The sequence below is a fragment of the Alosa pseudoharengus genome, unplaced genomic scaffold, assembly GCF_046254945.1.
Source record: "Alosa pseudoharengus isolate Yale_2024_CS ecotype anadromous, Long Island Sound unplaced genomic scaffold, YU_APseudo_1.1 YU_APseudo_1.1_scf_4, whole genome shotgun sequence".
NCBI lineage: Eukaryota > Metazoa > Chordata > Actinopteri > Clupeiformes > Clupeidae > Alosa > Alosa pseudoharengus.
Genome location: NW_027468774.1, coordinates 24,313,558 through 24,385,646, shown reverse-complemented (window position 1 = coordinate 24,385,646; position 72,089 = coordinate 24,313,558). Strand labels below are relative to the sequence as shown.

The 72,089-nt window shown below is 41.6% G+C and overlaps 4 protein-coding genes across 4 annotated transcripts; 3 read left to right on the top strand and 1 right to left on the bottom strand.

Annotated features, from left to right (window-relative positions):
• Nucleotides 1-3,392: 3,392 nt before the first annotated feature.
• Nucleotides 3,393-6,491, top strand: ccdc137 (coiled-coil domain containing 137). The gene is made up of 6 exons (XM_076265460.1): nt 3,393-3,536; nt 4,009-4,142; nt 4,279-4,489; nt 4,592-4,674; nt 4,815-4,894; nt 5,015-6,491. The coding sequence occupies exons 1-6, from the start codon at nt 3,475-3,477 to the stop codon at nt 5,213-5,215; spliced, it is 771 nt and encodes a 256-aa protein (XP_076121575.1). The 5' UTR covers nt 3,393-3,474; the 3' UTR covers nt 5,216-6,491.
• A 2,666-nt stretch (nt 6,492-9,157) lies between these two features.
• On the bottom strand, nt 9,158-15,701 carry LOC143103078 (G-protein coupled receptor family C group 5 member C-like). Its single transcript, XM_076266862.1, has 5 exons — nt 15,352-15,701; nt 13,080-14,159; nt 11,426-11,526; nt 11,030-11,155; nt 9,158-10,136 (listed from the first exon to the last, which is right to left on the bottom strand). The coding sequence occupies exons 2-5, from the start codon at nt 14,065-14,067 to the stop codon at nt 10,110-10,112; spliced, it is 1,242 nt and encodes a 413-aa protein (XP_076122977.1). The 5' UTR covers nt 14,068-14,159; nt 15,352-15,701; the 3' UTR covers nt 9,158-10,109.
• Nucleotides 15,702-22,771: 7,070 nt separating this feature from the next.
• Nucleotides 22,772-27,760, top strand: btbd17b (BTB (POZ) domain containing 17b). Its single transcript, XM_076266668.1, has 3 exons — nt 22,772-22,868; nt 25,490-25,775; nt 26,686-27,760. Exons 1-3 carry the CDS (start codon nt 22,772-22,774, stop codon nt 27,758-27,760), a joined length of 1,458 nt encoding a protein of 485 aa, XP_076122783.1.
• Nucleotides 27,761-28,780: 1,020 nt separating this feature from the next.
• On the top strand, nt 28,781-43,890 carry LOC143102076 (dual specificity mitogen-activated protein kinase kinase 6-like). Its single transcript, XM_076265458.1, has 12 exons — nt 28,781-29,065; nt 37,236-37,299; nt 37,471-37,519; nt 37,736-37,849; nt 38,109-38,228; nt 38,419-38,535; nt 39,083-39,131; nt 39,595-39,722; nt 39,961-40,038; nt 40,233-40,372; nt 40,660-40,705; nt 40,991-43,890. The coding sequence occupies exons 1-12, from the start codon at nt 29,047-29,049 to the stop codon at nt 41,066-41,068; spliced, it is 1,002 nt and encodes a 333-aa protein (XP_076121573.1). The 5' UTR covers nt 28,781-29,046; the 3' UTR covers nt 41,069-43,890.
• Nucleotides 43,891-72,089: the final 28,199 nt, after the last annotated feature.

Below are 72,089 nucleotides of genomic sequence, written 5' to 3'. Positions count from 1 at the left end.
TAAACTGCCTGTACACTTACAAAGTTCTCAATGCTTCGGTTTACATGTAGAGACCCTCATTATGCTACTGTGTAAGTGTGGGGCTATTTTGAGCCTTGTTAATGGTATAGAAATAGCGATTTCTTTCTCTGTATGTGTGCCCCGAAGGCTAGCGTTAACGCTAATAAGCGGTTTGCAATAAAACTGGTCACATTCGACTAGCATGAAAACAAATCCCAGCGAACGGTCGAACTCGGTACACATGTGTTATTAACCCCTAGGTTCATTTTGCGCCGGAATTGTCCTTTAACCACACGGTTATCTCGTCAGTTTATGAAGCACAGCAGCGGTTGCTATAGCAACCATAGACTGAACAGGACGGTAGACTACCAAGCAAGCAAGCGCTTAGGCAAAGTCTATGGCAAGATCTGAATGTAAATGGATAAACCCGTTCAAGCGTTTTCTTTATTTCCTATTTCTTTCAATTCTTTAACTTAAGACATGTAAGAATTAAGCCTACTTATTCGCTGGGCAACGTAAAAAACAGACGAGTTACATTAGCCCTAGCACTATGAGCTACGATAAACGTCAGCTAGGATAGCTATGGCAGCTATCATACAGTTATTATTTCAGGTTCTGGTATGATATTCTTAACGTTTTGACTATGTTACAACTGATAAAAGCATGACAAATAAAGTAACCAAATCGCTTTGCAATATTTTAGTCCAGAAATACTTATGGGTGTTAATTTACAGTAATGTTACCACCTATCTGCCCTTGCTGTTACCACCAGTTTTAATTGACCTCTCCAGAATAAGTCCCGCCTCCGTAACTTCCGTATCCATCCAACTTCCGGGCGTGGATTGTCTATGAGAAATAACATGGCGTTTCGAAATATCATACCGGTAAAACATCTGTAGGTAGCGAAGCTGAAAAAGCTGGTGGGCAGATTGGCCTACACACTTCTGCCATATAGTTTCCACTGGAAATGGCAGAAGTGTGTAGGCCAATCTGCCCAGCAGCTTTTTCTACTTTGTCACCTACAGAGTTTGACAGAGTTTGAGAAAGTTCGATTGTACCGTTTTCAGTCACAACTCGTAGCCTGGAAGTGAGCAGGGCATTTCAATTTCGCCTACAAAACGCTATTTTTATACCTCTTCTACAGTTCCAAACAACATAACACTTACGTGGTAGTGAGTAGAGGGTCCCTAAAGCCAAACCGAAGTATCCCGAGGTCTTTATGTGGTCGAATAGAGAGTCCAGTACCTTTCCGGAAATGTTGCCATCTTTTCTGTAGGAGTCTTATTGCTGAGTGTGTTGTAACACGCTCTGGAAATTCACAATTTCGTCGCCGTTTAAAAAAAAAAAAAAAAACATAGTCCAGTCCATACAACTTCATTTCAATTTCGAAAGAAATACTGGACTATGTTTTTTTTTTTTTTTTAAACGGCGACCTCTACGGTAACCTCAAAGTCTCTGTACACACAGCACAACTTTTTGTGCTTGCACCAAACCTTAACAATAATTTCAGCTTAACTATATGTTAAAAACCATTTCAAACATGGGTGAGAGACAGTGCTCCAGGAAATCTCAATAAATTGCCAAGTCACTTTAAACATGTTCCACTGAAAACTTTGAGGCTTTGGAAGAACATACTTGATAGCACAAAAATCAGATTGAGAAAACTGCAGAGGCAATAGACCTCTGAAGTTCGCCTACAAAAAAGCTGCCATCTTTGACATCCGGTATCTGGCGATTTTTCCTATGGGAAAATAACATGGGGATTTTGAATTATCGCACCTGTTAAACTCTCTAGGGGATGAAAAAGTCTGAAATGCAGACGTTTTCCTGAACGCACTTTTGTCCTCTGCCTTCGAGTGGATACTGTGATCTCCGGTACGTGAAGGCGGCACACTTAGATTTTTGCTACCCCAGAGCTAACTTTCAATGCAACTTGCCATAGGTAGTTAGCTTCAATTAACAACCGGATCTCCTTATATGGGCAAAGATGGCCGTTTTGGTTCTTTTTTGTAGGCGAACTTCAGAGGTCTATGCCGTGGTAAACACCGAGGTGAAGTTAGTTTGATATTTGATATTCGACAGATATTCAAAAAAAAAACCTTAGGGACATCATGTGACCTAGTGACTCCAAACCAATTCAAAATAGTTATCCTATATGGGACTCATCAGACACAGCTCTTTTTATAGTCACTATGCACACAGTATTTTATATGAATATTTTAAAGAAAATACCTTATTTCCCATAAGGAATGGTCTCCCTTTTTTCAATACCTCCCAAGCCATGTGACCTAGTGACGATCTAAACCAATGCAGAATAGTTATCCTATATGGGACTCATCGGGCACACCTCTTTTTATGATCACTGTATGCACACTGTATTTTATATGAATATTTTAAAGAAAATATATTATTTCATATAAGAAACAGTCTCCTTTTTTTCAATACCTCCCAGGTCATGTGACCTAGTGACTCCAAACCAATGCAGAATAGTTATCCTATATGGGACTTATCAGACACACCTCTTTTTATAGTCACTGTATGCACACTGTATTTTATATTAATATTTTAAAGAAAATATATACTTAATACCGGAGGAAAAGCCTTTCTTTGAATTCCTTATTGACAGAAATAGCCATGTTTGGCAGAAATATAGGGGGAATAAAACATTAAACAGCGTATAAAAATTACATAGCGTCCCTAAAATTCTGACAGGTCAAGCTAGAGTTGAGTATTATCAGAGAATGTCTAATAAGGGGAGAACTGCCACTCTCGGAAAACTTCCGGTTTCTGAACTGGTTGCAGTTCCTGCTGTGGTTCCACATGAGGGCGCTCGTCCACGAGTGCAGAATGAATGGAGGTCTATGGAGCTGTACCCCTCAAAATCCACTTTTCTCTGGATATAATTTTTTTCCAAGTAATTTGAAAATTGTTTTCGAAAGGGGAGGCAAAGAAAATACACTTGGTTGAGTATTATATTTTTTAAAGTCACTTAATTGTTCTAAAAAGCCTTTCAAACGTGTCTATGACGTCATTCATTAGCACAATGCTAGCGTGTTATGGGCAACAACGACCCAACCTGTAAGAAATCAAAAGGACATAAGTACTCGTTCATTCAACTTTTGACCTATAACCCATGTTGAAGTTATACAAACTACAATCAAATCTGAGATTTGTCAACGACAATCAGGTGAAAGAGGCAAATTTAGCCGTCTAGCTCCATTGACTCCCATTCATTCTGCACTCATGGCGATCGCCCCCAGTGGAAATCTAGTGGAACTGCAACCAAAATTCGGTACAATGGGACTTAATACGGAGTGGCAAGGCTCTCCGTAGACGGGCTCTGGTATTATTATTTATTAGACATTCTCTGGTAGCGTCAGAGCCCGTCTAGCGTGTTCTTTGAAGAGTTCAGAGGTCAAAGGGCATCCAGCCGTCTTTCGCCCACGTCCCACGTGGGCATTGAGAAAAAACAACATGGGGAAGAATAAGCCCACAAAACAGGCCGGATCTTCACAGAAGCTTGATAAACATGAGAGGTAAAGTATCGCGCTCCATCTAAGACCAACTACATACATGCATTTTCACATATCTGTACCTAGCAGGCTACATTTGTTAACGTTTTACCATTAGCCACAGTTATACCTCTATGTAACTTAGGCTAAAATTACGTTAGCTACTTCAAGCTAACGCATTTGTTAGCCATGTCGGTCCATGCTACTTCCTTCCTATAACCAACGATTATGAAGAGTTTAAAGTCACATTGTATAGACTCCACATTATATAGAAACTGGGTAATGGGTAGCGCTAAGTTAATCGTTCAATAAGATGACCACAATTTAAGCTGATGGTTGGTAATGTTGTTAGCATGTTGCTAACCTGCTGCAATTGTTGAAGGCTAGTAACGTTTACCCTGGTAGCCTACATGTGTAAAGGCGAACCTGTAGGTAACGTAATTTGAAACAAAGTTTTGTGGTAATCAAAGTAAGGATATGTCTCCTGACTTTGTAGGAAAAAGCCTAAGCACAATGACAAGCCAAATCAAAATGAGCATCTGGAGCAGATTCCATTCCGGTTACGAGAAATTATAAAGAGTAAGGAGAGGATGAAAATGGGTGCCAAGCAGATTAAAAAAATTAAGAAATGTAAGTGATCATGTTATCTGTTTTCTTTTCTGACGATTACATTGTCAATGTTATTTCGCTGCAGACAACACTTTCGTGTTCTAAACGTTTTGTCATAACTGGTTAATCTTATTTGCACGTTGTTTTTTATGTATAGCTCTTGTCCCAAAACCTCAGGATGGAGACATTCCGATTCCGGAATTTCGCAGAAAGCAGAGTGAATCAGAAACGTCCTTCTTGAAGCGTATGGCACGAGAGACCGATCATGTCATGTTCCTTACCAAGAACCAGCTTGAGCGGGAACCGGAGCTGGAGCTCAGTGAGCAGGAGCAGAAGGCAGGAAAACGCAAGTCCGAGAAGAAGAAAGAGTGAGCTTAGCACCTTGCACATAGACGTGGTTGTCCTCATTCGTTTTATTGTTGTATTGTTGTACTAGTTGTCTCAAGCTTTGCATAATTATTCCTCTTTAGGCATGGCCAGAACCGGTTGCAGAGATTGCATCAGAAAAAGCTAGACCGACAGGTGCAGAGGGAGGAGAAAGAGAGGTTTAAAGGCATGTATGCATTCAATTATCATTGATGAATATAAATTATATTTGATAGAGTTTACAATGTATTCTGATGCATTGGTCGGTGAGTCAGTTATTTGATGGATCAATCAATCAGTCAGTCCCCTACTTTGAATGTTGTACAGATAAAGTAGAGTTTGGAGAGGTTGCCATGGCTCCACCCACTTTGAGTGCCAAACCTAGGAAGGCCCCAAACAAGTCCACGGTAAGCCTACTAAAATATGCATGTGTTGTGTGTTGATAAGTGAAGAGGCAATGACATTACAGCTGTCAGATGATGTATGTAATGTATAACCCTGTGTCTCTTGTTGTTTGTTACCTTCAGGGGGCTTCAAAGGGGCTGCTGCTGAACTCTCTCCTAGGCCACACTCCTGTGTCTGTGGTGAATCCATCAATGGCAAGGCAGAGGATCATGGAGGAAGAGCGGGTGCGTGTGGTGGAGGCTTACCGCCACCTGAAGAAGCAGAAACAGGAGCAGAACGCGCTCAGAGCCGCCAGCATGGGCAAGCTGCTAAACCCCCAGTGAAGCGTGATGGCGAGCACCACCATCCCAAGGCTGCTGTCCTCAGCCTGCCATCCCCAACAGTGGAGAATGGGACATGGGTGTTGCGCCAAAGACCTCAGGATGCCATGGGAAACCATGCAGACATGGCGATTGGAATCACGTGTCTAAGGGCTCATCAAGTTTCGTGTTGGCCACACAGCGGGCAGTGGCAAGACCTGTGTGATTGGAAACTAAGCTGAGTGCCACTATGTGATGGCCAAAGCTTCAATGATTCAGTTCAGGGCAGCTAAAAGAGTTGCAGGAATATTTCAGTGTTCTTTGATGCTGCAAGAACTTTATCACCATCATTTTTTCAATTTGTACTACACAGATCGCAGTTGCCAGTGTGAGTGGTGGACTTTCTTGACCACTAGATGGCAACATCAAACTTTCAATGCATCCACAGTGCCCGCAGCATGTTTGGTACCTCCACTGAGTCACAAGAGAAGAGGACCAGAGAAGAGAGAAGTCTCATCAATAGCTATGTACATGCATTGTTCATGCTTTTGGAAATCTTGTTTTCTATGTCTGAAGCAAAGTGATTTTTTTTTTTTTTTTTTTTTTTTTTTTTTATAAACCATGTAAGTACGAAATAAACTTTTCATCTCCACAGATTAAACCTTTAATAAAACCAAGTGCCACCATCTCTGCTTGAATTGTAGTAAATATCATTAACTAAAACATTATTTTGGTAGTACAATTATTTAGTGGTACAATGCTTATTCTGTTCACTTAATAGGAAAATGGAGCACTCACAGTATCTTGCTCAAAAAATTTTTGTCTGTCACTTTAAATCAGTACTCCTCCTGAAACCTTTCCTCTTCTCCTTTGGGCTGTTTTGTTTGAGCCACCTGTCTGTGGTCACACCTGTGCCCAGGCCACTGAGCTTAATGAGAGACGTCACTGGTCCAGACTGTGTGCCAATTTAGGTTTAGGTTGTCCAGGTGACCATCAGTTGCTAGGCAACTGTGGCAGGTGCCTCTGATGTTAAGTGGTGGCTTGATTGTGCCTTCAGCTTTGGACTATGCCCACTCAATTTTTACACTCATTTATGGTCTTGTGTATACTAGTAAAGAGCGCTCATAATCACTGTGAGGACAGTTTAAAGCCTGTGATATGCATATCTGAACCCAGTGGTCTCTCCAACACTCAATGCACTTTGTAATGTTGTTTGTACAGTGTCCACATGCATCCTGGTAAACAGTTGACTGATTTTGCAGCTATGAAAATGAGTAAAAAGCTGAATAGTCCTGGCAAATCTTTTGTCCTTAAAATTTATTTCAGCATTCTCCTTTTCTCCTTTATCTGAGAATAAACTACTAAGTTAACTAAAACAGATAACACTGTCATGTAAGAAAGCTATGTTATGTTCTGGATGATGCTGAATTGGCTGCTCTTTATTATGTTGGCAATGCTGTCAACACCCTCACATAGTAGCTCATGCTGGTTGGATGCCATTTCAATTTAAATGGCGTTACGATATAATTTACACATGCTACACAACAGCTAAGATTCTGTGAAATGTGAGTATGTGAAATATGATCTAAGTTACTGGATTGTAATTCATATCACATTGGCTGTTTTATTGTTGTATGTGAGAGGAAGAGAAGTGTTCTACCAAAGTTGCAAACAGTATTGTCTGACATCACATGGAGATGAAGTGCCCTAAACAGTTTATCTGTCAGCACGTTTTCATGCCGGGGAAAATCCATTTTGATTCAGTTTATTGCCCAAATTCCGTTTATGTCAATATTGCGAGAGACAATTGATTCATTTTATCCTAATTCTGTGCGAATTGTGCATGCGCAGCCCTACAACACTCTTCCTTCTGGGAACATATTCCTTTTAAGGTGTTTTCATGACCCAATATTCCGTTTAAAACAGGCATATGCTAGGGTGTGCAAACGGTTTATTAGTAAACCGAATATGGTATTTTTCGGTTTATTTCAATCCGAATAAGGTGTAAGACACGCATATTCGGTTTATTCCCAATAAACTGATTCTAACCGTGTATTGGCTGCATGGAAGCGTGCTGTGTGATACATCTTCCATCAGTTCCCATCACTATTGTCTTTTCCTGGTGTTCACCACAAATGTCAAGGGATGACCCTTATGTAACAGTAGACTCCAGTTAAATATTTTTGGACACCCATTGAAATCAACTCAAGCTTGGTCTGACCCACTGCTATTTTTTTAAAAATATAAGCAGGTATCAAAATGTGCTATTTTTGGAAGAAGGCCCTACAGTGTTGAGATGACAAAAGAGGTGATGCATTTCTCCTTGTTATGTATTGTATTTAATGTATTTCTATGGTAATAGGTGTGGGTTATCTTAATAAAATATTGCATAGTAATGACAAAAACAGGTTTGAGGTGAGATGTTATTTGTCGTTTGGAATGGAAAACTCTAAACAATTTATGTACTGTAAAATAATCCACTTTCAAAATTCTGCAGACATGCTCTCAGTTATTTATGCTGGCCAAAGCCAAGTGCTGTGAAGGAAGTTGATCTAAGGCAGTCAAAGTGGCACATTCAATAAGAATGTGTACATATTTTATGGCCCTGTAAACAGGATGAGATGGAGAATGCGTTCATTCATCACCAGGGGCAAACTGGGATGTCTGTCCTTTACAACCCCAAATCAGAAAAATGTGGGACGTTGTAGAAAATGCCATCATCTACAAATCTCATAAACACATATTTAGCTGAAAAAAGGACATGGATGACATCAAATGTTGAAAATGACAAATTTGACTATTTCATGAAAAATATAGGATCATTATGAATTTGATGCCAGCAACATTTAAAAAAAAAGTTGGGTCGGGTGGGGCATATTTACGACTGTGCTGCTTCACCTCTTTGTTTAACAACATTCTGTAAATGTTTAGGAACTGAGGAGACCAGTTGCTAGAGTTTTGAGAATGAAATGTTTTCTCATTCCTGCCCAATATAGGATTTAAGCAGCTCAACAGTCTGGTGTCTTCTTAATCATGTTTTTCATTCCATGATGCACTCATTATTGACAGGTCTGGACTGCAGACAGGCCATTTTAGCCTGGACTCTTCCTCTATGGAGAAATATTGTTTAAATATGTGCAGAGTTAATCTTGCCATTGTTTTCCTGAAATATTCAAGGTCTTCTCTGAAAAATACATTGTCTGGATGGCAGTATATGTTGCTCAAAATATGTGTACATCATTCAGAATTGATTGTGCCTTGCCAGATGTGCAATATGCGCATAACATGATGGAGAGGGAGAATGTGTTCATTCATCACAGATATCCAGGGGCAAACTGGGATGTCTGTCCTTTAAAAACACATGTAGTACAGTATATATTGTATTTCTGTCGCCACATGTGGACAAAGAGATCACTTGCTTCATGATAAAGTGACGTGGTGAATTTCTGTATCAACTTCGATCAGAATGCTTTTCAGCCCCAGTTGTTTCACACATCTAGGTCATGCAGGGCCTGCCTCAACTAAAGGACCACCATCTTTGAACCTGTTTTCCAGTCCTGGCAGAGTTAGCCAGGTTATGGCGCAGTACAGTGAACAGGAAGGGGACAACGGGACACAGAGACCAGAACTATTTGAATATGTTGACAGCATCTCCTGGCAGCGAGTACATGGGAGGTTGCCTTTAGGCTCACGTTGGGTTACGATGGGGGCCACTTATCAACGTGCATGTAAATCCGCCCTCATAAAAGAGTTCCAACATTTTCATCTCAATGCTGCTTCCTCTTTCCATGGCTTCAGAGAACAGAGAAGCCTTTTGACAGCTCCATCTGGATCACTATTGTCAATCATTCACACTGTTCGAATAATAATCATTTTGGTTCACCATCACCATTTTCTTTTTCTTTTTTTTTTCTTTTTTCATGTCAACAACATTATTTATTATAGTTTTATTACTGAAAGTGACAGGGTAGCGATTGATAATTTAAACTGTGTCACAGTATGACAAGAATAAGTTTAGATTATTTTCCAAAATCATAAATGTTTACTAAAAATAATAAGTAACATTGTTAAACTTGTTGCTAAACTATCAATCATATTTGAAGGATTTGTATCTTAAAGCATAGTCATCATAGTTATGGTATAAAAACTTGATTAAACATTGCTTAACAGTACAGATATGCTTGATTAAAGGTTAAAAAGCCTGCACTCACTCTTGCACACTATAAACTAGTGTAAGCTTGACCATCACTAACATTAACCAATGCTTGACTGAAATGATCTTCCCTATTTACAAATAATTATAAGCTGCAGCATCTTTGGAAATGGCTATGCTTGATATAATATTTCTTTGATTAACATATTGGCTCAGAATTAATAGCATTCAGTGTCCCTGACCCCCTTCAATAGGTCCATATAAACCATGGAGCAATAGTGACTACTGCTGACATGGTAACCGAAAAGAGAATAGGTATGCTAATAAAAATAGTGACTGATCACATAGAACCAAATGAGAAATAGGCTGCATTTCAGTTTAGCTTACACTTTTCTTTGTGTGGTTAATTGTATCATCAGTAACAAATCCAATTCAACTATTTGCAAAAATAGAAGTTACTGTGCAGTGCATCTGATGTACTAGTCCTGTTATTCCCTGAGACCCCCACATGGTATGTGACCTCTGGGTTGGGAGTGCCGCGAGGGCTGGAGTTTGGGGATGTGGTGGGGCTCTGCTACCAGTCGTGGGATGCTGGGCGATTGAGGACATCGGAAACACTCTTTCCAGCAGGGGGGTCATTTCCTCTGGACAGGGCCCTTTCTCACAGCCCTTCTGTGACTACAGTTCAGATCAGTTACCAACAGTGACGAAATGACATAAAGGACAAACTAAGAGGCAAATATCCACGATGCTGCTGCACTTCATTCACCACTGCTTATGTAAGCCATTTCCCTAAAACGAAAAGAAAAAAACAGATTCTGTTATTTTAGATCCCTAACAGCAAATAATAAAAATACATCATAGCCATATATTGGTGAGTCATATATTGTATTTTTGTTTGTAGCTATGCTCATTTCTGAGCAGCACAGTGTAGTTCCTTTACTTTCGGCTTCAAACTTATTGTGATGCTTCGCTGACTTAGAATACAGACAATGGAGTGTCTGATATTGTCGCTGTGCGCCCAGAACCCATACAATGTAATACTGTTGTCATGATTAGGAGCACTGCCCAATTCGTTGGTTTTAGAGCCTCAGCACTAAATGGGATACCCTACCCATGATGGGTACTCTACCCTACGATGTTAAAAACTGACAAAACTATTTAACACAGATTTATTAAAGGTACTCTAAGCGATGTTGGGTAACTTCTGTTGACGTTCAAACAAAACAGGGAGCTAGCTCGCCCCTCCCTCCCGTGCAACTGAAACTCTCCTGAACGCTCATCTCATCGGTGAATGGCTGGAAAAGTTTGTTATGTTTCATGGTCCAGGCTGCACCAGGCTGTTTTTGTTACCATTTTTGGAGCCTGGGCTTTTTTACAGAGACCATGTTTTTTTAGTGTATTCAGGGGACAGGCAGCTAGCAGATTGTGAGGAGATGTTTGCTGTATGTGACAAAAAATGTTTTAGCTTAGAAACTGTGTGACATCACTTAGAGCCCCTTTAATTTCTTGTTTCTTATCTCCCTTGTGTGACCATACAAATGCCTTAATTGTCATGTCAATAAAGCTTTTTGAAATTGAATTTGAGGGAATGAGAGAGAGAGAGAGAGAGAGAGAGAGAGAGAGAGAGAGAGAGAGAGAGAGAGAGAGAGAGAGAAAGAGTGTGTTTGTTTTGTTCCACCTACACTGCTTGTGTGAGCCAGGCCTATGAGGGGGAGCGGCTGTGGTGTTTTGGGCAGAGAGCCACTCCTGCCCTGCCCAGGCGGAGGAGCGGTGGCTCTGGGGAATACTGGCTCATGGGAGAAGTCCCTCTGAAGGTGGGAGATGAGTCGTGTTGATATCGCACAACAGGCAAACATGCAGGAGAGAGAGAGGCAGAGGGACAAACACAAAGAGAAAGACAAAGACTATCAGTGGTTAATCAGATGCCTTATTTGAATTTTTCTTGATTTGGGGCATGAAAGCGTCATCTCCACTAGTCTAACCAAATGACTATGAGAGTATGAAACCAAGAGGTCATCCCAACCCCTTTGTTGAGGGCTTGAGAATTTGAATGTACTGTACGGCATTTCAACACTCACATTGGTAAGACCTTTGGAGATCAGCGCTAGTTCAGTTGGTTGGTATACACCGCCACGTAGCTGGCCATTATAACCACTGTACGGAGAAGCAAACTTCTTGGCTGATGGACAAAAGAAGACAGAAGAAAGTGGGCAGCATTTAACACATTAAAGGGCATTACAATATAATGTAAACATGAATAGAGTGTATATCTGTCTGAGAAGACAGACGCACATCTGTTTTAAACCCCTTGACTATGACTGACTGTGGATTGACCACTTATAGTCTAGGGCAGCCTATGTCTGATATACTTAACTCTATTTAATACTCCTGTTGATTCAAACTAATCTGTACTGAGGGGGATTCTTGTACCATGCACATGGTTATCCCCGGCAGGAATTAGGGCATTATTTAGAAAGGAGCGGCTTGACCTATTCCCATTACAGCAGCATTACCTCCTTTCATTTTAACACATCAGTGTAATTTCAAGGCCTGTGAAATGCAGCACCATACATGGTATGTATCCGTATCAAATCACTTATTTAGTAGATCCCTCCAAAGCATGGGGCTGTAGGTTGTACATCATTGTAGTGTGACTCGGATCAATGCAGCAGTTATTTTCACAACCTTTCCCAATTGAAAGTAATTACATATATCTAAATGAAAAATAAAGCTTGGTTTTCATCAAGTTGTTTATTTATCTATTCTTTTTTTATTATATTCTTCAATGTTGATTTGGCTAATGCCAGATGGCTAAAATTGATCTAAGTATTTATTTATCAAAGTTTATGCTTTATGCTGGTTTAACAGAATTGCCAACCCTTTCATCCACATTACAAACCAGACAAGTTTTCATCTCTCTTTCCCTTAGAAACATGGGATTTGTCCCACAAACATGGTTGTTACTTGAAATCACTTGTCAACCCACATAAACTTTAAACTGGCCTTAACCTTTGCCTACTGTCTTAAAATATGATGACACCCACCACAATATCAGTATACACAAGTGGCCCACACATGCAATCCAGAATATAAATGCTCCATACCAGCTGGAAACAGAACGTGCCTAGTGCTCTGCCTCTATCTTACACAGTTTTGCCCTAGGAAGGACAAACAACTAAAAGCTTCAGGAACAACAAAGTCCACAACTAAACCCAGGCTTCAAAGTCTTGTACTCCATTGGGAAGGAAGTATAATGCTATGGAGGTTAAATAGTCGTTCAAGTTCCATACCCCAGTTTGAAGAAAGCAATGAGCTTTGAAATCAAAGGGAGGATGTAATGTGACATGTTACATCACAGGTCAGAGTTATATCACAGGTGGTGTATGCTTCCTCGCTTTTGCAGGAAGGAGGCCAGACATGTAAAACTTCAGATTTACACACAGATGTACATGTATCATTTTCAATCAGCTAGATATCTTCAACTCCAACCTACACCCCAGATAACTCACATGGATAGACATGTCAACAGAGAAATCAGTGACAGTGCAATGCAATGTGGGCTTGTAGAACCTGATAATAATTTCCTGATAATGTAATAAACCCCTCCTCATAACTCCATACAAATGCAATAAAACCTGAGAATGTAACACCATTATATTTCTTTTTTTAACACTCAATAACTTGAACGATATTTGCTACAAGTATGCATAGAGCAGAAACATAGTTGCCTACCTGTGCTAGGCTCATCCATAGTGAAGGCCTTGTTTTCTATGTACATGTTCTGCTCAACCTGAGTCTGGTCCCTCAGAATGTTCTCATACACCACCCCCCTGGTGGGGTAAAGGTGGTCCTCATGCTCATGTTCCTCAGCGCTCTGGTTCTCATAGCTGAGCAGGCAGATCTCGGGTATGGTGTAGAGCACCAGAAACACCCATCCGTTGGACACCAGGGCGATGGCTAAGGTAGGGTCGTCCCAGGTGGCGTCCCCCACTATCCGGTTGCCATGGATGTACATGACGATCCAGGTGATCCAGATGCTCATGGAGAGGACGCCGGTCAGCAGGATGTAGATGGCGTCGCGGCGGAGGCTCCGGTGCTTGTGCGTGAGCGACGGCACGGCCATGAGCACCACGGCCACCAGCAGCACCATCACGTAGATGAGCGCCATGACGAAGTCCTTGTTGGTGATGCGGCACGAGAGGAACTCGGACGTCACGGCCGCCTTGCTCACGGGGGTGCGCGCCACCGTGATGATCATCCACTCGGTGTTGATGATGACCTCCACCAGCCACACGGCCAGGGCGCCCAGCCAAAGGAGATAGCCGCGCGGTCCGCGCTCCTGACGCTCCAGGAGAAACAGCCACAGGCCGTGCATCAGCAGACACGCCAGACAACCGGTGAACAGCACGCCGAACAGAAAGCGGCGCACCACGCACGTGGTGAAGTCCCGGCCCACGATGAAGGCGATGGACAGGCCGAACAGGCCCAGCGTGAACACCAGGAAGCTAGCCTGCAGCAGGGTCATGCTCTTGCGCGTCTTGTCCTGCACAAACGGCAGGCTCGCCATCTGGATGATGAGCAACACAAACGAGCAGACGATGCCAGCGGCGGCAAAGGCCTCCACCACAACGCCCCACACTGCCTCCAGGTCACACAAGTTGAAGTAGAGAGACTGGATGTTGGCGCCGCAGCCATTTGGGGGCCGTGTGGTTGCAGCCATGGCACGGGGGGTGGGGGGAGGCGCAGCGCAATGGGTGGCCTTGTGAAGTAGACACAGGGCCTGAACAGTCTGGATTGGGCCCTGATAGGAACCTGAAAACACACAGGGACATCACGTGTTGTGTCACTGGCCATGATAACTGAGGGAAGGCAACAACCAAGCATACATTAAGACTTCTGAGTTTATAACACTTACTCTTGACCATAAGACAGTTATACATAGTAGGCGATGAAGAGACAGCATGGAAAGGTAGCCTAATAAATAGAGTCTTGGTCTGAGATTGTGTCTTTAGAGTTGTTGAAACAGACAGGCTGACTAAACTTCACAGTCCGTTTCCCTGGCAATTTCTTATAGGCCTTGGTCAAGCTTTTTAGCAACTCATCCAACACATCACCTCAACATTTTCTGTTTTATCAGTCTGGTGGAAACACTACTGTCTTCAATTCAATGTTTGACCAGTGGCAACAGGTTGACGAAACAAGCTGGTTCAGATAGCCTATACTGTCACGGTTGACATTTGTTGTACATTATTAGCCTACGTGTTATTTCCATCATTGGTGTGGGGCGGCCCCACTGGTAGGGAATAGAGACATGACAAGTGGGAACATTTGTCTATGTTGTGACTATCTTTATTAATGGCTTTCTTTTTTTTTATATGGAAGATCATATTTAAAACAAAACAAAACAGCCACACACAAACATGGGAGTCATAAACAGGCCTGCATGTAATTTAAAACATCAGAATCAGGGGAGAAATGTAGGCTAACGTGGAACCAAAATGTGAAAATATTTTAACGCTATAATTTTTCTGGGGTGATGAGGTCAGGTGGGCCTTGAAAATCTTCCACCTCCAAAGAGGGGAATGACTAGCCAGGGTGCCATTCCGAACTTCTGACTAGAATTGAGTATGACTACGTCAGGCTAGGGAATGACGGAAAAGTTTGAGAACCACTAATTTAATAGGCTAGTTCAACTCTTGTTTTTTTTAAAGCTGCGTGAAACCCTGACAATTTCATATCATGAGCACAAACAACCACCCTCATTATGGGAGTTAATACCCTGAAGTCACGAGCGGAATTATGAAAATGGTCACATTCCCACATTTCACAAGTCAATAACACGCCACTAAAATAGCCCATTGTTTTCCGTCTGTAGTCCGCAATATCACGTCATGAATATTAATATTTTTAATATCTAAATGGGAGTCGAAATTATGTAAGATATAGTTTAGCATATCATCAGTAACTGTATCAAAGCAGAAGCATTTCACCTGAGACCTCTTACCTGCGACCTGTCAGTCGTCTGTTCCCTTCTTTCCACAGGCACCACCTGCTAAGTCAAACAAGTAGGCCCAAATATGGACAGACTTCTCTTCCTTAGTGTATTCTTGTATTAAAATAAAACGTTGTGTCTTCGCTGTCATGTCAAGTAATCCAGTAAATCAAAGCAAAACACATGAACACATATTTTCTTGATCAAGACATCAGCTCTCCCTTCACATCGTCGGCACCTCAAGTCTGATCAGAATGTAGCGCTCCCCGCCCACGCAGTCAAATCATTCCGTCCGCCTACTGTAGGCCTGCAGATCCCACATCAACTTTCGCACACATCTCTCATGCACCCAGTATTACTGAAGGCTAATCCACCTTTCCCTTGGCATTTGCTATGTGTTATTGCTCCGACCCTTTTTTATCACGTGTATTAACTCAGAGTAAACCATGGTATTTTCGTCTTTCTACCAGGCTACAGAAAGCCTTCCTTATTTTATGCAAATAGCTTATCAACACAATGTCACAACCATATTAATATTATACAGCTATGTTGTATACAAAGCCTTCACTGTCAAGCAGGAAACTATCACCAACATAACCTTGTAGTAGGCTGGCTATTGTAATTGGGGAGTATAATTGATGTGAATGTTGTGAGTGTCCAGCTATAAAGTTAGGTCCATTAGGTAACGAAACAAAATCATTTGAAAGCTAAAAAGGGATATTTAGATTAACATCAATCAATAGCTCCATGGTTTACAACATTGCAAGTGAAAATGTGGTGGTCTGTGCCACCCAGTGGTAGATTATGATGTGTGCAGTTTTTTTAGATTAAAACAGTCAGGCCTATCTGTATGGAAGAATATTAGACTCAAATGTTTTGTAGCCTACGTGTGTAGCCTATCACGTTTTGAAACTAGAAATTATTTTTAACTGTAAAAATGATCCGTACAAGTAACTGTCAAAATGACAAATATGCCCTACACTTACAAATCTATTCTACGGGTACGGATTTACAGCTACAAATCATCCTACAGTTAAAAATATTTTACCATTACAAAAATATTCTACAATTAGGCCTACAAATCAATATTCTACGCACAAAAAGTTGTACAGTTACAAATCTTTTCTGCAAGTGCACAGACTTTTGCACCACCTTAGGGATGAGAAGCGTAGGCTATTGTGTGTGTGTGTGTGTATCAGGATTTGTAACTGTAAACATTATTCGTGATTTAACAAAAAAATAACACGAACGATTTTAAGTAGGCTATTACTCATATTTCCTTCACTTACAAATATATTCCACAGGTACTAAACCTTCCACAGTTGCTGTCTTTCAATTACGAAACTATTCTGCCATTACGAATCTCTGGTGCTCGCACAAGTATTTTCTTCAAGTAGCCTACACAAGTACTTTTGAGACGATTCTGGCGCTTCCTGTTGAATAGCCAATGGCGATGCTCAGGTTTGGCTAGTCAATCAGGAATCTAAGTTCACTAACCAATCACAGAGCCAGGAGTGAACCAACGTGGGTGGGTTGTGTTGTGCTTGCGTTGTGCACGTAAACTCCATCTAAACTCTAAAGAGAATCTGTGATGCTGTCATGATGACTGAAACTTCTCTCTTTAGTCCATTGATCTGTTAACTTAGCCTGCTCTCGCATCTCAAGCGTACAATGACCATCCACATAATTGTTTTCCAGGCGAAATTATGTCCTTTTTCTCCTCCCAGCTGGCGTGTATGCAATGTGGAGCTTGGTATATAATAACCTAGCTATCGAAATGTAAACCTAAGCTTAACATACTAACTTCTCTGTCATGACAATACAGAGCACAATTAATGTTTTCCGGAGCAAACGTAGGTCTATGGCAGTGTTCATTGCGCGGTTCGCAAGCCACATGCGGCTCATCAAGCTATAATTGCTCGCTCGCATGGTAGCATGGTAGCCAAATTTGGGTTTTACTCATTTTGAGTAGACCTAAACTGTTCGCCAAAGGCCATCATCTCTGGCCCCAGCTTGATAAAAACAAAAGTAGGCTCTGATTTAGCCTAGTCTACTGTATGACTTCAACGAGGTGATTTTAAGTTTCGTTCTGCTTACAGTATCTCACTGCCACTGCAACGCCTTTGAATTAGGGCTGTCAAAATAACTGATTAATTTCGATTAATTAATTTGAGAAAAAATAACTGATTAAAAAAAATAAGCAGATTAATCGATTCATATGACCGTTGACCCAGAGCCGTTGTAGTCAGTAACCATTAGACTGTAAAAAGAAGGGGAGAAGAAAATGTGCTGCCTAGATCATTGATTGGAACATTTACTTTTCAAAAACGGCTTGATGATGTTGATAAAAATAAAGTGTTAATTAAAATAAAGTCCTCTGCAATGTATGTGATAAAAAAAACTTCTTCCCGAAGCACTTTTGAATTTATTTCCTCAGCATATTAGGTCATATCATAGATTATTATGGCCATTATTAAAATAATAATAAAAGAGTTTTTGAACTGTAATGTCACTAATGCTGATTATTCAATGATTCATTTGAATTTAAATATTTAAAATACTTTCACAGCAAAAATCATATATGCGATTAATTTAGATTAATTAATCACAGAGTATGTAATTAATTAGATTAATTTTTTTAATCGATTGACAGCCCTACTTTGAATGCAATCCGCTGCCCTGTTTACAATGCTACAGCGGACTTAAACTTCCACCTTGTGGCGATAAGTTGTAATACATTTCACGCAGCTGCATGAATCACGGAAAGTGCGAATGAAGTGGCCACTTCTAAATGGGACCCACTGTATGTGGTAACAGTCAATACATTTTTTCAAATGTGCTTCATAAACATACAATACTGCCCTAACAAAACGCAAACATCTGAATTATACTTCCCCCTTCACCCAAATACAGTAATGAAGGTAAGAGGAATGGTGAGAGGAATGGTGCTTCCTAAAGGGGGTATTGTCAAACCTGCTACTACTAATACTAAAAATACAGCAAAAGTCAAAAACATGCATGCCAGCTCATCCCAGTATTAAAGTAAATCTGGTCTTAAATAATGGTTCTTTCGGGTTGTCTCGTAAATCCGCCACCCAAGTTGGAAAGTGTTAATTACCCTGCTTTCTTGCGGCATTTTGGGCAGGCACGCCCACTTTACCTCAGAGTACTTGAGAATACCCTGAGGTGGGGTACAGGGGCGTCACTAGACCTTATTCACTGGGGCACGTGCCTTAGTAAAAGTCTCCAGTGCCCCAGTAAAATTTTAGCGCTGCTCTCGCTGTAAACGGCATTCATGAGCGCATCTCCGTGCCTGCTTTAGTCATGACTCGAGCCTGTCACTTACCAGCCAATAAAAATAAAAAAGGGAAAAAAGAAAGGGGCCATAATAGCCAATCAGAAAATAGCACCTCTGTAGCTGGGTAAGATTGAACGCAACAACCAATGAAAATCGTTCACATGATTCTTCCGAGTGTTTCGTTGTATTGTGGAAACTGCTTGAGCTCATCACATCACTTTGAGCGCAGAGTAAGTCGTCCCCTGTTTTAATGTTACAACTAATTCACAGCTTGTTTGACAGAAAAAATGACAAGTTGATCGCTGTTAGAGAATGTTGCCCACATAATTAGCATCTGTTTTTCAATGCTTAGCGTCATTGTAGCCTAAATTTAGCAACAGTTTACCAGCTTGTGCTCTCTCCCTCACACACACACTCACACCATGCGTAGGCTGCATGCACACATGCGGAGAATTAATAATGATTTACGTAGCCTATACTGTAGAGAGAGTGCTGTAAAAGTAGCTTATACTGTTTGTGAAGCTGTCCTACTGTAAAACTAAACATAGCCTTCTGATAAACTATTCAGAGATGGACATTAGAAAATTCTTCCTGAACAGAGGCAGAGGGAGAGGAACAGTGAGGAGAGATGAGGAGGACGAGGGAGGTATGATAATTGCCCACATTAACGATAACATTAACATGTATGTTGGTAGCTGTGATTTGATCTATGGTTTAATGGCAAACTTAAATAAGTGTGCTGCATTTGCAAATGTAGCCTATAATAATCTACACAGAATCAGACTCTGTATAGGCTACATTTGGAAATTATCACCAAAAGTCAGTATGAAGGCTTTAGTAGGCTATTTAAGCTACAAAGAACTGCAGTATTGCCAGGATGACTATAGGACCCTTGCCTGGGAGGGAAGTATATCTCAATTTTGACTAAAAATAAGCTTCCCTTGTGTTAGTAGGAAAGCCTATTAAATTCATGCAGTGAGTATAGGCCTACTTATGCCTATGTGTTTGAATGTTGCTGGATAGTGGCTGCTACAACAATTGAGGGAGAGTGTTGGTCCTACAGTATGACAGTGACAATAATGATTTTGAAGCTTGTAGCCTACCCGTAGGCTAGCCATTTATTTCATATTTCAATATATTTCATATATTTTTTTATGTAGGCTATTGGGAGTTGGGGGCCTGTGCCCCAGCAAAGCTCTAGATCTAGAATCGCCCCTGGTGGGGTAGCAAAATCTTTTATTTTATTTTATTTTTTTATTTTTTTTAGGGAAATACCCTGAATCTAGCCCCAGTTTCCGACCTCTGACTCACACATTATGTGACGTGAATGACGCGGAATGATGATGTTTTCACTTGGAAAAAGGTTTTTCGAAGCCCATGAACGCTAGGTAATATTCTTCCATATAACTACGATTATCGGATTCTTAACTGTTGTTCATTATCACCGCTCATTATCATTATCACCTCCACTGCATTGTAATGTTGCATTATTTTGCAACATATTAACCAACGAACAGTGCGATGTCAATGGAATGCATGACTGACACAATGTTTGCATTATTGATATAGGCTTACTCGTGTCATAAACTCTCCTGAAGGCCATACTCAACTTGAGTACAAAGCATTCCTGCGTGATGCTAAGAGAGTAAAACATTCCATGAACCCGTTGATCCCACACGGTTCATGTAACATTGCAAGGCCATTACTGACACCTTTTCTGTTTGTGGGGGGGTTGTATTTGGCTTTCACCGCCTCACCTAAACAGCCATGTTAACAGTTAGATTAACGTTAAAGGCATTGATCATTCAGTGCCAATCTACCCCAGGGGGGCTTTTAAGAATTTGGCACCTTGTCAGAGAGTATACTCTGATCAGTCAGCACATTCATGGCCATGAGCGACCCAGTGCACAAGTGAGGCTGACCTTGGTGAACTCCAACAACGACAGGATGACAGGACAATTTTAATTCCACCAGAGTAATGCTTGAACAAACATGTTTGATATGTTTGAGATTTGCTTAAATGCTTCTCATGAAATGTTGTATGAATGTGATATTATAGATTGTAAATGAGGGTGGTGAGAAAATGAACAGGTTCAACATTGAGCACTCATTACCTGAAGTTTTTTTTTTGTGTGTATGTGTGTATGTGTGTGTGTGTGTGTGTGTGTGTGAGAGATGTATGTGTGCATCTCCATTTTTCTTATCACACTGGTCTCTGGCCATCTTCTGAGCTTGTTTATGGTGTATGAGAGTGAGAACAAAGAACTGCAATGCAACAATGGCAAAAGTACACAGCAAGATGCTGAGGTAGAAGTATAGGCTATAATTCACAGTTACTGTATGTATTGTATGCCGCTCTTCCAAATGCCAGCTTAATAATGAATTTATTGAAGAAAAATGGAATAGTGTCTTACTGCCAAGTACTGTTTTTTTGTTTGCAATACCATAAAGGCTGTGTAAGTGCAGTACTTATGACATATGCAGGCAGGTTAGAAGGATTTAGAGTTTTAGCATTCCAGATATGTATTTAACTGTAACCAAAAAGAAACCACGGACTTGTACCATTGCATATTACCAAATATCTTTCTGTAGATGCATTTATTTTAGAATATCCTAAAATACAGGGCAATATTTTGCATTATCACATTTATTCTGTGGACTGAGGGCTCAAGTTATTGTTTAAGCACCTCCTCTGGTTGGTTGTAACTTTATGCCTTAGAGTAGCTATACCAACAACTTAACATGTCATGAACTGTTATGAACTATGTCATGAACTTACCTCATGAAAGTTGTATAACTGCCATGAAAATTGCATATACTTTGAAAGTGGATGAATATGTTATAGCAAAGTTTTGAAAAGACACCAGAGCATCGTATAGGCTATTTCATGCCACGGGACTGGACAAGCTTGGTACTTTTGGTTCAGTTTGTGGTGCGAGTGCAGAGCCTGCAGAAGTGGGTAGAGCGTAGTATTGACTGCCTGCACTTTTCTGGCATTGGTCATTAGCGTTGTTCCCCGCCTGCAGCTGCCAGCGAACTTAATGCACACGGGGTCCTGCGGTCACAGCACGCACCGGGGCACAACTCTCCCCACACCACACCGCGCACGCACAGGCTCTCAGCAAGCGTCTGCTTCAGAAGATGCTTCGGTTGAGCTTTGTCCGTGTGTGGAGTGAATGAAACTTCCATCAGTGTTTCAAAAGCAAAGACATAGGTGTAGCAGCAACACCTACATTTCTGGCAATTAATGTGCTCACCTCGGAATGTCTGCAGACTATCAAAGCCTGTAGGAGATTTTGCCATCAAAGATTTTACAACTCCAGTCACTGAAACACTGCCCAGGCCTCTTGTGTGTTGTGCCTCTTGTGTGTCAAAAATGTAGACCATGGAAATAGGTAAGACATTTCAATAGGCCTACCAGTAAAGTCCCCTATTTCTTATTCAGATTTCATATTGTTAATCCCTGCATGGCATTAAAGTGTAATGTTGCAAATTGACAATAACAGTAAAGTAGCTTGAATAATTACACTGCTAATTATGCAACGTAGCCTATACATCTGATTTACTTTTTTAACTCTATTTAGCTTCAGAACACATGTGGTGGACATGCATGCATAACACTGTTTTCATATCCTCTGTGGTGACTATTATGTTGTGATGCAGTGCATGTGAATATTGATGTACGTTTATTTCAGCAATAACATTCCCTTGTAAGAGATCCTACCCCACTCATCCACCCTCCCACTAATCCCCCAAAAATAATCTTTAAAAAAAAAAAACTATGGACCCCCAACTGGCAAAGTACCACGCAGATCGATGTCATGCAACACTGAAAAGGGAGAAACTCAAAATCAAAGCTGTAGTCATGGCAACGGCCTAGGCAGATTCCACCAATCAATGTGGACCGCAAAGCTGTGAGATGCGCGAGGAAGGGCCGGCGTCCTACATAAAGAGCGCAGGACTGGGAGCCAAAGCACCACACAGGGCGACCCGGCATCCTGACATCCTAAGCACAGCGAGAAACAGAAGGGTAAAAGAAGGACAAGTGGACGGAAAGAGAGGGAGGACAAGGCAGGGGAATACAGACCAGAGGGAGAAGAGCGATAAGAAGAAGAGAGAAGGACCGGACCAGGCATGGCCTACTCGTTTAAGGGAGGGAGAATGTCTACTCAGTTCTATCTAGTGATTCTGTTGGTGGGGCTCGGCGTCCACAGCGTGGCCGTTGGGGGAGGTAAGGTCTCACACACACACAAACACACATGTACTGCCTCTCTCTCTCTCCAGACTGCATATCAACAAAATGTACAACTTATGTTACACTTGCTGTTATATTTATTGTTATTGGTTTAAAAAACTGCTTGTGCTTCATAAATGCTGTCTTCCCTGCCATTGTCTAATCTCCTTCCCTGGTGAATGAGGTGAATTACTCCTGCTTCGGTGCTTGTGGAGTGCCTGCAGACTCTCTCTCTCTCTCTCTCTTTCGTTCTCCTTCTTTCTCTCTCTCTATCCCGCTCCATCAAAAAGCCCAGTTCTTGGCCGTGATGGGCTCTATCTGAGTGAGTGCAGTCCAGGCAGTGTCTGTGTTCAGTGTAGCTTTTCTCAATTCAGCCCTGGGGGAGACACTGGGACACGCGAACAAGAGGCGGATGCTTTATCAGCATGACAACGCTGCTGTTGCACTCCCCAAACATCCTCTTAGTCCCTGCATGTGTACAAGGACAGCCCTGGGCGCTTTGGTGCTTTTAATAAAAAAAAACTTTTGAGCACAGATCGACAGACAGACTTCAGCAGTTTTGATGCATTTTAATGTACCGGTATATAGCCATTGGATAGCTCAGAATACTTTTAGCGAAAAAAAAAACACATATTCAGGTGTCCATGCAAATATTCTATTAGTGAGTTTGAAGGTGGATGCAGTGGTCTCTTAATTTTGAATATGACCGTCAACTCATTCGAATGTCACTCAGCTACCGTAGGATGACATCAGAAAAATGTGCAGTGGTCTCTTAATATTTTCCAGATCTGTATGTTCTGAGGTCACTGTAAACACCGTAAACAATTGTCTTATTTCTACAGCTGTCACACTACTGCAGGATAAATGTGGCAATGAATTAATTGGGATATTACATATATGAAAACACATTCTGAAGAAATTTGCCAGATTTATTTTTTTTCATAAAACCTTTTCTTCAGTGGAACTGTTTGTAATTTTGCTCCGGAGGCTATAATATGCAGATTGACACATACACACACAAGCTCATTTGAGAACGATTCTGAGAGTAATTCCTAAAACTAGTATATTAACTAAAAACAGATAGCTAAGTGCTCAGTTGTTTCAAACTGTTACAGCTACCAGATCTACTGAGCATCAAGGATACTGCCAGACGACGAGCCAGACAGAAGAGAGAGAGAGAAAAAAGACTTGATTCTGAATCTCATTCAAAGCCATTGGACCAGAGCAGCTGGTGACCTTTGAGGATGAGAGATCTGATGATGTTTAATTGGGCTGGCAGACTGCATGCGTGCCCAGTGCCGCTGCCATGCCTTTCATGTGTGATTCCAGCACGGGAGTGTGAGCGCAGCTCCGCCACAGCTGCACACACGGCCCCCTACTCGCCGCCTCACCTCTCCTCCTCCCACCACCTGTGCTCCTCTGAAGCGTCTTAGAAACATGCAGTCAGACACTCCAAGGCTGCCCCGTCTGTTTCATAAAGGAGTCTGACACAGGACATAATATAGTAGCCTAATTTTAATTTGAGTTTCATTCATTTTTTTTTTGCGGTGTCAACAATTGAGACTGAGACTGAGGACTAAAACCCCAAGAGGAATCACTTGGTGAAAGAGACATTGTTTTTTTCGGAAACCATGCACACCCAATCTCAAAAGGGGGAATAGCTTCAAGGAATGAGGAGTCAGGAAGCAGAAAAGAAGCAGCTTAGACTAAGGCTAAGAATAAAAACTAGAACCTGAAAAGTATCACATGTACAACTACATGTTTAAAGTGAACTGTCTGTATCATTCATTCAAGTTCAGAAGGTGCCTAGCACATCTGAGACGCATTTGGCTCAAGTGGATTAGTTGCATGAAAAGTGCTGGCTCATGCTGAACCACAGTGGATCTAGTGACTCTCTAAGCTACTGATCATCATTAGTGAACTGTCCATGCCACACTGACCTCAGGTCACACATACCCTATGGCTACTACTGTCAGTTGCATGTTACATGAAGTACAGCTGCTGAATGTTGGTAGTCAGGGAGTTCAGACTGTTAACGATAATTAGAAATGCAACAATATGAGAGGAGTATTCTGCATTAATGTGATGCTTATAAAATTCTATGCATTTTGATTGTCTATCGTTCTATTGTTCACAAAATTGTTCTAAAAGTGACCACTATGATACCATTCTTTATGTTGTTGTCCACACAATGTAGTGTAGACACTGTCGTTCTTAGCTGGAATGATGTTTAAATCTGTAGATTTCATAGTTATAGTTCAGGTTACCATTGGCAGCATGGATAGGCTTATGACAATGCCAAGACTTCATTATACTACACTGGTGTAAATACTTCATTATACTACACTGGTGTAAATACAACATTACTAACAGTGTACCGCACTACGTACTAAAACCAGATGTGCAATAGTCCATTTTTATACAAACCAGGGATGGTGACGTCCTCATCTACATTTTAATGGTCATATACTAAATATTTTACTAGTCTATTTTTAATGTATGCATTGATATTTTGTAATCAGCACTCCTAATTTATATTGACTGATATGGGAAGGGTGAAAACTACAATATATATATAAATGTATTAAATATGTAAATATATTTTTTCTTCTCCTCAGCTGCTATAAGGCAGGAGATGAACCTTGAGAATGGTTTTACCACCCTGAACCACTCCATGGCTCTGCTGCAGCGCATGGAGTCCCTGCTGATCCAAGGGAACGGCAGTGACGTGACCTTACGCGTGCGGACCATCAGCACGGATGAGATGAAAGTGATCCAGGCCCACAGTCTGGTGCTCACACTGCAGAGCGACGTGTTCGACGAGATGCTCCAGAACAACAACAACAGCTTCCTCGTCCTCAGGGAGCCCCAGGACTGTGCTGCCGTCTTTGACAAATTTATCAGGTAAAGACAGGCTTTTTTGGGTGAGATTAAGCCATAACTTTAAGCCATTTGTCTCTCCTGGGGATTGTTGGATTGGAATGGATTCAGAGTTGGATTGTGTTGAAGTCAGTTTCACTGTTCAGTTTCACAGTTTCACATCAGGTCTGCCATGCCAAACATATAGGAATAAGCAGCTTCCTCTTAGGTATATTAAGACATTTAACATAAGTCACAAAGTTTCTGATAGGTCCCATGTGAGCAAAGTATATCACTGCTGAAGGTAATTGTCCAGAAAGACTGACCAACCCTCTTTGTACCCACAGTTTTGTGGGCAAATTATTAGGAGAAAATCTCTGACTGATGTGAGCCTCACCGATGGACCTCACTTGACACTCTTGCAGTGTATAATCTTGTCAGATGGCTCCCCCTATTGTTGCATTCTGGTACTAACATGGATTGGATGACCTGACCCAATCTCGCACCAGAAAAAAAGTAAAGATACTATTTACTACTACAAAACCATTAGGCATGGTTTAGGGCATTCATAAAGTATAATTGTATTACTAATTGTCTTTTAGAACAATCTCAAATTGATATAGATGGTTCAAGGTCACTTGAAAGGGAGATAATCACAACACATTATCTATCTTTCTCACTAGCCACCCTGGCATTTTATTATGTAGTTTTGTGGTCGTGGTGGGCATAAAACTCCATGAATGTAATAACAACTTTCCTCACATGTGAGTGGTTGAAAAGCTTTCGCCAGCTATTTTCAGCAAGTGCTTACTCTTGGCACCGGAAAGACTACACCCTGTGAGCTCACAAATTTTAGACCAACACCACTTTTGACTGGATTGTGGCCATGGCGATAAGTCAATATAGTCACTGGTCAGTGTATTTTAACTCATCAACCTCCTCACATTCCCTGCAGGTACCTCTACTGCGGTGACATCGCTGTGCGTCTGGACCAGGCCATTCCCCTGCACAAGCTCGCCAGCAAGTACCACGTGTGGAGCCTGCAGCAAGGACTGACCCGCTACATGACTCAGCACCTCTCCAGTGACTCGCCAGCAGGTCACGTGGTGGGCTGGTACCAGTATGCCATGCAGATCGGCGACGTCTCGCTGCGAGACAGCTGCCTGCAGTACCTGTCCTGGAACCTGTCGTCCGTGCTGCAGAGCGCCGAGTGGTCCTCCATCAGTGACGAGCTGCTGATGTCGCTCCTGCAGCGCTCGGACCTCATCCTGTACAGCGAGCTGGACCTCTACGAGGCTCTGGAGAATTGGATCGAGCAGAACCAGCCAGAAAGCACCATGGTGGAGAACGCACTGCGAGCCATCCGATACGGCATGATCCCGCCCCAGCACTTGTTCCGCCTGCAGAAGCAGTCACCGCTCATGATCAAGTACTACGAATCCATCCGCGATCTGCTCTTCCTAGCCTTCCAGTTCCACTCGGCCTCTCCCATTCAGCTCGCCAAGTACTTTGACGTCAACTGCAGCATCTTCACACCGCGCAACTACCTTTCCTCATCGTGGGGGGCGCCTTGGGTAATCAACAACCCGACGCGCGATGACCGAAGCTTCAGTTTCCAGACGCAGCTGGGCCCCAGCGGCCACGACTCCAGCAAGCGGGTGACCTGGAATGCCCTGTTCTCGCCACGCTGGCTGCCACTGAGCGTGCGCTCAGGCTACGGTGAGCATGGCGCCCTGCAGTCCACGCGCACCGAGCATGGCCGGCCACGCATCATCGTCACTCCGGCCACATCCAGCCCGGACTTTGCAGGCGTGAGCTTCCAGAAGACAGTGATTGTGTCGGCTAGGCAGCAAGGCAAGATGGTGGTCCGTCACGTCTACAACTTCCACCAGAGCACCGAGGAATCTGGGGATTTCCTGGTGGAGGCTGACTTGCAGCGCCGTGGCTCTGAGTACCTCATTGACAACTCCCTGTTTTTACATGTCATAGTCAAGCCCCTCTACCATAGTCTTATTGTTTCCAAGAAGTAAAGCTCATCCCCTTCATAACCTTCTGTTCTAGTCTGACATAACTTCCATCCCTGCACTCACACACCTGCCTGGAAATAAGTAGTACACCTCTATTCACCATTAAACATCCCGTAGTTTATGAGATTTCACACAGATTCTTGATTTTCACTTGTGTTTCCTCATATTAAACACTGCCTATACTGTGCTGTCATGTATCATTAACTTTAAGGTTACATAAACTCAGTCCTGACTTGTTGCTTATGAAGGCAATGTACTGCATTGCTTAAACCTATGGTATCATTTTTGAATGCATTTTCATTTGAAACAGCTGCTTTGGTGCATTTTTGTTGAAACAGCAGTTTTATTTAGTCTAAGGCAAAGTGTTTTAATGTCTGAACTGTCAACTTGTTGGTGCTACTAAATCCTCACAGATCATAATATGTCATGCATTTTATAGACACCTGATTTCCATTTGGTCTCCTGCATGATACTAAAATGTGCATTATTACATTAAACATCTCAGTTATTCAGGACCATGCAAACATGTTCACATTTGAAATAAGTTTACGAATATGACCGTTTTGATGTGGTTTAAATATTCACTGAATGCATTAAACCTGTTTACCATAAACTAGAAGAGGTAGCCTAATGTCTTGGTTGCAATATATTGGTCAGTGTTAAGATTCTTAGGCTGTTCAATAGATGTTTACTTTCCTTTTGCTCACCTCAAATAAAGATAAAAACTTGAAAGTGGTGCAAAGTTTCTATTTACCTCAGGGTTACTATCAAAAAATTGATAAAGAACAACGTTCAAATTCTGCTTTAGGTTTCTTTTCGCATTGGTAATAGTGGAATCGTGGTCATGCATGTGCTGTTTATGGCATGACAATATCGCAGGTGGGCACACAATCGAGTTCATTTAGGATAAAAATAGGCTACAGTAGCCTTTCGAAACAACACGGGGACTACGTCATTTGTGCCATGTTTGGAATGCTGATGAGTGATGTTTTAAGTTTGATAGGAAAACGTAGGCTACGTAACAGCCCTCCGATCTTTTCATGTGCACGCTAGCTTTAAGCGCGTCAAAGGAGCTTACAACTTCCCAAAAACTACCAGTGAAATTTGTTAAACCCTCACTTCCGTTTATTTCCCGAAGTTGTCAGCTGGAGGGGACGGGATTTGAGCATCAAGACTACATAAAAGAACTTGTAGCTCAGTTGGACCACATTCTCGTCCGAAACGGGGAGATGGAGTGAGAACGCGAAGTCTTTTGTATTCCCCTCCCCCTCCACCACAGTAAAGGGGAAATGTCTCTGCCGAAGCGAGGTAAGAGTTTCATGCCTTTTAACAAAGTTGGAATAATCATGCATTAGGATTTATTTAATTGACATGTGCATCACTTTAGGGAAGATACATTTAAATGCATGTTTACACAGTGCAGATCCGTTTCCCTTGCGTTCATCTGTGCTTGCAGAGCACTTTAATTGCTTTTTGCAAGCAGAAGTTGAAGTCTAGTAAGCTAACCTACTAGCCAAGCTGGCTGGATTGCTTGCTAGCTGGTTGCTAACATGGCATTTGAGTTGTCCAGTGTAACGACAAAGGATTCATGAAAACATCAACAAATATGTAGGCTTGGTCTGTGTTATCACACACCACTGATTGTTCTCCGTACCCTGCAAATTTGTGTGGAACGTCCACAACTTAAGCATGGACCTGTGTTACCTGTCAGTTGCTGCTAGCACTGGCCATTAAGCTAACTTCAAGCTAGCTTTGAAAATCAGCTAGATAGCCAAGTTAGCTGAGCTAGGATGAATACGGACTCTTGTGAAATCTTGCATGCTTAAATTTATTACCAACTAATTGAACACATTTTACTTGATGATTTGTTGAATACATCAGATTAGATGCATGTAAGGTGTTGGTGGTCTGCAGGTTTGAGGAAGTTTAAGATTACTGTCATAAATGGCCTGGTATGCACCTAAAACAACGTGATGACTTGCCAGCTAAACTTATACCGTTAGCTAACTATCGTTAGCAGTGTAACAAGTTAGCCGTGTATTTAGCACACTAAAAACGTTGTTAGAGGCAAGTGATAACTTATTGGGTTTATGAAAACATGCAAAAGCAAGTTTATCTGTTTTGTAGTGCTCTATGTTCAAATTTAGTACATTGGCTGTCCAGCTACTTTCAAAACTATTTGTAGACAGCTATGGTAAGTTAGCCTACGTTTCCCAAATACTTGCCGTAACCGAAACATCCCGGAGAAAAAAAGGAAAATGCAGCCCACTGACGTCGACTCCCTCGCATTCCTGCAATACTTTCCGCTATTGGAATATCAAACTATATCTGTCATGCAAAATGAAATATCAGAGCTGACCTTTTCAACATTTGTTCTCACTAGGTTTAGTTTTGATTCCCATGTAACATTAAACAGGCGAAACTTATAAGTGGGATGTTTATGATTTGATTGCTGTTTGTTTACCTCGCAGTGTTTTATGCACTCAGGATTTGTCGCATTAAATACGCGAATTTTATCTTGAGGTTTAACGCAAGCAGTTAAAACCAAATTTGGCAATGACTATTTATATTCTAACTGACTTCTCTTAATATGTGCTTTTAGATAGTTTATAGGCCTTGTGGAATGCCCGATCAAATGCCCTCCTAGGCTAACAGAAAGCGGTGTGGACATGAACAACCTGTATGGGCATGCAGGTGCTATGAGTTTGCAGCTACCGAGGTGAAGTTAGTTTGATATTTGATATTCGGATATTCGACAGATATTCAAAAAAAAATTGATGCGGCCGGTTTCACCCCGTGTTTGCAGACAATGTACAAACAGATGACCTGTCTACTTGTTCCCAGCCGCCCTTAGGGACCGTCTAAAAAGTACCTTCTGAATTACCTTCATAGTCTTTTTTTGTCAATAGCTTTGACATCATGTGACCTAGTGACTCCAAACCAATGCAGAATATTTATCCTATATGGGACTCAGACACACCTCTTTTTATAGTCACTATATGCACACAGTATTTTATATGAATATTTTAAAGAAAATACCTTATTTCCCATAAGGAATGGTCTCTTTTTTTTCAATACCTCCCAAGCCATGTGACCTAGTGACTCCAAACCAATGCAGAATATTTATCCTATATGGGACTCATCGGGCACACCTCTTTTTATGATCACTGTATGCACACTGTATTTTATATGAATATTTTAAAGAAAATACATTATTTCATATAAGAAACAGTCTCATTTTTTTCAATACCTCCCAAGCCATGCGACCTAGTGACTCCAAACCAATGCAGAATAGCTATCCTATATGGGACTCATCGGGCACACCTCTTTTTATGGTCACTGTATGCACACTGTATTTTACATTAATATTTTAAAGAAAATACATTATTTCATATAAGAAACAGTCTCCTTTTTTCAATACCTCCCAAGCCATGCGACCTAGTGACTCCAAACCAATGCAGAATAGTTATCCTATATGGGACTCATTGGGCACACCTCTTTTTATGATCATTGTATGCACACTGTATTTTATATTACATTTTTGAAGAAAATACATTATTTCCCATAAGGAATGGTCTCCTTTTTTTCAATACCTCCCAAGTCATGTGACCTAGGAACTCCAAACCAATGCAGAATAGTTATCCTATATGGGACTCATCAGACACACCTCTTTTTATAGCCACTGTATGCACGCTGTATTTTATATGAATCTTTTAAAGAAAATGCATTATTTCATATAAGAAACAGACTCCTTTTTTTCAATACCTCCTAAGCCATGTGACCTAGGGACTCCAAACCAATGCAGAATAGTTATCCTATGTGGGACTAATAAGACACACCTCTTCTTATAGTCACTGTATGCACACTGTATTTTATATGAATATTTTAAAGAAAATACATTATTTGCCATCATGAATGGTCTCCTTTTTTCAATACCTCGCAAGCTTTTTTCTCGCTAGACATCACAGATCAACATAGAACTGTTCTGCAATGTGATACTAATCAGACACATGTCAATGTGAAATAATATTTTGCATGAACTATTATATTTAATTTTTTTTAAAGAATCATATTTATTTCCTATGGAAAACAGCTTTTTGCTCAATAGCTGCCATATAAGGGGTCCTAGACAACACAGATCAATACAGAACTGTTCTGCTATGGGGTACTTATCAGACACACCTCAATATGAAAAATGATTTGGCATACTATTATATGGAAGGTATTGAGAAAACACAGTTTCCATAGGAAACAAATGGGTACTATAAAATAGTATGTGCAAAAATTATATTAATTTGAGGTGTGTCTGATTAGTCCCATAAAGTATATTCTGCATTGGTTTGGTGTCCCTATGTCACTTCCCTTGGGGGCGGGGGGGGGGGGTATTGAAAAAGGAGACCATTCCTTATAGGAAACAATGAATATTCTTTAAAATATTAATATAAAATAGAGTGTGCTTTCAATGGTTATAGGAAGAGGTGTGTCTGATGAGTCCCATATAGGGTAACTATTCTGCATTGGTTTGGAGTCACTAGGTCACATGGCTTGGGAGGTATTGGAAAAAAAGGAGACCATTCCTTATGGGAAATAATGTATTTTCTTAAAAATATTAATATGAAATACAGTGTGCATACAGTGACTATAAAAAGAGTTGTGTCTGATGAGTCCCATATAGGATAACTATTCTGCATTGGTTTGGAGTCACTAGGTCACATGACTTGGGAGGTATTGAAAAAAGAGGACCATTCCTTATGGGAAATAATGTTTTTTCTTTAAAATATTCATATAAAATACAGTGTGCATACAGTGACCATAAAAAGAGGTGTGTCTAATGAGTCCCATATAGGATAACTATTCTGCATTGGTTTGGAGTCACTAGGTCATATGGCTTGGGAGGTATTGGAAAAAAAGGAGTCTGTTTCTAATAGGAAATACTGTATTTTCTTTAAAATATTAATATAAAATACAGTGTGCATACAGTGACTATAAAAAGAGGTGTGTCTGAGTCCCATATAGGATAAATATTCTGCATTGGTTTGGAGTCACTAGGTCACATGACCTGGGTGGTATTGAAAAAAAGGAGGCCATTTCTTATGGGAAATAAGGTTTTTTCTTTAAAATATTCATATAAAATACTGTGTGCATATAGTGACTATAAAAAGAGTTGTGTCTGATGAGTCCCATATAGGATAACTATTTTGAATTGGTTTGGAGCCACTAGGTCACATGATGTCAAAGCTATTGACAAAAAAGACTATGAAGGTATTTCAGAAGGTATTTTTTAGACGGTCCCTAAGGTTTTTTTTTTTTATATCTGTCGAATATCCGAATATCAAACTAACTTCACCTCGGTGTTTACCACGGCATTGCCTCTGCAGTTTTCTCAATCTGATTTTTGTGCTATCAAGTATGTTCTTCCAAAGCCTCAAAGTTTTCAGTGGAACATGTTTAAAGTGACTTGGCAATTGTGATCATAATGGTGCTTTTATTGAGATTTCCTGGAGCACTGTCACTCACCCATGTTTGAAATGGTTTTTAACATATAGTTAAGCTGAAATTATTGTTAAGGTTTGGTGCAAGCACAAAAAGTTGTACTGTGTGTACAGAGACTTTGAGGTGTAGCAGCAATACAGTCTGACGTTTAAGCCTACATATTTTCACCATAGTAGTCAAAGGCATCTGTCTTTGTGTTGCGGAAATACAATGGCCTATATCTGTAGTTTTTTCCTGGAGCCAGAGCAATGTTTTTCAAGGGAATTTCATTCAATCATGATCCATGTCGCTGGCTCACTCGCCACATGCTGTACCAGAAATGCTGTGGTTCCAGTGAACTCTGTAGAACGCATAGCCTGTCACATGTCATGTGATTCTGTGAGTCAAAACTAGTGTGACTTAAGGGCCGTTCACACCAAGAACGATAACTATGAAACAAAATATCATTCTCGTTAATATGAATTACGATGTTCACACACAAACTATAACGACACTATAACAACATGAAGAATGATATAGTTGGGGATCACTTTCAGAGTGATTTTGAGAACAATAAAAAGCTAACAGCCAATCAGAATCCATAAAATTTTAGCCATCACATTCATTAACACAAGAAGAAACTTTGCTTATCGTTAGTGTGGATGCTTTTATCGTTATGGTTATGGTTATAGTTATTGTTCCTGATGTGAGCAGCCCTTTACTCCTCAGTGAATTGATAGATGACAAGGTATATTAAAAGACCAAAGAGATAGACAATTGTGTTAGTATGCCCTCTTGTCTTAACTTAAAGTCCTGTATTTTCTGTTGCCAAACTCTTCTTTAGTGCTTCTCGTTGATATATGTTCAGTGTTCTCATGACTTAAACAGGTGAGCTCTGTGTTAAAATGACGAATGGCTGTGAAATGTAGGCCTACCCCCCCCCACACACACACACACACACACACACCCTCCTTTCACCCAACAAAGCACCTCTGACATTAAAATAAACCTTATCCTACTAGGGTCGAGTCAAGTGCGAAGACTTGCCACTGAGACCTCTGTTAGGGCTGTGCAATTAATCAAAATCGAATTTCCATAATGACTTCCAACAATTTTGAAAAGAACATAAATGAGATACAGTGATTATTTTGCAACAATGACGAGAGGTTTTGTCTTGAGTTATAAATCCAGTATATCCTGTATATTTACATTCCTTTTTTTTTTATTGTGTAACATTTAGAAAATGTAGGGTGATTCCAAATAATTGAGTGATCATGTTATCTAATCGTGATTCTTAATATTCACCAAAATAATTTTGATAAGGATTTTTGTGTGTGTGTGTGTGTGTGTGTGTGTGTGTGTGTGTAATGGGTTGGGAGGGTTCCCTATCCTCCACTGCACCCGTCCAGGTTGAAGGGTCCCCCATATCTGCCCTGCGCCCTTCAAACAGGAGCCTGTATGTATGGTATTATGTCTGCGTTCTTCTCGTGTTTGTTTAAGGGCCGGGAGCAGAATTGTTTTGGTGTGCTGGTGTGGCGTGCCAGTGCCCACACCCCTCTGTTGTTGTGAGCACCACACCTGACTCCTTGCTTTAGTGTGTGTGTGTGTGTGTGTGCTTGCGTGTAGGTAAGCACATGGGGGTTTCACAGCCTGGGTGGGTGTTTTGGGAGGAAACTTACGAGGGGTGTTAACACTTGTGAGAGACTCTATCAAAGGCTTTTGGGCGTGCGTGTGTGTGTGTGGCTTTGAGTCAGCATGCAAAGTATACCTCAGCAGACGATTGTATGAACCCAAAGTCTCTGATAAGGATGGTCATTGCTTTCCAGTCTTTGCATAAAAAAATCCTTGTTACTGAATGGTTGGAGGGGGAAAGTTTTCTCTTACCTCTTTGCCTAGTACTACCATTTGAATGTAGTGTAAGTTATGAGATCCAGTCCCTAGAATTAATTACAAATGCACGCTCTCAAATGTTGACTTTTTTTATGTGACTGTTTTTGAGGCAAGCAGACAAAACAACCCCCTCCCAACCCAACAAAGAACAATGCACATATTCAGGAGACTGACATACCACGTCTGGAATTCTGCTGTTCGTTTCCTTTTCCCATGATTCCCACGATTCCCATGATTCCCAGTCTTGTGTTGGTGTGGATAGTGTTTTGCATCAGACTATGTCTTTCACTACCATGCCCAATTGAAAGCTACTGATAATCAAAACAAGAGACACTTATACAGCAGGTTCATTAGTAGGTGAGGTCCAAACTGTCTATGAAAATGCCATGTGTGTATTAGAGGGTGGATACACAATTCAAGCTCGTCAGGATCCAACCATTTGGGTTGGGTTTGACAGTTACGGTCAAATTTGGTCATAAGCCAAAGACGTCATAACTTGGCAGTGAACATGTCACATTTGAAGTACTAATTAGGCAGGTCCAGTCTGCTTGACATGGTGCATCTCACAGGCTCAATGATGGAGGACGCCAAGCAAAATATGGTAAGGCTTTGAAGTGCAAAGTTTAATGTTAGGTCTAATATTGTCAAACTGCAGGTTAGCTCTTTGCCAAAATATTTTTAAAGGGATGCACAGATTTTTTTTGTTTGTTTACTTTGCTTTTGTTGTTAATTATACCCTTTAGTGTTAGGGAAACAATATTCATTATAAAGGATAATCATGAACTATTTTTGAGTCTCTCAGCATAACATTTAGCTACTGCCACATTGATGTGGCATAACATAAACCACTGCCAATGGTATACATTTATTATTTGCTAATAGGCTGATGCCAGTCAACGAGGCAAATATTAGCTAATAAAGATGTAAGGCCGATATATCTGTACATCCCTACTTTTGTTCATGTCTTCGTTAGGCTAGAATTCTAAGCTTATTACTGGTTAGCAATCTCGTTAACCATAGGTGCAGTTGCAAGGTAACTATGTGTGAAGAACAGTTGTTGACATTACGTCATGGGGTTTATGTGTAAAAACAATCTACCTGGCCGTCATAATGAACAGAATGCCTGTCTGATGAGGGTTGGGCTGGGCAACCACTATCAGACTCGGGTCAAGCTCAGACGTAAAGATGCAGCCCGAGCCGCATTCTACCTTGCGTGCAGTGACCGAGCTTGGGAGGAATGATGACAACAAAAAAGTCCCACGGCGTCAGGAATTAAATTTGCATATTGTACATTTTTTTCATGTGTGGGAAACACTGAGCAGCATCTCTTTAAACAAGAGCTGAACTGATTGTAGTGATTGGTAGGGTACACAGAAGGAAAATGCACAAACGGGAACAGTTTTCACAGTGTTCCTAGGAATACCTTGACAAACCCCAGTAGAACTTGTATCTGTTCCTGGATGTACACCGGACTTGTTGACTGTTGAGCAACACTTTTTTTTTTTTTTTTTGCTGAGTCACAAAAGCTTGTGCAAGTGGTTGGTTGTAAAAATAGGTATGCTGGAGAACTTTGATTAGGGCCCGTTTTCACAAAGCATCTTAAGACAAATGGTAGCTAGTAGCTACTAACTGGCTGATTTTGGAGAAACTCATAATAATAATGGATGTCACTTAACTTTGACTCCTAATTTATTTTTACAATGTTTTTGGAATGCAGAAGTATATTCACCTCATGCATTCTCAACCAGAAGAGAACAACTCTAGAGCTTATAATGAATGCAACAACAACACCACCATCCAACTGAAACCCATTAATTTGAAGAAACTTGAGTGTGATATTTTATTGTATATTAAATCAAACTAGTTTCTGTCTACACAATCAAGTCGTCATACAGATGTATTTTGTAACCTTTTGCGAAAATGCCCAGTGTATGGGTTGCTTTTTTCGCCGGTTACCTATTGAGTCACATTAGCTTTGTGCAGGAGAATGTTTCAGTGCAGCTTGCTTCAGTAACCATCCTTGAAATTCTCCCATCACACCTGGAATTTCACTGCTCAGATTTGTTTGTTCTGCCATCAGAGATATTGACTGCCTGTCGTTCTTCCTTTTTCACAGTGAAAAAGAAGGTTAATCTCAAGATCAATGATGAGGTCTTCCAGCAACCAGCTCCAGCACCAACGTAAGTAATAAGAGGCTCTTGTACAGTATCAAAGCTCAGTTTATTAGGTTCAGATGGTCGTTTAAGTGTTGGTCTCCAGCACAGTGATGGCTGTTATGGAAGTAATGTTTGACTGAATCCTCAGTGTGAATGGTAATATCTGCGTGTCATCCGTTCTGCCCCCCCCCCCAGGCCCCCCAGAGATCTTGACTCCAAGGCCAAAGTGACCATTGGTGAAAAGGTACGATGGTTTTTGTAACAATATACACACTCACCCCCCCACCCCAACCTGTGCTTGTCTGGATACTGTTTCTGGTCATACATTTGTGTTAAAATCATCTGCCCCTTCAGAGTGTCATTACGGATATACTTCCTCTTTGTTCAGCTTGTGTTCAATCTAAACTCTTGTCTTCTCCTTTTGGGCCATGTGTCCTCCGTGGCGGTCTGTCCCGGTCAGAATGTGGTGGTGAATGCCGATGAACTGGAGCAGATAGCGGAGCTGGGCCGAGGAGCCTACGGAGTGGTTGACCAGATGAGGCACGTCCCCACCGGCCTCATCATGGCTGTGAAGGTGAGTTAGCCCCGCTACGCAGGCAGCCAGCGCTCTACTTCAACTCCGCAGTGGTCAAGCACTCACAGGCTGTATCAACACCTTAACGTCACAGAATGTGGTGTAGCCCTCGGTCACAATTTTTGATTTGCAGAAAGGCAGGCACTCTCGACATTGATGCAGGACAGTGTTTTGTGTGGCGTTTTTGAAAGAAAGCTGGTTGTTGTTTCCCACAGGGCACTTTTTGTTTTGTTCAATGTTTGCTTACTCCCCACCCCAGCGAATTCGAGCCACAGTGAATTCGCAGGAGCAGAAGCGGCTGCTGATGGACCTGGACATCTGCATGAGAACGGTGGACTGTTTGTACACGGTTACCTTTTACGGAGCCCTCTTCAGAGAGGTATGTGGCTCGGCAAACAAGCTCGGCCTTCTCAGCCAAACGCATGTGCCCCTCACGGGCACAGTGCAGCAAAAGCAGTCCGTACCAACAGCCTCATAAACTGAGTCAGCCCTCTTACATACTTTATTATGACTGCTGTTCTTCTATTTCTGTCTTTTTTTTTTTTTAATCCACCTGTATGTGTTGCCAGGGTGATGTCTGGATCTGCATGGAATTAATGGACATGTCTTTGGACAAATTCTACACCAAGGTTATAGAGAAGGGGGCCACCATCCCAGAGGACATTTTAGGAAAGATCACGATTTCGGTAACATTCTCTCCTCCGAAAAAATCTGAGCTCTTTACTATTGTTGTAGTAAACATTCCACTTAAATTCCACATTACATTTAAAATTTACATGAATGAGTGTTTTGAGTGGTTTTGTAATGGTACAGTGCATATGAATCACCCTCTGCCTGGTGTGAAGTTGTGTTTTGTAGCTACTCCGAGTCGTTTTCATAATAAAAATAAGCCAAGGCAAACAAGGCGCATGTTGGACCGATGTTAGTCACAGGTCTCTATCAGATCACCAGACAAGTCTCATAGTGTAGAAGTGACTCACTGTTTAGTCATGAGCAGCTGCTTAGTACAGAAGCGACCATTTCCTCTCTGATCTCCCTCTCGGTCTCTCATTCCCTTTTGTTCCCACCTTCCCTTCCTGTCAACTTCTCTCACTCTTTCTTTCTTTCTTTCCTTCTTTCTTTCTTTCTTTTCTCTCTCTCTCTCTCTCTCTCTCTCTCTCTCTCTCTCTCTCTCTCTCTCTCTCTCTCTCTCTCTCTCTCTCTCTCTCTCTCTCTCTCTCTCTCTCTCTCTAGATTGTCAAAGCCCTGGACCATCTCCATACCATATCGGTGATACACAGAGGTAAATAGAGGAACAGTGAGGGTAATGTTCTGGAATAGCCCTGTTGAATATTTAATTGGCTATGTATTTTTTTTGTTTGCCCAATTTTTATGTTGGACAAGAGCAACAGCAGTATGAAAGGGTTTAGCGTCTACCAAGATTTGTTTTTCTGTGTGTCCATGACACAATGCACCTCAATGAGTTATGTTTGTTTTGTTTGTGTAAATATAACTGCCTTTTATCAACCCTAAAATCAAAAATATCTTCAATATGTAGAAGAGGTATATTGTTTTGCTACATTTTGCTGTAGTTTTAAACCAGTGAACCACTTGCATAGCCATAGCTGCGGTCTTACAAACAGTGAGTGCAGATTGGTGCCATTTAGTTGTGATCAGTTCCTCTGTAATTAGCCCTTACAGGCCTCTGCATAGTGTCTTGCTCATCTGTGTGTGTCTGTGTGTGTGCTGATTTTTACATCCCACAGATGTCAAGCCCTCCAACGTCCTTATTAACACTCAAGGACAGGTGAAGATGTGCGACTTTGGAATCAGTGGCTATTTGGTTGACTCGGTGGCCAAGACCATGGATGCCGGCTGCAAACCCTATATGGCGGTGAGCCTCACTTGTACCCAGAAAGCATTCATTAGAAGCATCCTGTATTGTAATACAGAAAATAGTTTTGCTTTGCAACTGTGGGTCATCCATTAGATTTATAGATGACCAACATGCAATCTTATTATTTACGATCATGGCACCGTTAAAATAATAAACAGAAACTAGCAGATGAGACTACATAGTACGTAGGTTTTTGCAGAAAGATAAATATGTGTGCTGTGTTTTCCTGTTTTAGCCGGAGAGGATCAACCCAGAGCTCAATCAGAGGGGCTACAGTGTCAAATCAGACATCTGGAGTTTAGGGATTACCTTGGTTCGTACTTTTGGAGTCCCCCTTATTTTATACCATTATGTATTGTTTAAAAACAAATACTGGCATGAATTTGCTGTCACCCTGGAACATTGATCATCAACCAATTTCTGACCATGGCACTTTTTTTTCAAAATAATGTTTTTACTCCTGCATTCAAAATGATACTGACATAATTCGCTGTGTCCGTCCATCAGATTGAGCTGGCCATCCTGCGCTTCCCATACGAGTCGTGGGGCACTCCGTTCCAGCAGCTCAAGCAGGTGGTGGACGAGCCGTCCCCCCAGCTCCCGGCAGACCGCTTCTCCCCCGAGTTTGTGGACTTCACCTCCAAGTGGTAAGACCCCCAATCGCTTCTCTCCTCCTCCCTTTCCTGTCCTTAGAGCTGTGCTGTTGTTTGGCCATTAGGAGTCACAATTGGCCTTTATATTCGTCCACACAGTTGCACACATGCTCTATAACTATAAATGTGCTGACAGTCACTATTTTCATTTTTTTTTTTGTCTTAATACAGTGTGGAAACTTTCTGGGGAATCTGCCAATGTTGTTCTCTGACAGGAATGCTTTTCTACGTTGATTTGTGACAAAATGCATTTTTAAATCCTGTTTGTTTTGTCATTGCAGCTTAAAGAAAAATTCACAAGAGAGGCCTGCCTACTCAGAATTAAAGGTAGGTTAAAGGGTTTTGGTTTGTTTTTCCTTTAATTTTAACCAGTATTGTTCCTAAAAGAAGTATGTGCTGGTTGCTGAGCAGGATTAGGTTTTGAAAGTTGTATTTCTTATAAATGCCCACAAGAGGACAGACTGAACTAGGCGGTCACACTGTCTTGTGTGTGTGTGTGTGGTCTTTGTACTGGCACGCGTGTCCTTACACGTGAGTTTAGAGATTCCGGCACAAGTCCCACCCCCCACCCCTGCGCCATTTCTGACGCACTCTTACCTTGTCCCGTCACAGAAACATCCCTTTTTCACTCTCCACGACTCCAAAGAGACCGATGTGGCTAGCTTCGTTAAGGATATTCTGGGCGTCTGACTGAGCCACTGACTTCAGCCTCCCGGAACACCACCGCAACAACAACAACAACACCACCACATCCACCACCACCACTGCTGCCATCGCCTTCACCATCCTCTCTGCCCTTCCTAGGCACTCGCTCGGGCAGGCAGGACTGATCCACCACAGGCCACGGAGTTCCAGGAGCCAGCAGGAATGAAAAATAAAAATAAAAGAAATTTAAAAAAACAGAAAAAAAAAAAAAAAAACCTACCCTCCCAAAGTGAACACTCAAGCCAAGCACAAGACTCAGGCCCCTCACCCCTACCCCCACTCTCCACCCTGGAAAAGATCCCAGCTGAAACGTAGGACGTCAGAGAGAGAGAGAAAGAGAGAACGTGGGAGAGAAAGAGCGTGTCTGTGTTGCTATGCTCACCCAGGACTTTAGGCGTCCAAGCACGTGTCCACTGCCACCCCACCCTCCCCTCTGCTGTGACCTCTAGTCCTCTGTCCATTAGGATGGCCCTGCTGTTGCTGCTGCTGCTACTGGTGGCAAAGCTGGCTCATTCATGGGTGACGTGGGCATGGACATCAAATGTCATGAAACCAACATAGATTACTTTCATACATGTATTTGTGTGATGAAATATGCACTTACTTAATATCATCTCCTTTTTCAGAACCGGTTGTGTGCATATGAGGTACATGTCCAAGTGCATTGCATTACTACATAGAACAAAAAAATATATGGAAACGTGCAGGGTTATGGTCTTTATGCTTTTACAAATATGGAATTGTTTAGGATTTATAGAATTTTAAATGCCCCACCCCAGACATACACACGCTGTGAAGGGCAGAGGTCTTACAGATTTTCTTTCTTTTCAGATATATATTTTTTGTGATTCGTAGAGGTCCTAGTGGTTGCTGGTTTGTGTTCGGTTACACTGCCGACACAAAAATATAATCAGTGGGACGGACACACACACCCAAAAATTTAATCAGTGGGACGGACACACACACACACACACACACACACACACACACACACACACACACACACACACACACACACACACACACACACGCACACACTCCCCCTCCCCCAGCTTGTAGCGCTTTTGTTCCTCACAAGAGAAAAAGAAGAGAACTAGCATCAGACATTCAGCTCCCCTGCAGTCCTCTCTGATTACACCAAAAAATACACCTCTTTATGCTGGACAGTAAGGGACTGGAATTATTATTATTATAATTATTATATAGATTATCATTCTCATGTCAGTGTTATGCAGTTAATGTATTTATGACAACTGCTGTTTGGCCCATTTCTCCTATTTTTTTTCCTCCTCTTATATTTGATTCTTCTGGGGTTTTTTGTTTTGTTTTGTTTTTTTGTCCTTCAGAGTGCATTAATTAATTTGAGGCCCTTAAGGGAGGCACCTGATGCCTTACCTGTGTGCTTGAGACTGATTGCTGTGTGAAAGATGTAATTACTATTGATGAACCTTTTAATGGAGAAAACCTTGCACTGTGGAGCGATGCAGGCACTAAGCTGCTGTACAGCCGCTTCCGGTCCTCTGTCCTATGTATTCGCATATTCGCAGTGCGACACACACACACACACAAAAAAAACCGATAACACACACTAATGACCCCAGTGAGTCCCTTCCCTCCCTGACACTTGTTTGCTGCAACCGTCTCTCAGGTGTTTCCAGAGCCCAGAACCACAGAGCCAAGTCCCACCTGCAAACACACACACACACACACACACATGCATTCACATGCAACCATGTTCTCAACTAGGATCATGACTGTGGCTTGAGGTGGTGGCACTCCCTACACCCCATCCCCCAATATCTCGTCGGTGGGTTGGTCGACGTAGTCATGGGTGCACAGCAGGGCCGTGTAAAGGCATGTCCTTCAGTGGATGGTGTCTCTCTTGTCGGTGGCTTCTATTGCAACGATGATGCTTGTGAATGAGAAGGGACGACCAAAATGGCGTCACAAAGAAGCTGCAGTGGTCTGTTGAGGCCGCTGTGTGTCCCGTCAGGCCTTATCGAAGAGTACAGGGCTGGTCGCAGTGAGCCTTGGAGCAGCTTTTCTACCTCATTCTCTTTATGAGCCGTTTCCACAATTGAGATTTGGAGAGGAAGAGGGGACATACGTTGACAAACTTGAACAGTGGGAAGGTGACCTGCTTAAAATGAACGGCTTTATTCTGCAATAAAGACTGGTTAGCAATTAATTGATGTGGGTATGGTTTGTATGGAATGACCCAAGCATGTGTTTTTATTGAATTTACATGCCGCCTCTTTTGTTTTCTTCAGAAATTGGCTCATAAATTCGAAGAGGGGCATTTTTAAGCCATTCTTTGATTAGCTAAGAGGCAGCTGTTGCAAAAGGTGGGGAAGAATGGAAGTGTCCAGTGCTGTCTATTCCCGCGGCTCGCCTGGCCACGTGCTCTAGTGTGTGTCCACTCATCTGTCCCTTCTTGGCTCTGCTCTCGTGTCACGGAATGTCTTCAGTGTGTGTGTGTGTGTGTGTGTGTCTCTCCCTCTCTAGTTTCAGCGTCGCGCGCTCTCGTAGAAAGTACAGAAGTGGCATTAGCGTTGTCCAAGTACACTGGGGTGCAACTCCGAAAGTCGCAGTGAACGGAACTTTTTTTTTGCACTGTATTTCCGAATTTTTATGGAGGGAATTTTAGGGAGGGCCAGTCGCTCCATAGAGTCTATGATCTATTTCTTTTCTTTTTTATTTTATCTTTTGAATGGGCAGTAATCTTATGTATGTGTGGGTGTGTACTGAGATTTTTTTGTGTAAATATGTATGTGATTTTGATGGAATAAATGTTTACTTCAATCAAATGGTCCAGCTTTCTTACACACTGCACTCGAGGCCAGGTTACTTTAAACTCACATTCTGTTCCAAAGACTCATCTTTTTAAAAGATGAATCAGTGTTTTATGGTGCCCAGCTGAATAGCTTTCTCTGCCTACTTTAAACTGCTCCTGAGTAGCTATGCCACCTTTAGACATCTTGTAGGGACCAAAGAGAAGACTGGCGATGTCGAGATGAGCTGTGGGGGGAAATGTGAGAAGAGATTAGTACACGGGTCACGGCTTAAATCCTACGTCTTGATTTCTTAAAGGAATCAGATCGGATCAGGTGCCCCTTTTTAATTCGCCTTAGTTTTCATTTAAGTCTCTATAATTAGCTGTTGACTTGTTCTTAAAATTACACTCTTGACAGGACATGTCGGTGAAGGACAGAATTGTTCACTGATATCAGCAACAACAACATTTATTGTTCAAAAAAACAGTGACAAATGTTTTAGAAAACTATTGTTTTGCCTCTGTATTGGCTCAGTTTTGCCCAAATAATTGTGTGAAGGAATTGACATTGATGTTAGCTTAATAAAGATATGCCAATCATCCATTCATGACATTCAGCTGAATTCGGAATAAAGGCTTAGAACCTTGGGTGCCAAATTAAGCCGAAGCAAAACAGCAGCCCTTTTTCTGCCTGGATTATTCTCAGTTGGACCCATCAAATTACTTCCATGACAATATAGTGTTTTAAGTAGCAATGTTTTTTTTGTCAACCATTAAAGTGTTAAGGAGGTACATAAGAATAATTAGAAGGTAAACATGTTGGTAATATAAGGAATAAAGAGTACACTTTGCATAACCGGTGTTCCAGCAGAGAAGAGAAATACTGTGATGTGCTATCCGGTACATTGTATTCCTGATTGTATTCCTAACTAGCCAGCTTAGAAATTCATTTATGATTAACCCTAAAAGATCTCTGATCATTCAGATCTCACGGATCTCCCTTCAGCTCAGCTGCTAGAATGGCACCAGACAGCAACACAAGGGTCGTGACCTTGACTCCAGCCCACATTGCACATATGCGAAATGCTAAATCGTTTACTATGCTCACAGTCAGCTACATGTCCTGCCTTAGTTAAAGGTATCATGAGTTTAATGTCTCATCACATCTCATCATGTGTCAAATGCTTAGCTCTGCTTACCCTCCACGGGCCCTACATGGTTGGACCTCACAGACATTTTCACCCTACACTCCTCATCGCCTCATACCCATCGCAGGAGACATGGGGTATGGCACACATGGAGCTTTGCTGTGGGACCCATACCTCGGCACCATGGGAGCAGATGCAGCGGAGACAGCACATAGCATCCCTGAAAGCAGATACGCCTCCGTCAGGGTGGCCTGCACAGTGTACGGCCCTCTTACGCAATCGCTTGAGGGGGGATCTGTTGCACCACGGGTAGACTGCAGACGCAGCCGGAACAGACTGGTCCTAAGAGGGTAGAGTTGGTGTGTGGGTGGGGTGGGGGGGTTGTGGCTGCCAGCAACGCCGCATGCCATGCATACATGTGGTACAACACTAAGGTACCAGTGTTGTAATACACCTTGTTTTTGGTCCAATCGAAAGGCCCGACATAATGTTCAGTTCTTCTCCAGGTTTGGGACATTTCAAGAGAGGCCTAGGGACACTTGGAAAGAAAGTGAATGGTCAAAAGAACATTTTTTTGGCTTGCATGCCAGACAGCACTTTACATCTCTGAATTATACTGTTACGCAAATCTCCCATGTCTCCAAGCCTCAAGGGAGGTGCTGTTCTTTATGAAGCCTGGCCATAAAGACACAATAGGGACAGAAATGGCCTTCTATGAATAAGACGCATTCTGCAAGGGAACGTCTGTATACACAAACATTTTACTGGGAAGGAGACTTCTTTGCATTGTGCTAAACTACAAAAGCTGAGGTCATGTGAATTTACCCATTCATACATGTTATTTATATTAAGGTGTCAGTGGTCTAAGCATGTCGCTTTAAAGGACTCCTTTGTGATTTTCCTCACTTATCTAGAATACAAGAAGCGTAGGTGATGCCCATGTTCCCCAAGCCTCGAGCCTTATATTAGGACATCTTCCTGTTCAGTGCTCTGGCCTTGGCTCCAAGGGTGCAGAAATGGATATAGAGAGCTTTTGGACATGCAATACATGGATTAGCTCACTTGGCTCTGTCTGATTTGAGAAGCGCTAAAACCGTGCCACTAGATGTTTTCCTCTGGGGGCAAAAGCTGAATGTGATAGCCAGCAGGGAGATGCGATAGTGGAGCCCCAGGGGCAGCAACGCAGTCATACCCCCTGCCCTTAATGGCAACTTTCCATGACATATCAACGAAGGAGCGTAACTCAGTCCTCCTGCAATTCAGCCATCTGTGTGTTTACGTGTGTCCAGCTGAAGGCAGTGGTGTACGGTGTCTGTTGTCCGAAAGTTGTGTGTGTGTGTGTGTGTGTGTGTGCGTGCGTGTGTGTGTGTGTGCGTGTCTTTATTAGATTTATGCGTCCGAATCAGGTGTCCTTAATTGGTGTGTCAGATTTATGCGTCCGAATCAGGTGTCCTTAATTGGTGTGTCAGTGTTTGCTGGAAAGAGGTGGTTCACCGCGGCAAATAATTTGGACTTGGGTAACACTTGAATGGTGCTCTTTACATAGACATGTTGACAGTGGGGGTGGAGTGGGGAGAGTGTGTGTGTGGGGGGGGGTGTTGGGGGTCAGTGATGAAACGATAAACGAGATGATATCTCTATTAGTGTGGCTCATTGATAGCACTGTTCCAATGCTGCGAAGGAATAGCAGTCAGAAACATCTGGAAGATCTTTTCCTTTTCATCGCCTCCTCTGAGGGCCTGCGGACATGTCGAAGGTTAAATGCCGTACATGCTGTGTTAGCAGTCGTCTAGCTATTATTCCAGACAACGGAATCAAAAGGGTATTAATAGTCTTGTTTATGACTGTGGGGCTGCTTACAGCAGAATGGCAGAGCCAATGTTTCCGCATGAGTTAACATTTGCAGTTGTGTGTGACTATGGAAAAACACAAAACCCTTTTAGGACTTTTATGAATTACCTGTGTCACGTGACTGGTATCAACCAGCATGGGACAAAAGCAAAGGATCAGAACCGAGAATATCTAATTGGTCTCACCAGAGATCTGTTATGGTCAAAAGAGTTCACACTTTGGTGAACTGTAATATGGCCCAAGAAAGCTATATGATTTTACTTACAACCTCTGAATATTTAGGTTATTTTAAAATCATAACAGGTCACTAGTGGTGACATACAGTATAACAACAGTCCTTCCCACACAAAGTGGAGGAAACAGTGTGGTGGCCATTAGCCGAACAGCTGCGATCCTAAAGTAGAGCACATTTTCCTGATGGATCTGTTTGATCCTCAAGTAGAGCACATTTTTCCTGATGGATCTGTTTGTTTTTAGCCGCTTTCGTCTGCCTACTCATCGCCTTCTTCTGATGGCCTTGGTACCATTTCCTGTGGGAGTACTAGTAGCCACATGCACATATTCCTGTGCATAGATCAGAGCATAATTTATCCGCCCCTGTATGCAACATGTACGCAGATAGTGTGGCTGACAGTGTGGCTCTGTTGTGACTTAGAGGGCAGAGCATGTTCCTTTACTTGCTGCACATGTGAACAAGTCATGAAAATCATAATGCCACCTGGCTCATTAAGTTTGAGCAGAGATAACATCTGGACATGAAATTGAACCGACCAATATTACTCCAGTTTATGACAGATTAAATAGACTGAAAATATTGATTTGAAAAATGATTTTGCAGGGGAACCTATATCCTTGTCCAGTCTGATTACATAAACTCATTTCCATCTGTGACCTCTGGCTAATCTGGCACATTGCTATTGATTTTCCTGCTGTGCATTGAGTGGGAGAGGCTGTCATCTGCACAGGGATTCTGGAATCAGCAAAAAGGGAAAATGTCTAATGTCTACAAATGTACAATGTCTACAAATGATCATCTGCACCAAATGTCTAAAATTACAGAAAGAAACATTGACAGAAAGTTTAGGAAACTTTCAAAACACATAAAGTTCTACAACCAGTAAATCACTACATTAACAGCGCACCCCGGTCAGTAATGCACTGGGCTGCTGGAGTTAAGATGACCCCTACACGAGTGAAATGTCATTAACAGATGTTGGGTCAGCCTGCGGTCACCCGGACAACATAAGTGTTTCAAATAGACATGACAAGGCAAACAAAACATTAGGACCTCATATCTCATTGAGATTATTTTTCCACCCCAACATAAGCAGGATGACTTAGTTTCCGAGAATGTTCCCTGGATCAAGTCTAGGTTGCGTTCCAAATGTACACAGGTCAGTTTTTAACCTGACCGGTGACTTCAGATGTTAAACGGCTTGGTCTGTGTTATCTGATCATTTTGGCTTGATGAGTCAGTTAAATGCTGTTGTCATTGTATGGTTGCTACCATCTTCCAGCTGCTACTGGCTACCAGCCATCCCTTCCCCCAAGTCCTTTGCCGTGTAAAAGGGGGAAAATGACACTCTCTGCTCCAGAGCTGGTTAGCATATAGACCCCCAGCTGCTGTGTCTGCCTCCAACGGTGTAGTACATTAACATCTGTCAGATCGACCGAAAAACACATTCCTGTGAAGACACCCAGTCAATATGATATAAATCTCACTTGAAACATAATCTTACGCAACTGGCACTAGGACAGTTTTAGGTGCGGGGCAAGTTACAAGGAAAGGGATGGGGGGTCATACCGAAGATCATCACTGTTGTTGTTGCTAAGGTGTCAGTTAACCAAATTAGCAACACACCTTATTAATGGGCTGTAATGACAGTGTAATTAGTTACATTAGTGCAATGTAATTGCTTGCAATTACCCAGTCCTCTCTGAAGCCTTTAGCCATGCTCTCAGCATGAAGTATACCCCTAAATTAACTGTATGGCCATAGAGAATGTCCAGAGGGTTGGCAAACTAAATTATGTGTACTGCAATGTGTTTGCTCATCTCTAAATTATATAACATATACATGAGCGTACAATTAAGTAGTCTTGGCATACTGATTGGTACAGTTTACTATGATGTTTGTTTTCAGTTTTGTGTTGGTTGACTCTTTGGTTGGGTTTGCTATTAAATCATGTAACTATAAGTTTACTACTTACCCTGTGTCATTTGAGTTTTTATTTTTACCATTACTTTATATTGTGATTTGTTCCTACAGATCTACAGTAATAAATCATAATGTTCAGGGGCCCTTTCACATGATGTGCCATATTCCCATATACTCCCTGCTATTTCAATTCTATGATGCAACTACATCCTCAACCGCCCACTGTGGTCTTCTGATGAGCGTTTGTTGTGTCGACCAGCCATAAACGCTAGGTCAAATTCAAGACTCTTTTCCTCAGTCATTGGTGGAATGAGATGCCCAGTGCTATATGTTTCTGTCAGTGGTGTAGTCTAGTTAGCTGTAGTAGGTATACTGTGATGTAGTCTTGTTAGCTGTAGTGGGTATACTATGATCAACCTCAAATGTTAATACGTATCCTTATTTATTTTTAGAGGGTATGCTGAGATGGTGATGCTTTTTAAGTGGGTATACGGCGTAGTCCTGTGTATCATGTAGACTACACCACTAGTTCCTGCGATCATTTTGGGTCTTTCAAATAGGGTCTAAAGCTTACACTTAATTAAATAAGTGGTTCTTATGAGTCATGGTTTGTATATTTATGGTATTTGTTTATTTTGATATTGATACATTGATATTGCATTGACATTGTTGTTATTATTACTATTTTCCTTACTGTATACTTAATAACTTTTCTGCAAAACTGTAAATAGTTCATTTTTAACTATTATTACTATAACTAGTAATTGTCTGTGCAGATATCTCTGCAACGGAATTGGAAAAGTGGTCAATGACAGTGAAAATGTTATTTATAGGCAGAAAGACGTGAATGTAATCTTTATTCAGTTGTCCAAGGGGGCAGGGAGGAAACAGAGAAGGGGAGGTGCAAGACATTAACAGCTCAACAATCACATGTGAAAGTGTTGTGAATCAGACTCATTTCTGTAAATGTACATACTGTGTTCTTATGGTCATGTGTGATTTTTGTGCCTATGTGTGGTCTGTATGCAGTGTATCCATTGTTTATCCTTGAATGATTAGAATTCAATGAAAGCCTGTCTAGAGGCCTTTTGCTTATCACCAGGTGTGAAATGTTAATGTTTGTAGACACAGTGAGGGGTCAGGCCTCTGAAAGCGCTTTCAGACATACGTGTAAGACCGGAGGTTCTGCCGATGTTAAACGGTGGGGCCGTATATCTGAACGACATAACCGGTCATATGGAAGTCCGAATTTATCCGGTGTTTATACTACTCCCCCCCTAGTATTTCCTCCGGACATTATGTAAATGTGCTGTGTCTGAACGAGGAGTAGAACATGCGGTTTGCGGTTAAAATTCACACCTAGTGAGAGGGCGTGTTGGTGACGTTTCTTTCGTGCGTCCATGTGGTTAGATCTGACTTAAATGCCAGTGTTATGATGGAGTGGCATAGTGCTGTCCAGAAAATCTCCGACCTGGAAAGATGCAGACATGAGGGCATACAACACCTGAATGAGGGCATACAACACCTGAAGGGAACGTTAGAGACACGTTAGCCTACAACTGCATGGCAAGGACAAACGAATTCAGACGAATTCATCATAAGCAGAAGGCGCTGAAAAGGCAGTAGCCTACAGCGACGTCGTTGACGACAATAACAGGAGTATTTAATAAATTGTTAGCCAACACGGTTTTCTGTTCATTGATAGCCTTCATGACCTGCTGAGCTCGCTGATATTTGATATTTGAGAGAAAATGAAAACGAAGAAAACCCAACTTTGTTCCAAGCTCCTTACGTAAATGCGACACATGGGGAGAGGATGCTTTTGGAAAAAATAAACCATGAAAAAACGAACAACTTCACTGTTATTAATGTTAGTATTTTGTTTGTTGCTTAAAAACGTTGTATGATCTTGAAGTCTTGAGTTAGCCTACTGAATTGGCTGGTAGCCTACCATAAAGTTTGTGCATGCTCTCTCTCTCCAACGCAAACCAGATTTGGGGTTCTATAGCTTATTCTGGTACATAACGTTGAAAACAGATAAATGTGTTTATTTGAAGCACACATACAAATACAGTAGGCTAGGTCAATTTCAAGTGCGCACTTACCTGACTAGCCTACTTCAAGTATTAGCCTATGCACAATAGATTTCTCTTCTTTAGCCTACATAATGCATAGGCTACACTTTACAAAAAGCAGCTGTGACAGGCAGCGGCCGCATATATTCTGCGTCATATCTCGCATCTTGTGAACTCTACAAGCCCCCACCCTTCACTCGACAATCACACGGAGATTCTGTAATGTGCGTGTATGTCGTTCACACATACGTCCGTATAAGGTCAGTATTAGGTCCGCAGGTTAGCATCATATCTGAATCATCCGAAGGGTAGGACCTCCGTTTGACAAACCTCCTCATATACTCCGGAGGTTATATCTGAAAGCGCTATGAGAAACTTCCCAGGAAAGGGGGTAGTTTTAATTTAAAAGACAATAGAAGCTGAACAGACTTGATGGCACCAAAAGGCCACACATACCCACACACCACACCTTTACATTGCATATTCATACTAGTAGGTCACTCCTTCTCTTTGTGTGTATCTTAAATATGGTAGACTGTTTCTGTATAGTCAGAGAATCTGGTGAAACCCATGATGGGGTGACACAAACATGCCATCTCTCCCTTGAGGGGCACTGGCCCCTCATTAAAAAGAATAAAAGCCTGGATCCTGATTTTCCATCGTCTTAAGTCTTAAGAGAAATATGGTCGTCAAAATATACTATCACATGTGACATGGTAATGTGGTCAGGTGAAGACGCTAGGATTGAATTCCACAATTGAGGATCGAGATGTCTCTCTTTACATTGCACACTGGGCTCCTCCGATTCCTCTGTCCAGTGTTCCTGACTAGTGACTGCTATAATGGTGCCAGTGGTGAATTTAAGTAAAGAAACTATCAGCAACTCTGGCCACAGCACTATTTCAGTGCACTCATTTATAACAAGAAGGGGTGGGGGGAGGGGGGGGGGGGGTTAAGAGTATAAATCTGGGGCAAGGCAAACGCATCTATTTGATTACGAAATAGGTGTGAATCAGGTCATGTCAGAAATTCCTGTTGCTAATGTTGTTTTCCTTCAGGTCACTTGGATATGGGGCACCAGGCGCATGCGCTCAACAAGATGTGGCCACTATGTGTTTTTGTGTGTGTGTGTGTGTGTTAAGGGGGGGGGGGGGGGGTAATGGCAACATAGTGCAGCTCAGCTTCGTTCCCTCTGACAATGCCATATTGCTTTCCTAGTGACCTGACTTGGCACGACCCAGCATTCAAGGAGATTACATTCAAATCTAACAATATTTAGAGACAGAAAGAGAGGTAGAGAGAAAAAAACAAACAAAAAAGTATAATCACTGTTTCCCGGAATAGGTACCGTGCCATGTTCCTCAAAGGGTAATCTGCAAAATTGGTGCAATATGTTGCTATGAAAAGCTTACGTCACCATACAGCTCACCACCTAAGGCTGCAGAAAAGCCAGGATTATCTGCATGATAGGTTCTATATAGAACCACTGAAACATGCATCTTAGAGAGAAACGGTCAAGAGAAGAAGGTGGCTCCCAGTGACCTAAAGGTGTTATGCTTCTTGTTCCTTGACTTATTTTGATTACTTTTTGTGGCTATCACAGTATCATTACATTATATTTCAAATGTTTAATATTTCACTGTATTTACTGTGTAGTGCTATTTTATACTCTTCCATAAGCATCCCTGAGAGGGTCTTCATGGATTAGCCTCTGGCCATCTCTGTGACGTAAAGGAATTGTGAGGATCACAGGGGCATTGATTACTCCACGACTGCCGTGAGTGTAACAAATCCTCCTCTTTTCTCCAAGGGCTTCCTGAAGTGGAAGGTGTTGACCCTCTCTGGTTACGTCCACTCAAGCTGGGACATGGAAAACCTGCTGTGCACTCAACACTTGCATGTTTGCCCCCCCCCATCAGGCCAGCCAGCCCAGGCCTATTGTTCCGTCCATCTTTCATGGAGATGCTGATGGAGCACTGAAAGTGATGTAGGCCTCATTGGTTATCTCTCTGACTATCGCGGTCGCCCGATATTTTAATCAACCCGACCGCAACTCTGACCGCGAATATTAATTAGGACAAAATTATACCCGACCCGCGATCCGACCCGCTTATTATGACTGAGGTCATATAGGGATTGTCAAAGTTTTTTTTTTGTTTTTTTTCCGTCATCTACTTCCTGAATTTTTGGTCAACGATACCCGGGACACCGAAACACCGGGACACATGAAATTTGGTGGGTATGTAGCTCCACTAGACTTTTACGGAAAAATTTCGTTTGGTGTCCGGGGGCCACTCCCCCACCGCGCTGGGCCCCCCGAAACCCAAAAAAATGTGTTTTTCCTAAAGGAACCGTGGCACTGAGGATGAAGAATTTTGTATTATTTTTTTTTAATTTTATTTTTTAAAGGAACCGTGGCACTGAGGATGAAGAATTTTTTATGGTATGTTGGTCTCAAGGGCCCACATCAACCTGGCCCATAATCACTCATTTGTGATTTGCACCCCCCCGGGTAAAAAAGGAAAATGCAATATCATTCTGCTTTAATCGCCCCTATCTTCAGTTAAGATGTTCAGAACTGCACCAAATTATGTGTGTATGATTAACCTGGCATTCTCTGGGGGTATACCAAGTTTTGTAGAATTTCATCCATGGGGGGGGTCTAAAAAAATTTAGGTTATGTGTACATTTGGTGACTGTACACTCATTGGCAATAATGTTACCGTTAGCATTGGTTGAGTGATGGAGGCCAATTTGATTGCATTTGTAGAAAACTATAAATGCGGTTATACCAAGCAAATTGATAGCACCACTGTAATTGTATCTTTCGACTTGTCATCTCATTCTGGCCTACTAACAAGCTAAGTAAGTTAGCCACAACGTTCCCTAACGCGATGGTTTTCTAATGGAAAAGATACCTGAAAGATAACCTGTCTATGATGCAAACACCGGGCTGGGACATTTCTGCCTGCTAAATAGTTTTTTTTCTGCTGTTGATTAGGTCACAGTCCTTGTGGCCCTGTCAGTGCTTTGTAAAGTGTTGCATTAAGATTACAAAAAGTCTCAAAAAGCATCTGAGCTAACGTTCATTCCCAAACACCCAGGCTACTACAATACTCTTATTTTCAAAATGAACGCACCCGTGATGATCTACATCTAAACCAAATATTTTAGAGCGCACTTTGAGAGATGTATCCAAGGCAGGGCTGTATAATCGTAATATTATTTGTTGCACGTGCTACAAAAAACATTCTGTGCAATGGATGATTTACCAACGTTACACCGGTCTAATACAGTTTTGCCTATGGCTATACATGCGTGAGACTGAGACGCCTGTTTATTTGTTTTAAGTGCGTGCAGGATGTGAGAGGGGAATCGATGTGCGTTGATTCCAGCTTGGTAGTTGTAGTCTGTGAGATTAAAAAGCACGTGTGTGTGTGAATTATCCAAACAATGACACCTTCATTATGGCTTTCATTATGGCTGCTTTAGCAACAAACCTTAAGCTACTGTGTAGGCTAGTGGGTCCCATTTAGAAGTGGCTACTTCATTCGCGCTTTCCGTGATTCATGGAGCTGCGTGAATTTTATTACAACTTTTCGCCACGATGTGGCAGCTTAAGTCCGCTTGATACTGTAAGGCGTAAGCCATTGGTTTCCAAAGGAGATTTTATTTGTGTCGCCAGCATAGCCTATTGACAATTTATGTTGTAAATACGCCTACCTTATACCTGTAGCTTAGGGAAGCTAACAGCTTTCTATTAGGATCTAGTTTGTTAACAGTTACGGTTTTGTCATAACTCCCTGATGCATTTTTGCTTTTAGAATAGCCAGAGCGTGGATATCTCAATCGGAAAATGAAACAATATCGGACCGGGGCGCCTACCATCAGGGATGGATTACTGCACAGGCCTACCGGGCCCAGGCCCAGGGGCCCAAGGGGTCAGGGGGCCCTGAAGCCCAAGCCTTTGCATGGAATCATTGCCTCAATATCAACAAATCAGGATGTAGGCTTTGAATCTGATTGAATTTAGTATTGGCCATCCCCAAAATGCACCAGAATACAGGAAATCACATCAAACAAATTAAACATTTTCTGAGGGAGGACCCCCAACCCCCCCCTCCCACATATATGACAATAAGTGGGGGGCCCTTAATACATCTGGGCCCAGGGGCCCGGAAGTTCATAATCCGCCCCTGCCTACCATGGACTGATCTGCCAGCAATTTATTTTTTGATTTCTTAAAAGATTGAGCTTGGTCTGGTAAAAGCCAGACTAGCCATGGACCTCAGTTACACAATGCAAGGGAACATGAATCAGCCTATTTGCACAAACACGGACAACAGCTCCTCAACTTGGCCCGTTAAAATGTGTATTCAGTCTAGCGACGCATTTCATGAAAGCCCATTTGGACATGTCAGTTATTTGCACCACTGGTTAGATGTAAAACTGCATTTCGTTTCAGACTACTGGTACTTAATTTGTGCATTGACCATAAAGTATCACATGAACTAAAGATGACTAAAATCTTATGTAGAAGAAGAAACATTCACAAAAAATCCATCCATCCAAAAATGACCTTTGTTTTTGATAGCTGTTGAAAACTGCATGGAACTGACAGAGATGTTTTTGTTTATTAATAAATAAATAAATAAATAAATAAAAATATAACATTATGCTAATACCTTCTGCTTTTCCCAAATACAATGTAGCCTACAGGTGTAAGTGACCTTTCATCAATCCAGTTGCAATCGATGAACTGTGATGAACTGCCCTACTTGTGATTGTTTAGAGATTTAAAAGGTTTTATAACAATTCTACAACTTTTTTGGCTATTCTATTTGGCTATTTGCAGTGCCAGTAGGCTACTTTCTGTGCAGCCGCACACACACACACAGGCATGCCAAACAAGCATACACAAAAGTTTCAAGAGTGGGGGATGGAGTAAAAGATGGAGACAAATTGATTAGTGTGATTTATTTTCGCGGAACGGATGTACAGCACTGAGCGGCGGTCATATTTTGTACCGCTATGCGGTACATCTAGTTTACAAAATGTGTGCTTTTGGTTATAGCCTGCATGCAGTGTGACAGTAGTCCATTTCTGTAAAACAAACTAATTTATTTGCAAAACTTTATGCAGTAGAACTACACGCAGTAGGCATGCAGGACATAACGTTTGCGCAGGAGAGAGAATGAGAATAAGAGCGCAAGCACGCACGCAACCACCAAGGATTAGAACACTAGGATAAGATTTGGCCATGGACATACATCTTTCTTTCGAAAACAGAAATGGTGAGGCAAGGTAGGCAAGAGAGATACATTGCTGGTCAAAGCGTTAGCGTAAGAACTGGTTTAAAATGCTGAATGAAGCACAAAGCTTTACTAAAGCGCATCCACTGTTTAAAGTCACAAGGACAACGAACTAAGGTAACTTTTATGCATGCGCGAACCTATACATACCGGTGAGGCTGTGTAGTCTGTGCCATAACATTTATTCCTGCAGGCTGCCCGTTTCGGCTGTCATACTTTTAAATGGCTTCGCAAGAAGTAGGCCTACATAGACCATAACTTGTACTACTGTCATCTTCTTTAAGAACTTTTCCCAATATTTCCCATAGCCTATATCGCTTTTCCTGAAGGGGTGTCTTTATTATTTTAACTCACGTCTTCAGCTTCTTTACTGTTGACTTTACTGTATTGATGCTAGCCTTCTCGTGATATTTTAAGTAGGCCTATTTGTAGAAAATATATATTTAATTAAGTTTAACTGACCCGCCCGCAAATGACCCGAATATCATTAAAATATTTTGTTTATGACTCATAACCGCGGGTGACCTGCAAGCTTACGAGGGGGGTTGTGGGAGATTCAGGTAGGGTTGCGACTTTTTGGACTCGCCCACTCTGTCAAAGAGACGTGAATCATGTTTTGGCCTACAAACCTTTTAAAATATCAAAACGGATCATTGATCAGGGAAAAAAAATATCATGGATCAGGAAAAAATTATTTTCCTCGGCCCTCCCCCCAGGCCAAAAAAATTCTCCTGGGCCTTCCCCTAATGCTTAAAAAATTCTCTTAGGCCCTCCCCCCCCCTGACGACCTCATCCAAGGATTCCAACGGTACCTCATTTATGAAAATCGGGCACACGGATCAAAAGTTATCTGCATTAACGCAACATCCAATAAGCTAAAACGCATAAATATCGTGGTTGCTATGCTGGTTGCTAGGGCAATCGTGGTGGTTGCTATGGTGGTCGCTAGGTTAGAAGGACAGCGCCTCCTGAGAGGCCTGAAGGGTCAGTTCTGAGGTTGTTGGCAGCTGGAACCGAAAAATGGACTGCATTTTCTTAAAAGACAATGTGACTGAAGTGCGGGCAAAGTTTGCACAGAAATATACGATTTTTCCCACCCTCATCGACCTTGTCATAAAACTTGTTTAAATGATCACACGACGCCTCCTTTCTGCTTTGTCGTCTACATCAGCCTTTCTCAAACATCTTTGACCTGAGGCCCAGTCAAGGCATACTTTGGGGTCATAGGGCCCACCTACATGAACCCACCCCCTCCTCCCACCCCCCATCAAAATGTAATGATATCACAATTATTATTATTTTTATACTATATTGCTATACATGCACTTCAAAACAGTCAATGTTTAAAGTGCCAAGATTGTTCACAAAAGTTTGTGAAAGCATGCACATCAGAGTACTGCTTTACTAATGTAAAATATAATTAGGCCTACAATAGTTTCATTGTTTTCGCACTGTTGCATGATGCTTGCATGAGAAATACTTCTCAAAACAACAGCAATTACATGGGTGCCGTTGTTTTGGGATGTTTCCCTCATGCCATAGATATATACACTAGATGTCGCCTTCTGCTTCTCAGCATGCGTCAACACCGCCGCCATCTTTGTACAGGGATCTGAAGCGCTAAACTAGTTCTCCTGTATTGTCAGCGTTACCTATTTAGCGACGTTTGGCCATCCCCAGCGATAGAAAACCTTTTTAGCGATTAGCGACAAATTTGGGAACTTCTCACAATGATGGCAGATCGGCTTCTTTGTTGTTGAAACGTAAGAAAATCACCTTTCTCATGGCTTTGTCATTTATGAATTCAGCTACATCTCGTTTGCCCATGGCACTGACCCATGATTATAAAAGTAACGACTGGCGTAGCCTATGTAGTAGCAGAGGTAAATGTTCTACAGATCTACAGCAGCTTCTGGTGAGATTACAATTTACATGAGTAAACGAGACGAGGGGTATGTGGCCTCAACCAGAGCCTGTCTAGAAGAGCCTGTTTACTTTCATTGTATCGAACCTGGTTGCAGTTTACTCATTGTTCCTCTAGGGGCCGCCGCTAGCTAGTGCAGAATGAATGGGAGTCTATGGGGCTAGACGGGTAAAATGTATCTTTATTATCGTCTTAAGCTTAGTTTTCTCTAGACTCAACCATAAATACATGCCTGTCAGTTGGAACAACCCAAAAAACTAGATAATTGCTTGAGATTTTGACGATTTATGGTGATTTTATTTTCGCTAGATCTTTGCCCAGATTGACGCTAATGCATTATAGAGGAGTGGATCACTGAAGCAAGATGGCGTCTCGATTGACGCATTCATTCCAATGAACAGCAGTAGTCAAGGCGACATCTAGTGTATATGTCTATGCCCTCATGCAAGCATCATACACTGATAGAGTATATATATGCTATTTAATTACATTTCATTTGAATGCCTGAATGTAAGAATTCAGGAAACACAAACAGCTTTTAACATTTCTGTTGTTTACTAGTTTATGTAAATCACATAACACATGAATACATACTACTGATAGCCCATTACTGTACACAATAATACTGTGCCCATTCATTACAGGCGTCTTGTTTACACATTTAAACCATATTTGCACTTCGAATTTCGACTCCAAATTGTAGTAACTACATCTACGAAGTCTAAGGAACCAGGTAGTCTTTTCAAATATTACGTCGATTTTATGAGAACGCCAGCCCTCAGAAAAGCAGTAACTATTCATTCATTCACTTCCTTTTTTCTAGCTCGCAAAATCGCGGTTGTTCTGTTTACAAATTAAAACCATATTTACACTTTGAATTTCGCCTCCAAATTGTAGTAACTACATCTACGTCTAAGGAAGATAACCATGTAGTCTGTTCAAAGATAAGATACATTTTGACAGAACTACAGACCTCGTGAAAGTAGTACCTAAAATGACTCCATTCACTTCATTGCAAAATCGCGGTTGGGCTGTTTACACATTAAAACCATACTAACAATTTACATTTCGACTCCACATCGTTGTAACACCATACCAAGGGTCTTAAGAAGTGAGTCAATTTGGCTGATTACGTTAACGCATTTCCAGTGCTTAGTTGTCAGCTCAAAAAAAGCAGTGGCTATTGCTAACGCATTCATTTTCAATGCTTAGCATGTTAGCTAACATTATAGGTTTGTATATGTGCTAACGCTTACTTGAACGTTCCCTATTGTGGCTTGTGGGGTAGAATCTAACTTGTTGACACGTATAACATTACTATGTTTTACTACTTTATGTAAATCACATGACTCTGATTCAGACTGCCAAATAATATCCAAACAGTGTGATGAATGGCCATCACGTAAAGCATATGACAACAGCAAATAGCTAACATTTACGTTAGCCTAACTTACTTATCGTTGCCGTTGCCGACACGTTCATAAGTTAGAGAGTTCTGTTTTCCCAAGATGGCGCCCGTCCGTATATGTGAACGAGACGTGAACGGTACTGTTTTTCTTTTTAATAAACTGCCTGTAGACTTACACAGTTCTCAATGCTTCGGTTTACATGTAGATACACTCATTATGCTACGGTGTAAGTGTGTTGCTATTTGGAGCCTTGGTAGCGATTTATTTTTACTACGTTTAGTTCAAGCATCGTTGTTTGGTGGGTCAGGTGACGTAGCCTGGCCTTGGCCTGTCTACGTACTTCCGGTCGATTTCTTTTCCCTACAGTACTCCGTCTGGAATTAGGGTGCATTCAGAGCACCTCGGAATGACAAGGACCGCCCCCATGGCTACTTTGTTTTTCCGACAGCAAGTGTTCAAGTGCTTTGCCATCGAATGTGTGACAAACACGGATGCCACAACAAAGGTTAAAACATATACTCACTAATCCTAAACAAACAACTGTATTTGCTTAAAATATAGTGTAAGATGCTCGTGAAAGAAAGATATGCAGCTTTTCAAGTGATAAAAAGGGCAAATTCCCAAGTTCACATTCAAACTGTTGGACATGCAAGGCCACATGGACTACAAACGAACTACAACGTGACGACAAAAGTGATGACGAGCCCCTAACTGGGCAACTCTGTTAGCAAAATCTAGCCCCAGTTTCCGACCTCTGACTCACACGTTAAGTGACGTGAATGACGCGGAATGATGATGTTTTCACTCGGAGAAAGGTTTTTACGAAGCCCATGAACGCTAGGTCAGTCAAGACGAACAAGCCTAACCTAGCGTTTATACTATATACTACTTAAACGGCACCGAAAATCAAAAAATCCAGTGGAAACTAGATGGCAGAAGTGTGTAGGCCAATCTGCCCAGCAGCTTTTTCTACTTTGTCACCTACAGAGTTTGACAGGTACGATCTTATATCGTCAGCTAAACTTTAGTCATAGATTTTGTCACTAAAGGCTACGAACGTACCCGAGTCAAACTGTAGTTTAGTAGGCTACATGGTCGGGTCAAAATCGCTATTTTTCAAACACTAAGAAGGCTCAACATAACTTGAAACTTTGATCGAAGCATCATCAGTGTCTCTACATATGAACTCGAGCATTAAGAACATTGTTCGTGTACACATAGTTTACTAAAAAGAAAGATTTTGGACAACTCACTCCTTGCAAGATGGCAAGATGGCAGCGAGCAGAAAAAACAAGTGAGTTGTTCAAAACCTCTCTTTTAGTAAACTCTGTGTACACCAACAATGTTCTCAATGCTCGAGTTCATGTGTAGAGACACTGATGATACTTCGATCAAAGTTTCATGTTGTGTCGAGCCTTCATAGTATTTGAAAAATAGCAATTTTGACGCGATTGTATCAAAAAAGTAGTAGCCCTATAGGAATCCCATTCAAAAGGTCATTTCACCCGAAAACGACAACGCATACAAGCTTAAAAGTGGCGCTTTGGACGTACTTATATGAAAGTTTGACTTGGGTACATTCACAAAACACTTTATGATACATTTTGGCGAGAGCTACGCAGATGAAACGTGTGATTGTTTGCTGATAAGATGCACCCGTGCTTGTTATGGGCGTGCTGCAGAGAAACTTCTCTGTATGATGAAACGCCGGTTGTTAGTGATTGGTTCAAAGCGGTTCAAAGTGATGACTCCCAATGATTTTAAACCTCAAAACGCCTATGGATCTAGGCCAGACTCTCTGAGAAGTCAGAGAGTCTGGTTTCCAGGCTACAGGTGACGAGCCGTCGAATCACAGCACAGCACCCAGAATGCATTGCAACACACCGTCATGAAGGGACTCTTCGTTAGGTCGGCTTTAAACAGCATACAGAATCTTTAATAATTTAACATTGTCTGTAAGCTCCACAGATCGTGGCAAGACAACTGAATTGATTGTGGACTTCTTGCCGGGCAATGATGAGTAACTTAACTTGAATGGTAGTGTTGCGTGGATGTGCATAATATCCGTATGAATGTGTTTCTCAATGTTATAATCTATACAACTGTATACATGACTAAGTTTGAATTGGGCTGAATGGACTGGGAAAAAGTTTTTTTATTTTTTAAATGACCTGTATGAACATGGATTCACTTTTAAAAAAGTGCTTTGCACTCTGCCATCTTTTTTTACATGACCTTTACACTTGGTGCTGGCTAGGCATTGAACTGGGCTTCATTCAAGGATTCCAATGGTACCTCATTTATGAAAATCGGACATATGGGTCAAAAGTTACATGCACACACCTTCATATGTACAGACAGCCCAGCCCAGCCCATTAGACAGTGCCAGATGGCTTAGAACTCTGCCAGGTGCAAGCTTAAACAATTAGAGCTGTGATGTCACAATCAGAATTAGAATCCTGAACATTCCGCCATTCATTTCAATGGGGCCGAAAAACGCCGAAAAACGGGAATAACGCGAAAACGACAAGGGCCAGCTACACGAAAGTAACAAGCAAGCTACACGTTCGGGCCTGACTTTTTGGAGTTCGAACTGCGTCGATAACTCAAACGGTCTAGGAGCAGTAGTTCGTCCAAAAAGTGGGTGAAAAGGAAGATATAATAAGAAAACTTAAGAAGAACAATAGTGGGCTTGCTGGATCAAACCCACCAATTATCTTTAGTGTCTTCCAGTAGCCTATCGTATAGGTTATAGCTTAGTTGGCCTGTGCATGACGTGACGTTTTGTAACCTACATTTCCGTCAGTCTACAACCTTTTAGCCCTTCTTTACCATGATAACCCTTCCAAGATAGAACCCTTCTCTACTTTGAGAGACCAACCACCACTCATGCCATCGATGTTGAATTTTGGGCGTCTGACGGAAACTGATCAATCTGACCAACAATTAACGTTGATTTGACACTATTTTGCTGTCCGGGTTTGCAAATCATTCATTTAGAAAATGTAAGTTGCGCTATTTGTTATTATAATCACAGCACGGCCTTACTATGTTATCATTAGGCTACCATATCATTACATTATCGCAATTAATAAGTCATCATAATCATCATAGTCAGCATGGCATGCATGTCACAGCCTACCTGTTCCACCACTTAACTGAGTTCTTATCTTGTAGCCTCAACTAGGCTCGCACTCTCCACTTGCTCACTGTCCCTTGCTCTGTATGCTTGCTTACATCCTCGTTTAAACTCAACGAACTTCAACATGTTGCTGACATATGCTAGCCTTCTTGCAATATTGTATTTTTGAAGCTTCTACATTGGTGTTCATTTTGCACAATTGTCACTACCGGCACCCGCCGCAATTTCGTGTAGGCAACTTCGATTAACTTTTGATGCGCTCACAGAATCCTGGCTCTGAGCCAAAATGGGAGGGGTGAGGCCTGACGTGAGCTGTTATTGGATCAGTCCAGTGTCAATATTGAACTCTAACCAATAGAGTGGTGAAGTCCCGCCCCTTCTACTTCCGATCCATGGGACCTATCTTTCAAAAAATTATGAACGGGAGTTAATGGAGAGATAACAATTATTTTTTGGTCCAGTTTGAATTGTGCCACAAATTTCACATATGATGTGTGTGAATTTAAAAGATAATTTTTCACGTCAAGAAAGTACTGTTGTTCGATAGACTTCAAAAGTTATGTTGGTTTTGTGCGAATCCACTCAGTGGACTACATCTCTCGTCTCGAACGATGTACGTCACCAACGTAATGAAACGATAAGAGCTGTTATGCTAGTTAACGGTTGCATCTTGCTGCCTGCTATGTCACTTAACAGTATGTAATGTACAGTCTATGGACGAATACAACTTACCTGATGTGTTTAATCCTCTGACTCATGGTATTTTCTTCGGCAAGGAAAGCCCAATTAAGACCTGTTGCTGGTATGCTTGTACAATCTAGTGTGGCTGTGAATGAGCTAACGTCACTAGCGCGACTGATGGGTTTGTAGTCGTTGGAATTACGATCTTTCACAATGTTGTAATTCAATAGTTACGAAACAAACTGCAAATGTCTTTACATGAAAAATTGTCTTTAAAATTGACAAACATCATATGGGTAATTCAAGGCACAAGTCAACCGGGACCAGAAAATAATTTCTTTTTCGCCATAGACTGCCATTCAATTTTTTTTGAAAGATAGGTCCCATGGAGGCAAACGGAAGGGGCGGGACTTCACCACTCTATGGGCCGCTGATTGTCCTTCCTTTGGGCCGATCGATAATTATAGGCCTATATATAGCCTATTCTATCGGCCCAAAAGGTGCATCGGCCCACCGGGAAAATGCCCGGTATGCCAGATGGCCAGTACGCCCATGAACACACTACATTTCCCAATTTAAAAAAAACTATATGCCACATCTAAATAACCTAATAAACTCTCAGCAACAGCCATACCACACCTCATCTCTTACTTTTCAACACCCAGTTGTGCAGATGAACATACTGAATTATGTAAACTCAGTAAGAGTCTGCTATATTTGGTTTATGTTTGACATGTGGTGAGGGAATGGGTGTCACCAACCACACATACCCCACATTTGTCCCTTCTCCTCTTTCTGTAGCCGTCTAGTGGCTGGAGGGGTGTTGCATCTGAATGTGCAGCTAGTCTTTCACACTGTTTCGCAGAGTTCGTGTTTTCAGGGGAGTGTGTGGGAGAATCTGCTGTGCCGAGTTTAGATTTAGATTGAATATAAAAGTAAGCTACATTTTCTACATACAAAAGTCAAATTAAATTTAGTCAGTGCTAGCAAACATTTGTCATCTTTGCAGAAGCCTGAAAATGAACTATGTTGTTGTGCCCATTTGGGAAGTGTCTGTGGAGTCTATTCACTGTATGTGTTTATAAGTCCACTTTTATAGTACGTGGCAACTGTGTGTTAACACACGTCACTCCATTCATATGCTTAAAAAACAAATGTTTTATATATGACCTATCTTTTTATGTCTACTGTAATATGCTGTGTGATGTATCAATACCTCCAGAAGTCTACATGTTGGCTTTTGTGTGTCACTATTTTCAGTCAGTGATGTCAAATCGTGGTTAATGCATGCTTTGAAAGGGAAGCTGTCATATCCTTTTCACATGCAAAAACAGGACAATATAGCCTATGCAACAGAAGTAGAGAAGTAGAGTAGTTGCACTCCTGACACACACTGAGCCAAAGAGGAGAGGAGCCAAACATTTGATGTAAATTGAACGTTGTTCAACTAGCCCCATTGGATATAGCGCAGATCGTGCAGTTTTTTGATATGCGTGTGACATCTGTGTGATGAGAACTCTGAGCAATTCAACTGAGAACAGCGAGTGTTAATTTGCAACCAAACTGCATGTTGCGATCAGGGCACGATGTGAAACGCATGAGCAATTAATGTCCAAATAGTGGTGGGGACGGTTTAAGTAATCAGGAAAGTGGGAGGGACATGTCCCTGAAGTCCCTATACCATAAATTATGCCCATGTGTATGTTGTAACCTGTTTCACTTCTTTCCCATTAATAATAAGTTATAGTCACTCATTTGTGTATAATGTGAAAGGTTTAAAGCAACATGATGGAAGAATGAATAATTATGCCTCTTGGCCTCAATATTCAAGCTGTCTCTAAGATGGTACAGAGTTTGTCAAAAATGACCTAAAAGGGTCATGATTCTACCTGATCAACCATGTTACTAAGTGCAACATCAACGATTACGGGCTCGCACTGGTAATATCATAGACTTGATTTTCCCTATTATGAATCAGTGTAGCACAAACATGAGTCAAGTATAAGTATATATACTCTTTTGATCCCGTGAGGGAAATTTGGTCTCTGCATTTATCCCAACCCGTGAATTGAAAAACACTCAGCAAACACACAGTGAAGCACACACTAATCCTGGCGCAGTGAGCTGCCTGCAACAACAGCGGCGCTCGGGGAGCAGTGAGGGGCTTGCTCAAAGGCACTTCAGCCGTGCCTACTGGTCGGGGTTTGAACCAGCAACCATCCGGTTACAAGTCCAAAGTGCTAACCAGTAGGCCATGGCTGAGTTGGGAGTAAAGGAATGGCACTGTGTTGCTTTAATGAGTGGAATGCACTGATTTTTGTTTGTACACACAAGTGACCGCTCAGCACTCCCAAGGGAATCACTGTAACTGAAAAGTCATTTCTCCTCTCGAGGATTCCCACGTACAGACTCCTTTGTCTAAGCTAAGCTTAAGCCAGTTCTTTAATCTCACCCAGGACAAGGGCAAAATATTGCAAGATGACGCACTGGTCTAATCTCCTGTGTGGGGAGCCGAAGTTCCATTGTCCGACAGAGACATGTGAAGACTGTCTCCCTCTGATGGGGGCAACCGCTGGGTGACCCCCATTTTAATCTCTCATTAATATTCAATCTCTCTCTCTCTCTCTCTTTCTCTCTCTCTCTCTATCCCCCTCTCTCTGAGGAGAGTGCAATTGTGTGGCACCATCACAGAGGTAAACAGTGTCTCTTGCTTGCACAAGCGTTTCCTCTGGTTCGACTCTTGATCCCAGGCAGGGCTTGGGGGGGTTTTACTTGCTGTCCTCTGGGCCGTTACCACCGGAGACTTCATATCTGGGCGTAATGCCTCAGTCACATTCAGACTTGCTACTGCTGCTGGGTGACATTCTGAGGACCCGTAATCTCAGCGTCAAAATAATATCAACCATCTGTTGCCGCCCGGCAGATTCTATTTGCCTGACATGGCAGTGGAACGATTAAGTGGTCTAGTTTCCTTTTCAGTGGAGGTTTGGGCTCAATGTCACCTCTGACTGGATGGTCTAATCTTGTCTGTGAATTAAACCTGTACAGGACAGACGGATCATCTCCATCACACTCTGCTCTGGTGATGATCCTCTGTTCACCAACAGTGATACCATTTGAAATTTCAGCCCTGGCTGTCATCAGCCTTCCTCCTTTTACAACATGCCTAGTGATAACTATCCCTTTGGGGTTCCATTAACTGCCCATTTCTTCACTTCCTTGTTATTTAAAATTGCATGAGCCATGCCACAGTATGCCTACCTGACCTGCAATATTTGCCAGTGTATGAATTAGGTCCAGTATTCATATCATACATATATGACTAACAACTTATAGTTCTCCATCAGGGTTGAGTAGTAACTGATTACAAGTAATTTGGATTACGTAATCAGATTACAAAAAATAAGTAACTATAATCACACCAGATTACACAAGAAAATGTTTATGTGTTTCAACACATACAGGGATGGGCAAAAATACATCAGGATGTAGCCTATTTTAAAATAAAATACCAAATACCCTGTTTTTAAATATATCAAAATAAACTTCAAAATGCTGTAGCCATAATGTATATATAAAAAACTGTATTTTTGTATTTTGAAAATACTCAAAATACTTTTTCAAGGAGGCATGGAATCACTTTACAAATCAACTTTTTTATCCCAAACATTTAGCCTATTAAAACTCGAATAAGGCTACATATGGAATATCACACACCAGAATTTCCAAAACGGTTCAACAGTTCTAAACATTCAAACTAATGAGCAGGGATGGATTACTGAACAGGCCTAACAGACCCTTGGGCCCAAGTGTTTAGGGATCCTTGAAGCCCAAGCCTCTGCGTGAAGTCACAACTATGTTCTCCAGCCCTGATATCGGAATAGTGCCCCTCAGTCAAATAACATAGGTTATGTTGTCTTAATAGGGCCCGTCAATCATATAACACATAACATATTATTTACCCTGATATCTAAACGGGGCCCCTCAGTCAAATAACACAGGTCACGCTATGTGTGATAATCATGCTTTGTAATTGCCATCTTTTTTCACAGCATGATGCCTTAAATGTGTTGCTGGATATATTTGTAAGTCTCAATCTGTCATTTATTTGCACAAAACTTGCCAGAAGTCATAATTTAAAGAGCTAATTGCCTTTTAGCACAACCAACCGCGACCCAGCTAGAGACCACACTTCATATGTGTTCTGTGCAGAAATACATGACCAGTTGATAGTCATAATTTGTGTTCAATGTAGCAGAACTAGGGTGACCACCAAGCAGACTCTGAAAAGGAGGACATGTTGTCTTTTATAGAGAGGACAAATTGGCCAAAATGAGAACACCCCCCAGTGTCTGCTTATAGGCCTATTCCAGTTGTGTAATTGTAGCTAGCTGGTACATATCTGTGCAGTATGTATGTTTTGTAAACTTCTTTCCCAACGCAGTAGAGTTGTGCTAGCTGTGCCAGCAGCCTGGGCTTTTAGCTTGATTGTTAGCACGCTCGACTCCCGAATCCAAGGTCTTTCTGCGAGTGCAGGGCTGAGCGTGCAAATCAACACGAGGCATTGGTGCCATGACTCGGATCAGGAGTGAGGTTTAGACATTTTGCAATTTGCGTTTAAAAGGGGAAGTGGGGGCTATGTATATCACAGGCAGGGATGGGCAGTATTTCTATGTATTTAAAATACGTATTTCAAATACAAAATACTGCCTTTGTAGCCTGACGTAGCCATACTCAATTCTATAGTCAGAATATGAGTCTGATACTGCTCCATTGGGACGTAAATATGGGGCGTGTTCCTCTGCACTCAATTGGATAGACATAACCAATCAGAGCAACGAAATAACTTACCATGAGATGTAGGAAGAACAAATGAACCATCCTTCTTCTCCACAAATGCCTTAACATTGTTTTCTGATCTTTTGTAAAAGTTATTGTGCCGTCAATATCTCCTACAACACTCATTAGCGAAATCTAAGAGATACGTAGTAGGGTAGGATATTAGGAAAAAACTGATATATCCCCTCTGTTCAAAATAATTCTGTTGAACACTGATATGCTACAAACATGTTATATACTGGGAAAGGCTGTCGCAAATCCCTCGAACAGGTGGTCAATCAGAGATTTCAAATGAACGAGGGAACAACATGTCACAATGCAACACGCTGTTTTCCCTTGATGAAAGTCAAACCATGAGTTTTCCCACATCTCAACATTGGCCAAAGTGTTCAGAAATAATCATTTTCAGTGATAAAACCTCATTGAAAGAATATGCATTTTCAATATGGGATCTTAGAAGCCATCTGTCTCCTTCTAGCCACAGCGTTTTTGTTGCAAACATAATCAACCTAAGCATGCTCAGATGATGTGATAGATGAGGCGCTGTTGCTCACCTATCCATCATCGTAAAGCCCGATTTGATTGGTCCGCCAAATTTTGGGCGAGCATAGTTTCTCCACAACGGAGCAATGCCAGACCGAACTTCCCGACCTCAAATGTTGTGGGCGGGACTAAGTTCGGCTGGCGCCCAGGCTACTGCCTTTGTATTTTGTATCAAAATACTTCAGTGTTGTGTATTTTTGTATTTTCAAAATACTGTAAAATACTTTCTGTGAAACACTGTGATGACATCTATCTAACTATCTATAAAGCACGAAATCTCTGTCTCTGTCTGTGGCACCCTTGCATGGTCAAGCCCCTGTGATGCCGTTCTCTGCCACTAAGGAATTTTGGCGCTGTTTCACACTTGCTATGAGCATGCACATTGCACTAGTCATCACAACACAAAAGTGCGGTGCTGCAGATTGGATTGAGTACTAGGTACTTGGTGCTTAGAGGAAGAGGATGACTTCTTCATCTTCACAGAAGACGTGGAGGTTTTCCTGAAGTCAACTCACAGCAAGGCTGAGCTAGGGTCAATTCATTTTTTAGAGGACCAAAGGAAGGACTTGCCATCCTTGGACCAGTACCCCCTCATCATAAACCTTTTTGTAAGGTTCAATACCATTATTCCGCCTTCTGCTCCAGTAGAGCGTTTATTTTCCTTTGCTAGACTGATTAACAGGCCCCATAGGCGTCGTCTGAATGCAACATTGTTTGAGAAGTTAGTTGTGCTTAAAGGCATCAACTGAGGAGACACCACTAGCTAAGGTTACACACACTCCTTTGCTCACATAAGGACAGCACAAGGACTTGAGTTCACAAGCCCAATTCTGGGCTAAAATCAGGTCAACATCACAGTGTTTGCTTGGCAAAAGTCAGCACAAATTAGCTTCCATTATTCTGCGCTTTTATGACATCATCACATAGATGTCCCACAGAGATTATTTTGCAGTATTTAAAAAATATTATTATGTATTTAAAGTATTTCGATAGAAAATACAGTAATTTTCTTCAACCCAATAAAGGGTAAATGGACACAGAATGTATGACACAATAACAGTATTTTACCTATCAAGTAGGCCATCTTGCACCCCCAACACACACTCGCAAACAACCACAGAGTCCAGGGTCTTTTCAATACCCTTTTTTCGGTAACACTTTACTTGACAGTATCGACATAAGAGTGACATGATACTGTCATGAACACATGACACTGTACACTTTTTTCTTTATCACTTCATCTGAAACAGAAAAAAAGGGTTATGCTCCTACCTGTGAGAATAGCATTACATAATGCAATAGAAGGCATTCTGGGCGTGCATTAGCAATGTCAGACACATGCTATTTTCTGTAAATATCCAGTTTTTTATTTTGAAGTAATCCAAAAGTATTTAGATATGTTACATTATTTTGTAATCCCCCCTCTGACCATGTAATCAGCAATGGATTACATTTCAAAGTAATCTGACCCAACACTGTTCACCATGAATGTGAAATTTAGTCCGTTTGCCCAAAACACTAAAAAATTTGATGAAATTTAAGTAAACTATATAGGCCCCTTTTAGTATAAAAAAGTATTTAGGCACAGTATAGGCCGCACTGAAGTATAATCCTCAACATTTTTCTTAACAGGGAAAGACTAGAGGGCATTTTCAAGAAAATGCTAACTAAGGCAGGCAGATCAGTTTGCAAGTGTGGGGTCTTTAAATTTGTAGGCCATTGTCGCGCTGTGCTGCCTGAAACTTACCTGCATGAGAGGTATTCTTCTTGCACCATCATTTCATCCCAACTGTTTACCTCACAGTTGGCCTGGAGACAAATATAAACAAGACTCCTTGCACCTGTGTGATCATTTCTATATCCATTCTGTCATCCATCATTTTCATGTTTCAGCTTTCTATGTGGGCCTTATTGCACTAGCCAATCATTTTCCACACTTTATAGCCGTCAATATAACAGCATCTGTCTCCCTCCTTCTTCTCCTTCTCACACTCTTTCTCACCTTCTTGACTTTTCCCCTAAGGTGTTGGTACAGATTGACGTGCATGGTTGCCTGGTTGACGCCCCAACAACAATGACAGCCAACTTCTTCAGGTGTAGTGGAATATTGGCCCAATGGGACTTAATACTCCTCTGTGGTAAACGTGTCATCTTCATTCATGAAATTATCCATCCTACCTCTATGTAGTATATTGTTATTATTGTTTCTATGAAATTCAGAGATTCAGCCAGATTTCCTTTGTGCACTTGTTGCAAAAGATGTAGAGGTAGCCATGGTAGGTAGCCATTCATTCTGCTTCTGGCTGTACCAGGCTGTTGGCTTTCACTCTCCTTGGTCTCCGGAGGCTGCTGGAGTTAAGTAGGACATGATATCATGTGGAGCGGGGCAAGGCTCTGAACAAGTGCCAAACATCTGTCATTCAAAGAGCTTTTAAATGGCACCTCTGAGCAGCTGTTATTTTCCCTCTCACATGCTCTGATCCAATACACAGCTATATTATTATTATTATTATTATTATTGTTATTATTATTATCATTATTATTCAGTTTAATTATTTAGATTCAGCAAAATAGGTTATCCACCAAATGATCTAATTCTCAAAGTTACGTAATGGGAAGACACCCCATTTTGTTGTGTCACATCAGCAATCTGACCTGACCTTGAGAATGAGGAGTTTGGCTCCATTTAAGTGTGACGTAGACCAGATAATTACTGTGTATATGAGGCTAAAGGAGCATTTGGTAAATGCTAAATGTGGTTCTCACAGCACCCATGAGAGAAGACTGAGGGGAGCAGTCAGAGCTGGTCATATTCCATCGCTAAGGATGGAAAGTCAAAGGACAACAACTTCTGTGTGGTTGATACTGTGTAGAAAAGACCATCACTCATTTCTACTGAGTTGGTAATGGTCTGGTGGTATTTTCAGAACGGCTTAAACCAGTCAAAACTAATGTGAAAATCAACACCACTATTAAAGGCCTCAGCATGCTTGACTTTACTATGCAATATCATGTAATCCGACTAATTTTCGAATGACTGAATATTAGGAGAGCCTGTCCAGTCCAGGTGTTTAAAGCAGAGTAGTGATTCAGTCTTGCTCAGGTAGCCACTGGCAGAGTGTGCTAGACAAGAGTAATCGGAGCATAGTTG

Bases quoted from the DNA above. Each gene is read 5' to 3' on its own strand.
- LOC143102076 (XM_076265458.1), top strand. The intron at 40,039-40,232 runs GTTCGTACTTTT...TCCGTCCATCAG, and splicing joins GGAGTTTAGGGATTACCTTG to ATTGAGCTGGCCATCCTGCG. The intron at 40,706-40,990 runs GTAGGTTAAAGG...GTCCCGTCACAG, and splicing joins CTGCCTACTCAGAATTAAAG to AAACATCCCTTTTTCACTCT.
- btbd17b (XM_076266668.1), top strand. From the start codon at position 22,772: ATGGCCTACTCGTTTAAGGGAGGGAGAATGTCTACTCAGTTCTATCTA. The intron at 22,869-25,489 runs GTAAGGTCTCAC...TCTTCTCCTCAG, and splicing joins CAGCGTGGCCGTTGGGGGAG to CTGCTATAAGGCAGGAGATG. The intron at 25,776-26,685 runs GTAAAGACAGGC...CATTCCCTGCAG, and splicing joins GTCTTTGACAAATTTATCAG to GTACCTCTACTGCGGTGACA.
- ccdc137 (XM_076265460.1), top strand. From the start codon at position 3,475: ATGGGGAAGAATAAGCCCACAAAACAGGCCGGATCTTCACAGAAGCTT. The intron at 3,537-4,008 runs GTAAAGTATCGC...CTGACTTTGTAG, and splicing joins AAGCTTGATAAACATGAGAG to GAAAAAGCCTAAGCACAATG. The intron at 4,675-4,814 runs GCATGTATGCAT...AATGTTGTACAG, and splicing joins GGAGAAAGAGAGGTTTAAAG to ATAAAGTAGAGTTTGGAGAG.
- LOC143103078 (XM_076266862.1), bottom strand. From the start codon at position 14,067: ATGGCTGCAACCACACGGCCCCCAAATGGCTGCGGCGCCAACATCCAG. The intron at 11,527-13,079 runs GTAGGCAACTAT...TTTGTCCATCAG, and splicing joins TATGGATGAGCCTAGCACAG to CCAAGAAGTTTGCTTCTCCG. The intron at 10,137-11,029 runs GTAGGTGGAACA...TTTTCGTTTTAG, and splicing joins GCCTGGCTCACACAAGCAGT to GGAAATGGCTTACATAAGCA.